This window comes from Spea bombifrons, chromosome 1 (genome assembly GCF_027358695.1).
Source record: "Spea bombifrons isolate aSpeBom1 chromosome 1, aSpeBom1.2.pri, whole genome shotgun sequence".
Classification (NCBI taxonomy): Eukaryota; Metazoa; Chordata; class Amphibia; order Anura; family Pelobatidae; genus Spea; species Spea bombifrons.
In genome coordinates this window covers 38225536-38297624 of record NC_071087.1, presented here as the reverse complement: position 1 = coordinate 38297624, position 72089 = coordinate 38225536, and the positions used below count along the sequence as shown (strand labels likewise).

The 72089-nt window shown below is 40.0% G+C and overlaps 3 protein-coding genes across 7 annotated transcripts in view; 1 reads left to right on the top strand and 2 right to left on the bottom strand.

Annotated features, from left to right (window-relative positions):
* Positions 1-10131, top strand: part of SCOC (short coiled-coil protein) — an 11460-nt gene extending 1329 nt beyond the window's left edge. Inside the window, exons 2-5 of one of the 5 annotated variants that reach the window (XM_053455501.1) lie at positions 4548-4609; positions 7958-8026; positions 8575-8658; positions 9562-10131. In XM_053455501.1, the coding sequence (XP_053311476.1) occupies positions 8005-8026; positions 8575-8658; positions 9562-9704 (249 nt within the window). In that variant the 5' untranslated portion in view covers positions 4548-4609; positions 7958-8004 and the 3' untranslated portion in view covers positions 9705-10131. Of the gene's footprint in view, positions 1-4547; positions 4610-7272; positions 7431-7957; positions 8027-8574; positions 8659-9561 lie in introns of those variants that run through there. The other 4 variants (XM_053455493.1, XM_053455509.1, XM_053455518.1 and 1 more) reach the window with 4 other exon arrangements.
* Positions 10132-12608: 2477 nt separating this feature from the next.
* CLGN (calmegin) lies at positions 12609-30218 on the bottom strand. Its single transcript, XM_053461102.1, has 15 exons — positions 30202-30218; positions 27320-27473; positions 25581-25654; positions 24086-24144; positions 22913-23054; positions 21882-21963; positions 21321-21513; positions 18955-19144; positions 18602-18715; positions 16828-16984; positions 15282-15497; positions 14336-14455; positions 13890-14031; positions 13099-13187; positions 12609-12892 (listed from the first exon to the last, which is right to left on the bottom strand). Exons 2-15 carry the CDS (start codon positions 27470-27472, stop codon positions 12812-12814), a joined length of 1812 nt encoding a protein of 603 aa, XP_053317077.1. The 5' UTR covers position 27473; positions 30202-30218; the 3' UTR covers positions 12609-12811.
* A 3359-nt stretch (positions 30219-33577) lies between these two features.
* Positions 33578-71799, bottom strand: MGAT4D (MGAT4 family member D). The gene is made up of 15 exons (XM_053461089.1): positions 71315-71799; positions 60059-60220; positions 58742-58885; positions 55556-55689; positions 54261-54307; positions 53832-53945; positions 50906-50981; positions 46872-46986; positions 42926-43056; positions 41995-42102; positions 41302-41495; positions 38772-38850; positions 38185-38242; positions 34339-34451; positions 33578-33805 (listed from the first exon to the last, which is right to left on the bottom strand). The coding sequence occupies exons 1-15, from the start codon at positions 71403-71405 to the stop codon at positions 33782-33784; spliced, it is 1590 nt and encodes a 529-aa protein (XP_053317064.1). The 5' UTR covers positions 71406-71799; the 3' UTR covers positions 33578-33781.
* Positions 71800-72089: the final 290 nt, after the last annotated feature.

The window sequence follows — 72089 nt, the reverse complement described above, 5'->3', positions numbered from 1 at the left end:
GCCAAGTGATTACCCATGTCACCACAAGGAGGCTCTGGTCGATAAAATCTCTGCCTCCCTATGTCCATGTTACTTATGCCCTGTTTCCTACACACACGCACCCAAACAAATCAGCAGAGATCTTTTCTATGGGATCTAAGTGGGATTCTGACCACTTTTTGGGACGTAATAATACAATATGTCCATAGGGTTGTAAAGCAGTTAATTGCGCAGTTCTGTAAAAAAGGATTTTTAAAATGTTTTACAAAATTAAACATAAAGAAAAACTATTATGTGGCAGCATGTGGCAGGCGAATGTGTTAATAAGATCCTCTTCCAGATGCCACCTCTGTTTTAGAAATGCTTCCCGCTTTGTTGCTATAGTGATGGCTGGTGTCACACATACAGCCGTCCAAAGTCTCCTGATGTAACTATGGGCAGCTGAAGCCGTCAGCAAATTGAGCTGACAGTTTAGCTGTAAGACGGCGCCTCCTGTTGGCAGGTTTACAAATGCAAATGTCTATGTTCATTCAGATTTTAAGGTTTTTAGGTCTATTTGTTTTAGCAGTTTCTACTTGATCTTCTCTATCCTGAGACTGTTAGCATAACTTGCTTCTCGTCCAGAAGCTGAAGTAATTCAGCTATAGAGATTTACATGTTTAATATCCATACATAATCAGCAGAGTGGTTAACGGGTCCACTATTGATAAATGAATGCTATTCAATTGCTCTAGAAAGGTAAATATCTCTCAATAATATGGACCCTTATTGTGCTGCAAATGGTGCACACTGATTCCATTTCCAGTCTCTTGGAATTGAACCCATGATGTGCCTGATTTCTTTCAGATGTATTTGTGATTATCTCCATTTAAGTGCATTTTGATCCAATTAATATTCTTTGCACAGTACTGTGTAAACATTTTAGGCAGGTGTAAAAAAATGCTATAAAGCAAGAATGCTTTAAAAAATAGACACGTTAATAGTTTATTTTTATCATTTAACAAAATGCAAAGTGTGTAGGAACAGCCTAACTCACTAACAAGGTGAGGTAGCTGAAGACAGTTTAATGTCAAAAGTCTTACACCATTGGCAAGACTGAGCACAGCAACAAGACACAAGGTAGGTCAAAGCAGGTTTCGAGATGTTGTGTCCATGCTCTTTTGAAGAAGCACAAATAAACGGGCAATCTTGAAGACTGTAGATGACTTGGTTGGCCAAAGAGACTTAGTGCAGCAGATGAAAGGCACATCATGCTTACTAACCTTCGCAATCTGAAATGTCCAGCAGTGCCATCTGCTCAGCATTGGCAGAAAACAGCGTGACCCTAGTACAATCATCAACTATCTGGAGAAGCCTGGTCATGGAAGACTTACGACCAAAACTATACCGCCGATGTGGAAACAATGCTAAGCAAGTCAACTATTCACAAAAACACTGAAACTGGGGTGCCGAAAAATGGCATCAAGTGCTCTGGACTGCTGAGTCAACATTTTAAATATTTGGCTGTAGCAGAAGGCAGTTTGTATGCCGAAGGACTAGAGAGCTGTACAAGAATGATTGTTTGCAGGCAACTGTGAAACATGGTGGAGGCTCCTTGCAAGTTTGGGTCGGCATTTCTTCAAATGGAGTTCGGAAATTTGGTCAGAATTAATGGTATCCTCAATGCTGAGGATTGAGCATCATCATGCAATTTCAGCCGGGAGGCATCTGATTGGCCACATATTTATTCTGCAGTATGACAACTACCCCAAACATACAGCCAAAGCCATTAAGAACTATCTTCAGCATAAATACTTGATGGTATGGCCACCACAGAGCTCTGATCTCTACATCACTGAGTCTGGCTGGGATTAGATGAACATAAAAAAGCAACTGAGGCTGCCTAAATCCACAGAACTGTGGTTAAGTCTCCCAGCTATCGGGAACAACCTACCTGCGGAGTTCCTTAGCAAACTGTGAGCAAGTGTACCTAGAAGAAGTAATGCTGTTTTGAAGGCAAATGGTGGTCACATCAAATATTGATTTTATTTAAAAAAATTTTGTTCACACACTTTGCATTTTATTTAGTTGTTTTTGTCTGTTTTTGAAAATATTCTTACTTTACTGCCTAAAGCTTTTGCACAGTACTGTGTATCTATCTATCTATCTATCTATCTATCTATCTATCTATCTATCTATCTATCTAGCTAGCTAGCTAGCTATCTATCGTATATATTATAAGCAAAAACCATAATTGCTATGTATGTGTTTTATGTATAAATGGACATTCTTATGCCAGTACTGAAATTTCTGAATTGCAAATGGGTGAATTTTAGGCTGGATAATTACTTCTTAATTGTGAAACTTGCTGATTCTGTAAGTGGAAGATAATATAAACTGCACTGTCACAGAGGCCTCTTCTGATCTGACAAAGCCCTTAGAGGATACATATGAAAAAAGTCTAACATAAGAGACATGGATTAACACTGGTTCACAGTTAGCAATGGCCACCGGGTCAGTAATGACCTGACTAAAATTATAAGCTTCATCTTCTGTGCAAAGCTCTGGGGAAAATCCATTTAGCATGAATAAATGATCTTCTGTGTAATATAAAGATTGTTCTACTGAGCAAAGAGGTAGAGCTATGCATGGCTATAATAATCACTTTGAGGAATAATTAAAAATGTTCTCTTATATCCCAGTTATACTTGGGAGAACAAATGGGGGTTTGATGACAGTGAATAAGATGGACCGATATGGCTTTAAAATCCTATCGCTCATCACTAACCTCTGGCTCCAGGCTCTGGGGTGGCCTGTATCTCTGGGTGGGTTGGGGAGTGAGCCTCTACCTCTATTTACGCCACACCCTGTTTTGCCCATTGTGTGCACAGTCATGGTTTGGCACGGCTAATCCCAAGTAATCTACTTGAAGTTGAAGTTACTATATGGAACAAGAGTTTAAGGCTTCAGGAAGATTATACCTTGGAAATTTCACAAATACGACAGTTGTGCATGGGACGTGCAGATCAGTCTTGCAAATAGGAGTCTATTTACATTCCAGCACAGTAGCAATAAAACATATGAATTAACTATGCTGTACCCACATTATATGTAGCTGCACCCGCTTTATGTGAGCATCATGGATGGGTGATTACACCTCAGTTCCACCCATATCATGCATACAGACATACTAGAGATCCTGCACAATGGGACAATGGAGGGGGAAATTTTGACATGTCCCACGGTTGGCAACATCCATCCCAAATTTGGGATTTTGCACCAAGAGGGCAAAAGTAATGAATCCTGTATTAATGGAATACATTTATTTTAATCAATAACAGAACTACTTACCAAAGCCCTCAGTATGCTTAATATATTTGTTTTGAAGGTACTGGCCAGTTTCATGTCACAGAACTTGGTCAAAACATCACATACCTCCATTCATACAGAATAGCGTGGACATAGCACCATGCAGTAAGCTGCAAATATTCAGTACCATTGTTTTTATATTTCATTTTTTTCTGTTCAGGGCTCTAGGGAGGCAAAAGTTGACATATAATTTCTATTATTTATTCCCATTAATTATGAAATTCGTACAACACTGGCAAGATTGCTGTCCTGGAGGAGCTTCAGCCTGCTGCTTTGGCTCCACTGTTTTTTACTTTGTTTTCTTAATGATTATCTATTTCTAAAACATACATTAGAAAGTATAGTTAAAATGATACCATTTATTGGCTAACTGAGAATACATTGGCACTCATGGCAATGCTTTATGCTAGTTTAGGAGGCTGTAATTATCACTTCCAAACACAGTCAATGTAACTAGTTGGTGATCTTCTAAACCAGTACATGCATTATTACACACAGAGAAGTCAACTTAAATATACTGTGTTTGCCTTGCCAACCAAACAAATGCCAAAGGAACTGACTGGATTGTCAGAGAAAAGATGACAAATAAAACGGATTTCTGGCAGGTTTGATGTTGTGAGGCTTCATTACTGGGACAATACAGAATCTATTCATTGGTCCATTATGTTGCCCTCCATATGTTACTTAACTCTAATATTCATGAACCACAACCTAATTGGAATCTCAAGGCAGTGATCCACATGACCCGCATGGTCAGTATAGCTGCAGATGAATGCATGTCTGGATGGTGTACTTTCCATGGTCATCTCATCTGAACCACTCCAATTGAACACTCCAATTGCGTTCTTTGCCATCAATGTATTTCCGGCACTGAAGGGATACAAAAATACACACCTTCTGAAACTCGAAATGCAGTTTTTGTTATGAACAGATGGCCAAGGTGTTTATAATGTAGTTAAAGGTGACAGTCAGTGACATGCAAACTCTGCAGAACTAAAAACATCCCCTAAAGCTTCTGCCTCCTCCTTATTACCTAAAACGTTTGCATTGCTGCTGTGTTCAGTGATAATAGACTTCTTTATGTCATGAGAGACAGGGTTTCAGCAGAAAAGCAAAACTGCAAGTTGTTGGAAAGAAATCTCACAGAATATTCTACATAGTGTTGTCTTAAAGCTCATTTACTGTTTTCCCTCCTCTTCTCTTTTTGACATGTGCATCAGCCTGGAACACTTCTCCTTGACTGTATGTGAAGACCCACTGGCAGGATTCCATCCCAAAACATGTAAATAAAGCCTTTGTACAATATCTATTATGTATACATTACAAAAAAACTGAAACAATACCAATGGTGGTGAACGTGAAGTATAATGTATAATATATACCCCTGATATCATATAATAGCAGTGCCACCTAGCGGGCACATTTAAATAGAAGGCCGAGCAATCAGGGTGTTTTCACACCCTAGTGACTGGAGATTTTTGGACATTTTTTTACTATATCTTTGTTTAATCAGACACATTTTTCCTCTTTTCGGTGGAATATATGGCTTCCTTTTTAAAAATATTCCAACATTTATTATAAAAAAATGTATGTGTATACAAACCCAATTGTTTAACCAAATAAACCTATGGATTGGTTTATACTGATTAAGAAAGAAAACATGTTAACCCTCAAGAGTTGTGGCGTAACTGAACCTAGGAGCAGAGGCGTATCTACTGAAAATAGCGCCTATGGCAAGCACTGAAATTGCGCCCCTGTCCAAATATCTAAAACCCATTTATTAGCCCCTGCTGTCCATATATACCGTATTTGCTCGATTATAAGGCGAGTTTTTTTTCAGAGCAAATGCTCTGAAAAATACCTCTCGTCTTATAATCGGGGTCGTCTTATAATCAGACCTCAAATAGGTCTGACCATGAGACGACTAAGATCCAGATCCCCCGCAGCTGCAGGGGACCTGGATCCTCCTGTCTCCCCCGCCCGACTTACCGGTGGGTAGCCGGGGCAGCGTGTAGATGTCAGTTTAATTTACCCCCACAAAACCATATATGATTGAAAAATAGACACCCCAAGGTATTTCGATTCGCGTAGACAACTTACGCTGCAGCCAGAAGGAATCGGTGCAGAGAGTAGACACAAGGCAGAGAGTATCTGCCTTGACAAAGAATAATTTAGGGGACTTTGATATTAATGAAAAGAAAGGTATGACTGCTACCATCACACTACAGCACATGATGGAAATTTGCTACAGTATTACTTATTTTAAAAATCCATAGGAGAAAGATAAGACAGTAAGACTTCCACCAATTTTCCATGTATACGGACCTATGCATTTAGCACGGTGCTATTGTACATTCCTGCCACCTGCTGATTGCACCATAAAATTTCAGCTATCAAGACATTCACTTCAAAGGACTAAATGCTGTTATTATTATTACCTCTTATTTGTTAAGCACCAACTAATTGTGCAGCACTGTGCAACTTAAATGGAGCACTTAACACATACATAACAAATATACATTAATATTAGGAGATGATAAACATTAAATCAGCGTGTAAGGGTTATGAGCCCGGGTTACAAATCACAATGTGATCAGTAATATATATAAAGAAAAAAAAAAGAATAAAAATAAATGTATTTATTTATTAAAATGTGGTAACATGTAAAAATTATTCTCAAGTGATGTCACCATCAGGGGAACCATCCAGTTCCCCAAAAATGTAAAAAAAAAAAAGTTAATTTTTCTAAGCAAGTCCTGAAATGACAGCATCTTCCAAATAATCCTGGCACGGAAAGAGTTAAAATACTTGCATTTGAAATACCCGTGAGCGCAGACTGACCAGATGTCAAAATTTAAGAAGGAAAAAAAAGCACTTTTTGTAGCCTTTTAGCCCCAGAACAACCAAACAAACCTATGCATGGTTGGCATCATTGTGTCACAGGAGATGTTGATGAACACATATTGGGCTGTCGTTTGGAAGTGACCCATAAGAGGAGCTGTAAATTCATGCCTGAAATACAATTTTTGGGATACAAAAAAGATGACTACCACAAATTTTGACAAAGGCTGGTGGTAGAATTATTTTATGGAAATAGTGAAAATGCCAGCGTTTGAAATACCTTGGGGTGTCTATTTTTCAATCATATATGGTTTTGTGGGGGTAAATTGAACTGACAGCTTCAAAGATATTCCAAATAGAACATGGGGACAAGATTACAATGTTTGAAAGAAAATGGTTTTGAAATAGCAAAATGCAGTTTTCATTAGCTTTTGTAGATGAGCAAAATATTTTTTTAAATAAAAGTCAAAAAAGTGCTTTTTTTCAGATGTGCACCATATTTTATTATTTTTTATATAGTAAATTGGTATCTAAATAAAATCATTCTTGTTCTGAAAAAAGCAATATATAACTTTTGTGGGTACAGTAAATGGGACAGATGAAAATTCCAGCTAAACATCGCAGAAAATGTCAAAATAGTCACGAAGGGTGCAATAAGATAAAAACAGCCCTGTCCTTAAGGGGTTAAAGCCTTTGCATTGTTCATTATTGCACGTTAACATTCACCAATTAACGTGTATTTACGCAAAATCTATATTATTACGCTACTAGAACATCCCTTAATAACCACCTAATAACAACCTAAGCTTATACACCACGTAAATCGTTTATCTACACAGAATACGTGTAACGAAGAGTTCAAAACTATCCTATAACCAGATAACACACGACATCTCCCTCAATGGAGAATTACATCGTGTCTCACGTCCATAGAACTCTATGCCACCTCTCGCGTTACACTAAACTCTGCTGACTGTTTCCCTTCGCCCCGCCCCTTGTCTTTTGATTGGCTAAAGCTCTACTGAACACGAAACACTCTTTTTCCTCATTGCCTGGCCCTTTGCCGTGGAGGGTGGTTGTTTTATGTTGTGACGTCAGCTGGCTGAGCCTGGGTACGGCGCATGCGCATGCCATTCTGGTGTCGCAGAGGAGTGTCCGGATAGCAGAGAGCCGTGTATGTGTACATATAACTGCTGTATTTAATTGTATATACGTGGGGACAGGTAGAGCCCGGCGGTATGTTTGGGCGTGTGAGAGGAGAGGTGACATCTTTGTTGTTGTAATACTGTGTTTGCTAATGTTTATGTTTCTTGATTCCTATGGAGCCATTTATTGTGGACTGCTGTTCATGATGATTAATTTCACAAGCGTTTGTGTCGTATGGTTTATTATTATACGGCATTTATTATATGATGCATCCTCTAATAAGTACTTCATAGTGCTGCTTAGTTACTCGTGTTGATTTGCATGCTCAACGTCATTTGTTATGATTGAAGGTTTCTGGTTCTAGGCCCACAATTGACAAATTATATATATAATGTGTGTTCAGCATCTGAATAGTATATATATAATTACACACACACGCTCAGCTATAGGGGAGAAGCAGAGTTTGGGGGCCGGGAGGCTGAAACGGCTGCACCCGTGTTGTATAGATAATATGGGATTGATACGTAAGATATGGTTTATTTAGTGCCTAGTTCTATAACGCTATACAGCTCTTCTTCACTAAAATGATTTCGGTGCTTACAAAGGTGAATAAACCCATTTTCTTTTCTCCGTCCCTCGGCAGATTTTGGTGCATTGCAGTTACGGTTGACTCCGCAAACCCCTTCTGCCATGATGAACACTGACATGGATGGTATGCAGCCTGTTACACGGTTCCTAAGTGCTAATGACATTTTAAAGACACTAGAGTTAAGTTTGAGTTGCGGTTGAGAAAGCAGATTTATCTTTAAGGGCTGTATGTAGGCTGATGTAGTTTGGTGGGATTCACTCGCTGCCCCCGCAGCGGGACTCCTGCACCTATCCAAGATTACTATTCCAGATCAGTAGAGGAGGTCATGTAAGATGTCTTTTCTTACGTGACCTCCTACTGATCAGGAGCGGCTCACTGTAGCTGCCGTCAGATTGGTGATAATTACCGGTAAATCTTTTAGCATGCATGTCGAGCTGGTCATCTGAAACAGCAGGCACAAATAAACGGTACGTTACGAGATACATTGAATTTTGGGATGATTATAGCTGTTTGTAAAAGTAAATGTATCTTCTACACACTCTGGAAACTCAACCTGCCAGAGGGATTTGTAAAGTTTGTCTTCCTGCTATTGTGACATGCCGTATATGCAATATATATAGATATAGACATATCAGTATTTATAGAACAGTAATGTATATTTGTCTTCATAGCTTTGGATGTGGAAAATCAGGTTGAACTAGAAGAAAAAACAAGACTGATTAATCAAGTTCTGGAGTTGCAGCACACGTTAGAAGGTATGAACGGACCTGCCGTGAGGCTTCAGACAGGGATGTTTCCCGCCTTTCGTACAGAAAGACGGGAACTATCTGGCCTTTTTGCTAGATGTCTGTTTCTCATTGAGTTCAAGTGTTGCATGTTTTTGTGTGTAAAACTCATTCAGACGGCTTTATACGTACCGTGCGTGTTGAAAAGTAAACCCAAGAGGACCTATACTTGTATCTCAGTAAATAGCATGAGTGAACCCAAACATCCTTGCAAACAACAAAGGAGGTTCCTTACTAAATCCTAACTTTAAATATTTCAGCTGATAGTTTCAGTAATAAGCCTCTAAGGCATTTGAATGGATTTTCTTTCATAGACACAAACAATTTGTAAAAGGAATGGCATCACAGGTGATGGAACACTTTACCTGCGCCCACCTTAATCATTTTCTTTCCTGTAACTCTCTGCTTTCCACCCACAACACTCTAAAGGGACCGTCCTCTCCTAAATTACTAATTACCTCCTCTATGCTAAACTAAAGATCGCATCTCCCTGCTTATACGCTCTGAAGCCTTTGACATGGTTGACCGTCCTCTCCTTCTTCTTGTGATATAATGAATGTTATGAAATTAAGCATCTCTGATAAAATCGGTTTTCTACAGTTTAGGTTTTTATTAAAGCTAAACAAGATGTTTCCTTTGTGTTCCCCATCATAACATCTGTTTTAACTGTGGAGCGTTTGAGATGTTGCAGTGTTTGTGATGTTAAAAGTTCCCTTTTATTTTTATGATTTCCCCTGTATTGTTGACCAGTTAGTATCACTTTATGCAAATTCAAGGAACGTTTGAGCCAAGCAGAGGGGCAGATGGGGTAAGGATCTATCTTACATGAACAGCCCCGACCTTTTGTTTTTTTCTTTTCTCGTTGACCTGCAGATCTCTCTGCGCGAGTTGATGCCGTTAAAGAGGAAAACCTGAAACTGAAGTCTGAAAATCAAGTCCTTGGACAATATATTGAGAACCTCATGTCGGCCTCCAGCGTTTTCCAGACTACAGACACCAAAAGCAAGCGGAAGTAGTCTCCTTTATGTACACTGTGCTTTGTTCAATTTGGTTTTTATTTGTGGAAGATTAGCATATATAGGCCCAGAAAGCATAGGATGTAGATCCCGTGAGGTACTAATAGTAACGATATTGTGCCAGACAGTACTACTACTACTAAGAAAAGGGCATGTGACGTCCGTAATGTAACAATGCATTGGTTTTAAAAGCTATCGGGACCAGGGAATGTGCATGCACGCCACTTAGGGATGCGTTCAGCCATCACCCAAGACAGATCATGTATTACCCTGGAAATGTTATCACTGGAACCCACAATTCTAATTTCATGAAGTTTGGTCATCATTTCTCACCTGGATTGCTACTTATGTTTTTTTATCTCTTATAGAGAATGGTCATGTTGTTAGCATGACATTTATTTTGTCAAAGATAGGTTTTGCTTGTCCATTGCTATAGAACAGCCGAGCCTGTATGATGCAAAGCACAATGTGATCATATTTAGAGACACGTCGGTTACTAAGCGTGGGGAGGCACTATGAGCTTGACAGTTTGTACTCCATTAAATAGGATCTATAAGTCAGGTTTATACACAACATTGGGTGAGTGGTTGTGTTAATGGGCTTCTATTTTCTTTGAGATTTGTTATTTAGATTTTGCCAACTCTTGTTTTTTTGTTTTTTTTTTGCTGTATTATATATGACAATTATGGAAAGTGTACATTTTTATTGGAGTCAACAAAATGGAAAACTGAAAGTGGGCCGAATTTAACAATTATTCTACACTAAATGTTTAGAAAAAGTTACATATGCACTCCATTGTTACTTTGTAGTGTTCTTACTGTCTGTTGTGCTATTTACTGCTTGTGCTTTTCTTACACTATGATGTAGCTCTGTAGATTTATACATATTGCAACGCACAAAGGTAAAGACAAGCCTAAAGGGTTACTTGTTAACACTATAAATAGCCTCAACATGTTTGCTGGAAGGACTTTATTCATTATCTTATGTTAGCATTGGGTACTGTTGGCATTGAGTAAGGATTAATGTAAGGCACATTCACTAAACCAGGTATGTTGAACTTATGAACTGTTCCACTTCACTTTCCATTGTGGAAGCCCAATACCGTTGAGCTTCTCATGCAAGTGGACATTGATGGGCCCTGTATAATGCATGGTTAAACATAGGAGGAGAGATGTTTTGAGTCATCCTATTGACCTAACTATGCATTGGAAGATTTGACCTCCATACTACCCGGTTTAGTAAATTACAAATTCTGTATGTTCGGGGCTACAAAATGCTTTCACATGTGTTGCTTTTGTTACTTTGGATTGTGGTTTTATGTAGTGCAAAAGTACCAGGGCCTTCCAATGTGAGAAGAGTATTCATCCAAAATAAGGAAGAACAGTTGGTTTAAGATCTGTATCAATGTGTCAAAACTGCGCCTGTGTATATGAGCTTAAGTACGTATTTGTTAAATATCGGGTAGACCAAATCTGTATTCATAACTAGTATAATTTCTAAACAGTTTAAGGACTGTAGCAGGTTGTGTTGTGCGAGCCTGGAACTCTTCGAAAAGCATCACCAAATTACACATAAAATGATGGAACGTGATAGCGGTAATTACTTTCTTTACTGTTCCTATTCCTTACGTATGAACCAAACTTTTATTGCCAACTTAACCAAATATCTCCCTGTTATCTGGAAACGTGGATCATGTGGTGCCAATCTCAGCCAGGCATATTATCACGGAGACTGTAGTATTAATATGTGTAAGAAAACAATATGATATAACACTGTAATAGGTAGTTGTTGACATGTTCACACAATTCTAATATTTATTCTGGAAGCTGCTTATGTGACTGAAATAAAAAGGTTATCTTTATTTTGTGTGCTTGCTTCTGGATTGTTACTTATTCCATACGAAGACCAAAGTTGCACAGTCTTTTAGTCTGCATCTCACAATTGTGTATATAGATTTTAGCGCTGTATAAAATTATTTATATAGCATTGGGCGCTGTCCTCATATAAGTAGTTACAGCACTCAGTCTGTCATGCATAAAAAGTATTCTTCATCCATGGCACGTGGCAATAGATGATAGAGCTAAAACTGTAAAAACCCAAACGGGCATCTATAGAGGAGGCACAAACTGAAAATAATTCCATATTTAGACATAAAACACACTACAAAGCATCACACTTTGTAAAACAAAATATTTTGTATTAAATATTTATTTTCAAGAACAATATACATTTTGTCTTAAATAGTTGCTTCATGTCTAACATTACACTATAAAAAAATTTGCAAAAAAAGTACTTTTTTAATACAGTTAACATATGCTTTAAATATGTAAAACTACATTGTCCGTGGACTCTGTTTCAGATGGAACATAGGACAAGTCACTTAGACGGCCCCAACAAAGGGGTAAGGTCCCCGGAATTGACATACCAACAAACTCTTCATAAGAATGCCCTTAAAAGTTACAAATTTTTACCCAAGCTTGAGTTAAATAAAAATAAATACTGTTAAAAAAAAAAACAAACGGAATATAATAATAAATTGCTGGATAAATCAAATTTGTTATGTGATGTACTACTTGTTTTGTCCCGTGTGCTCATTGTGTAGTGCTGCGGAATATGACGGCGCTTTATATTGAAGTACTAATATGTAAAATAAGTTTCATAATAAAAGTCTGTTTTTCAGAGGAAAGTCTGTGTTAGGCAAAAACCTGCTGATCTTCGGCATCCTGTCCAGCAGTGGAGGGGTGGAATAATTAGGCATTCCTGACCCAGGGATGTAGCTAGAATGGAATCGGGTCCCCTGACTTCGTTAAAATAATTGGGATGTTACTTCGGTCTATTCGAAATAATCAGGACAAAGCACCTGCGATTTCTTATGTGATTGTGTGGATTTTTTATATTCTCGCCTGGGTCTGTAAGTGTACATTTTTAAATATCCATGTTAAGGGATGACGGATTCCGGTTCACATTACAAACCTGTATGGAAGGTACACATAACGCGAGATATATTGAGAGGTAAAAAAACGTGGCATTCATTTTATTAGACCGTCACCAAGCTCCTGCCAGACTCTGCCGGTGACTTTGCTAGCTATAAAAATCCCGGGAACATCCTAATCTTTCCGTACTCGTCTTTTGCGGAGTGATTTCTTCATACCGTCTGCTGAGCTAGCGCCTTCGTCTGCTTCTTTCATCTGAGGGAGAAACCAGAGAGAGAACCCTTTATTTTGTAGCAGAGAGTTACTTCCAACTTACCAGCTCCTCAGTACACAGAAGCCCCGACAATGTAAACGATTTATATTGGCCGGGGTTATGACGTTATGCATCTGGCATTTTTATGAGTTACATAGCAGTATGTCTGATTAATACAAAAATATCACAATCTGCCTGCAAAACATGCCTCATCATCTGAAGACTTGTTGGTCATCGCACTATCCTCATCTTCTTGGCTGCCTTCTTCCTCCTCACTCTTTCCATCCTTCTCAATACCTAAAATAAAAACAAAATACCAAATACACATTAGTTTAACGCATTATTTTTGATCCTTCACATACAGCAGAATACATGTGGCTCTGCCTTCCTATCATGCCCTCAAGATTAATTAAGTACTTTCTTTTCCCTCTCGTTCTGGCTAATTTCTCTTTTTTATCCACTAAGATATAAACTGTCTCGGTGACATGGGGGGCTTTTAATGAGGTAGACCAAGCAGCTATGAACAATATACCAGCACAGTTTCTAATGCTGGATATGTGACCGTCTGAGACTTCATTTATGCATCTGTCTCCTCAGATATATTACATGCCTTTTAGGGAATAAGTTTAATCAGAAGTTATGTTTTGATATAAAATCTCTTGTATACATATATATTTCCTATTTTATTTCAGTTCCTTGTGTTACCCTACAGTTATTTGGCTTGTTTTTGTGCTGTATTTCTTGAAACAACAGAAAATGCTGTTCAACTTTCATTGGTACATACCCATGTTTTTTTTTTTAAATATATTTGTGTATTTACACACACACACACACACACACACACACACACACACACACACACACACACACACACACACACACACACACACACACACACACACACACACACACACACACACACACACACACACACACACACACACACACACACACTCTCTCTCTCTCTCTCTCTTCGGCAACCGGTTGTTAATGCCTCACCGTTTTCAGTAGCTGCATTAGCCAAGTCATCTAGGGCCTCCAAGTCCCCTTTCGTATTCTTCTGTAGCTCAAACTCCTTTTCATCTGGATCCAGTAAATCACTCATTTTGAAATCTATATCTTCCAACTCCTCTTCAATTTTCTGAAAATTCAAATAATATGAAGCAGCTAAAACACTTTTTTTTCAATTTAAATTGTCATGCCAATACACTGTGTTCATTGCTACTCCTATATGCGCGTTGACCATTGTACATCTACAACCCTTCTCTTTGAACCTAGCTGTGCATGTGATCCTCTTGTTGATTCCCAGAGCTATAATATCAGTTGCATGGCTAAGTTTTTAATAATCGGTAGACACAAATGGATACATACATACATACACCCTCATTGAGTAAGCATTATCTGCAGTATGCTTGTCCTTCTAAACTCATTCTTACCGCTCTCACCTTTCTGGGCCAGCAAAATAGGACCAATAGGCCCACAGGCAGAGCAGCTGTCAAGACATAAAGGACCCAGAGCCACGGCCTCTCTTCTGCAGCAGTCAGGAGCTGGTTCAACATGCCTGGCTGATTAGACAGAAAATAAATCACAAGCAATAAGCAATCTGTCTCACAAAGAGCAAATCCTGTATCCTAACAGCTGACCTGGTTTCAGCATGAAAGCCCAGAGGAGAACTGCTGAACTGGTATGACCACCTACGAATTTTCCCCTCTGGTGATGGCATTCTAAACTCACCCCCTTATGTTCCTATGTACCTTGACACTGGATCTACCAGCAGAGACTTGTAGACTAAAGACCATTTCCATTTCACATCCTGACATTTAGAAAAGTTATGACTACGCCTCAGCGAGGGATACTGAATCTACTATATTTTAAACAGGAACTTCTAACGTAGGAATATTCAGAAACAGGATCTGTGTCACCACCGATAAACTGCCAACTACAAGTGATTTTTAACAACATTCCATGATATATAATAATCAATAATAATATGAGGTCCCATAGAATAACACTGCAGGGTTATCTGGAAAGACAGCAGCTGAATAAAGAACAGAAAGCCTATACATTTCTTTTTGCATTATTTATGTTTGCACTACTTTTTAAACTGTGTAATGGTCTGAAAGCCATTATAGTTGTTGGTGGCAACTATGTCTGAGCAGAGATGACCCTGGTGCCTTCTGTGGATTATTCGCTCATCTGTGCTGAACCCACGTCCCTTCTTCTCACTCCTCCACAAGGTTGAATAAGTCATTGGGGAACAATAACCATGCAGCTGTAGCTTGCAGAACCCATTTAATGATTAAGCTTTTCTCCTGAGGATCATCACCGACTGCACGTGTACTGCGCCTGTCTCAAAACATACAGTTAATGTCCCCGATATAACTGCCCTACCTCATTAGCACTTGCTACCAGTTTCTTCAGTCCCCAACTGTCCGAGGCCCAGCGGTCAGCCACCTCCTTGTCAGAACAGATGATGAAGTTGTCAAAGTAGATGTCAGATGTCATTGACCACAGCTCCAAGCCAATGGCACTGAAAGATGTCATTTTAAATGGATTAAGGTCCTCGAAATAGTGTGGATTTGGAATTTTGCGTGGTTTCCATATCCCCTAGACAGCAAAAGAAGTTTGTTACTACTAATTGTAGAAGAAACATCATCATGACTTTTTGTCGTTGACACAAATCAAATGGCTTCCTAGCAAAGAGGTGTGAAAAAAATGAAGGTGACAAAATTATAGTTAAATAAGAATAGTTAAGAGCTGCTTTTGTGTGTGATCTGTGCATCACAATATATAAATGCTATGCGTCCGAGCATATGAATGAAAATGCCCTTAGGTATTTTACTACAAGTGTCAGGCTGCGGAGCTGCATCTCTCTTGTTCCCCCGTCTCGCTAGAGTTCCCCCCTGTCTCGCTAGAGTTCCCCCTTTGCTGTAATCCATTCCTGGATTTCCATATGCTCTGTTCTGTGCTTCTGATTCCTTGAATCCAGTTCTGCTCTTTGCTTCAGCTCTGTTTCCTTTATAAGGTGTGCCCCACCCGTTTGTTATGTTTGTCTCAGTCTGCAGTCTAAAGGTATGTCCTTCTAGGTTCTGTGTTTAGGTTCAATGTTTAGTTTTAGCTTATTCGTAATTCAGTAGGCAAGGTTTAGAGTTAGGACCCACCGTATATAGGAGTACTTTGGCATAGTGGCGGGCTAAGCATACTATGGCAATATGATGTGACGGAATCTCCGATTGGTATCACATAGTCCTAGGCTAGTTCCTGTATTCATGTTTGTTTGTCTCTTATGTGCCTTTGTCCTCTATTCCTTGAATCATCTGAGGATCTCGGTTCCTCTCCCCATGCCCCCGTTAAGATTTCCTATCCTTTCTTAAAGGAGAAGCGTCTGAGGATCTCGGCTCCTTACTGCATCTCCTGTGTTCCTTGCCTTGTTCCCTGTCCTTTGTTGTGTCCTGTACCATGTATGTCTTGTCTCGTTATGTTTCTTGCTTAGTCTCCTGTCCCTTGCTCGCTCTGTTCCCCTTGCTTGCTATGTTTCTCCTGTACTCTGCTTAGCTTCCATACTCCCAGCCTGCAGCATCCTACACATGATTCTAGTGCTATGTCTCATGCCTGCTCCAGAGTCCCTGCAGGATATCACCAAGTTTTGCTTTGTTCTGGACAACATCAGCTGCTATGTCAGGGTGCTGGTATGTGGCCGCACAACCATAGATGCCCACCCGGGAGAGTGCAGTCGCCCTGCACATCTCCCCTGCTGCGCAATAACTCCTGAACACAATCTTTGGGCGGTCTGGGTCATTAGTCATCTGTATGGACCCAGTTCCTGACAACAAGTGAATCCTCATATTACACTGACTAGGTCCTACTTCTTGCTTCTTAGTCACCTATTGTTGTCATACAAAATAAAATGTAATGGCAGAAAAGAGCATAAAAGTACCTGGTAATTGGGATTTTCAATCATTGGTGGCTTCCATTTGCCTTTGTAGTTTGGATTGTCAATCATGGGGAGTTTCCACTCACCACACCCAGGGGCGGAATCGCATTTAGGATTAGGAATCAGGGGGGCCTCCCACTCCCCATCCATTTCATCATTCCTGCCAATGTGAGCAACGGTCATTTATTACCAACAGATAACGGGAAGCAGAGAATTACTGTTGCTGCATGGGGGCTGCTTCACATAACTATATCAGTGCTATACAGAATCATGGTATTATATATATGTATATATATACCGTATTAGCCCGAATATAGGCCGCACTTTTTTCCCCACTTTAAGTCTTTAAAGTCGCGGTGCGGCCTATATTCGGGGTCTAGCGCCCGACGCCCGGGACATGCAGTCCCGGGCGCCGGGCAGGCAGCGGGGTCAGGATACAGATCCCCCGCAGCGGTGCAGGGGACCTGTATCCTACTGTCTGATACGCTCAGACAGCCTCCCCTGCCAGCACTTTCCACGGGGGGAGTACCGGCACGGGAGGTTGTCTAAGCGCATCGCGTGGAACGCATGATGCATTTTACATCCCCCCCCCCCCGACTTACCAGAGCAGACTCCCGGGTGTCTTGCAAGGCCGGCGGAAGACATCTACGCAATACGCGTATACAACTTCCGGTGCCGGCACTTCCGCTGAGTGCTGGCACCGGGAGTTGTATACACAATGTGCATAGATGTCCCCCTCCGGCCCCGCAAGACACCCGGGAGTCTGCTCTGGTAAGTCGGGGGGGGGGGACAGAGTGGCAGCATATCTCCCCCCCCCGACTTACCAGAGCAGACTCCCGGGTGTCTTGCGGGGCCGGAGGGGGACATCTATGCACAGAGTGGCAGCATAGGTTGGGGGGGGACAGAGTGGCAGCATATCTCGGGGGGGACAGAGTGGCAGCATATCTCGGGGGGGCAGAGTGGCAGCATATCTCGGGGGGGGCAGAGTGGCAGCATATCTCGGGGGGGACAGAGTGGCAGCATATCTCGGGGGGGGGACAGAGTGGCAGCATATCTCAGGGGGGGAGGACAGAGTGGCAGGATGTTTTTTTGGTGCTTTTTTAAAGAAAAAAACTTTTTCTTTAAAAAAGCACCAAACTTTTAGGGTGTGGCCTATATACGGGGGCGGCCTATATCCGAGCCAATACGGTATATGTATATATATATATATAGATATATATATATCTATATATATATATACTCTAAATATGTATGTTATAGAAGCCTAGTCGCTATCAAATGTATTGATATACACAAAATCTATGCACAATCGAATATAACGCAGTCATACTCTATTTGGTCAGACAGTTATTATTATCTAGTTATACTTGTTTTTACAGTTCCTATATGAGGAAGGCAATTTGTGGTTGCATTTAAACACCTGCTTCCTAAAGAAACGCTGATCTTGAAGATACATACAGCCATTAGCAAAACACTAAAGGACACTTAACCAATATCCGGTTCTATAGCATGAAATTCTGTTTCGTGTTGTCTAGCAATGTACGATTTTTTTTCTTTACTTTGTGGAAACTCTGCGTTCTCATAAAGTAAATGTCAGTTTACCTCCGTCACAAAAAATGACTACCGTTCTACTATTTGATATAGAGATATGGTATATTATTTTAGACATCTGTAATGTCACTAATAAAAGCGAGTTCTTCACCTGGAAAATTGTTTGATTACCGTACAAATGAATAGCACATTAGACATACTTATCAAATACAAAAGGCTTTCTCACCAGTCACTTGGCCTCTGAACACCTGGATCAGGTATAAAGTGAGGCTCATCATCCAGCCATCCCTCGGGTTTGACAGCATTTACGTCTTCTATCTGAGAAGGTCCACCTTCATCCCTGCAAATTAAATATTTCACTGCTAAACAGTTTTATAATTACTTTGGTTTTACGTTACTAATGCCCCACTAATTATTAGGGGACAGAATAAATGGAGCAGATGGTGTGGATATGAATAAAAACAAAATATCTTAACAACAAAATAAAAATATGCCCAAGATCTTCCCATATCCTTCATACTTCCTTGGACAAGTCTCTCTACTGTGTAGAAAATGCTAATATTTTCTAGTCATTCCTACCAGTCCTCTGGTTCAACTGCATCGGGATCTGGAATTTTGGGCCTTTCATCCCAGTCTTTTGGTTTTTTGTCCTTGAGATCATCAATTTCTTTGGGTGGATTTAGTGGAGGGATCACATCTTCCAACAAGCTTCCTTGGCTAACCACAGTCTGGTCAATAAGCATCTCAAAGGTGTTGTCTGGCTTTAGCACTGATAGAAACATAAGATACATAAGCAGTCATTTAATTAGACATTCCCAACGAGAACACGGATTGACATTTAAACTCATACTACTTAATCTCTCTTTGCTATGGTGACTGATTCACTATCCCCACCTTGTCTCATTATTACCCCTTGTAAGTATAACAGAATATGTTCTGGATATATCTCCAGTATAATGATATTTTCAAACACTTATATTTAAGAGCAATAATACAGCAGCTTTGCTTGGATTGGATGAAGCTAGTCACAAGGGCTGGCCTTTGCCACATGGCAGATGACCAGGTCCGCCAGCTGCTAACTTTACTTTCTGACTACTAGTCAGACACACAGGAAAAAAAGTAGTTAGAGCATAGCTGTTATTCTATTATATCAGGGGAGTCTAGCAGAGATTTACCCCGAGGTTTGAGTATATCAACATCCTTTACAGTTATGATGCAACTCTCTCACTCATGCATGCGATCTCCTGTTAGGTTAATGCTAGATACATTTAATACATTCCGGATACTCAGCCATAAAGCATGTCAGTAGAGTTTTAAAACATACTTTATTCTATCATTCCGGGCATCTGAATTCTGCGCTGTGTATCCGTGTATTGTGTGTATGGATGCAGAATCGCAGCTGAATTAACATTAAAAATATATTTACTGCTCACGCAAAATAAAAATAACCATTGCTGTTTCTTCATAGGGGAAGCCAGACTATAAAATATGTTTCTGTAACCTTCACTGTGTTTAATGTTCTGAATAGATGATCAACATCTGCACATATTTACAGCAAAGCGGAGGTCAAATCTGGACCTCATAATATATGTTGGTCGGCAAATGTTTCCCCAGTTTTTTTGTTGGTGACCATTTCTATAGCCAGTGCCCACCTTCCCACTATAAAATACATTATGTATAATAGCAGCTGGCATTTAATACACACATTACAGATCGAGTTACAATTGTTCCTTACTAATGCCAATTTATACATACATTGAAAAGACATTTTCAGGACACTTAACACTTCTTGCGTCATCCTTCCATCGTCTAAAGCGATGGACCGTAATATATGCATACAGTATACATTAAAAAGAATATAAAATCATTTGGTGAATATGACTCTGTGTTTGTTTTCAAGTGGTGAACAAATTAATGTAAAAGGTTTTATGTTGAACAGCATCCATTTAGAAAACTAAAATTCATTAATAATTTATCCGTTTAGATAACCATGATAGAGAAAGGACTATTTGGCAGAGTTTTCTGTTCTTAGGGGAATTACAAACTTGGATGCAAACCATCAAAAGCATTTATGTAGTGTTGGCACAGACCATTTGTAAGGCTTTAAACACAAATCTAGGTAGTGCATCGTTACATTAGAACTAGTCAGCAAAACACTGCAAATATCAACTAAAATCATAAGAGGCCCCAGAACATGTCTTCTCCATTGGCTATTGAATTGGAAACGTGGCCTTCCCACAGGACAGGGAAAGTATATCGGCCTAGACCCCGACACTTTAAGGCCAGTGGTTCATGAATCACAGATGTGTGGCCACCCGCTGGATACACATGGCGGTACTCATACGTCGGCATGTGGTCGTACACTAAAAAGTTATATGAGCTACCTGTGAGAAATAAATGGTTAATGTGCAGTGTTATTGCGTTTGTCCAGTGTTCCTAATGGAAAGTCTGGGCTTGCTTGACACGGACGGTCTACAGACGCATCAACCTTCCTGCTCTACTGGATCAGGGCTGTGGTGTCACCCATTTTATTGTCAAAGCTAAACTCCTCGCTATTTTTCGAGGCAGCTGTTTGATCAGATGTCAGCTCCATGTGGCACTTGAAACATGTCTCCACTACCACCTGGTCATGCCCTGAGTTTCTTATATCTACCCTTTATAGATTAAGCTTCCCCTGGAGCTAGCAGCTATGACAGTCCAATAGCTCATAACCTCCTTGTGGCACCGCTGCTTCCCCATGGTCAAGGGCTGGCCTACCACTTTTTAGTATTTGCAAACTTCAGTGTTTTAGAACAGTTTCTCTGCGTTACTGCATGTTTGCAGAATCTCCTCAAATAAATTCAGGTTGAGCAGTCTTGTCCACTTCTTAGATCAGAGACTCTTGTACTACCAGCATGTCTGATACTGGAAGACTAACACTAAAAAAAGTTTCATGGGGTGCTTACCTAGTGTGTAAAGATGTGTTTTCTTGTCATTAAAGTATTTCTTCAAATCAACTTCGGGGCGCTTTGCATGCTTTTCATCATAGTCTTCAATTAAAGGGTTTTTATGACGGAAGATAAAATGTAGCTTATAATCTTCTCCGCACTTGTCAGGTCCAAACATAATAGTGTAGGGTGTCCTGTCATGAAATTCCTCCTAAATAGGACATTATACATTTATTTGCGCATGCAATGTTTGTAAATAGGCATACATTTGTTTAAAAAAATCACTTTGGAGGCAGTTATGACATCTGCTGTTTTTTAAAAAAATATTTAGAAATTCCTTATACTTAATATAAAAATACTTGATTAAGTAGAAGTGAAAGATCAAAGGGGAAGGAATTTGGTATAAAAATGTGTATTCACAATTTAGCACCAAAAAGCACTTTTTTTTGCCATATGGATCTGCATGCAGGGCAATGAGGGCTGATCTGATATAGTTCCCCCACACATTATTTGATGCCCCAATCTAGCCGGGTATGAGGATATAACATTGCCAGTAGACACCAAAGTAATAACACACACCAGGTTCATATTCTTTGAGTCAGACAGAAGTTTGATGTATGCGCCACCACAATCTATCCCATCCTGAAAATTCACTTCATACCTAGAACAAGAGCAAATCATGTCATTTCAGGCAACTGAGAAACCAGAATAGCCAACGTTATCATTTTTTATGGCTCAGTTCCATTTTAATTGAACAAATTTTTTTTTAAGATTAAAATAAGATGGACTAAGAAATGAGTAGCCTGGCTCTGGAGGTACACAGCGGTGCCTATCCAGAGAGAGGAGGGAAACGAGAATCGGCCGATTAATTACAATGTAACTGTAGAGTACAAGGCCAGATGAATACGTAGAATCCTTCTTCATGTGCTAACCATACTAAATTGACTATTTGTCACAGGTAGCCCTTCATGCAGCCGTTCCCTGGGGCTTTGCATTGGTGGATTCTGCATCTAAGTATCTGGAAATAAAATAGCATTTAACATGCCGCGGCTTCTTGGATCTTAAATGTATGGCTTGTTTAAATGCGTATGTATTTTTAGTAGTTCGACTAATAATAATATCATGCAGACGTGATACCATGAATTTGAGGAGACACTATAATAAAATAGAAGGCCATCACCGATACTCTAGAACAGATTTTTCTGGGCAAAGTTCTCGATTCATTGTTCAATTCACTCGACAGCAGAACACTTACAGCTTACAGAATTGATGAAAGTGAGATAGATATAATTTTTTATCATGGGAAGTCGAATCAGGGGACAACGGCACCTTTTTGAAGCCATTTTGGATTCCAATTTATACATTGAGACAAATTAAATTACCCCCCAAATCCCTGTTTTTGCATCAATTCCTTGAGAATCAATTTCTGCTTCTGAAAACTGGTCTATCTATCCACCCAGCGGCAGAAGGACTAGTTGTGAGTCCATCTCCAAACGGCTGCAGCCTTGCCTACCATCTTCTTTGTTTGCTATACGTTTGTACACAAAAACCCGAGAAGACTGGATATTTTTAGTAAGCTCACACAGCATGGATGGACAGAGGGAACTTACTGGATAATGAGGGGTTTGCTGTTAAAAATAAAAGGCTTCTCTAGCTTTGCCGATATAGCGTGGTGTCTCGCCACCGACTTCAGAACGAGTCCGAGGTCTCCCGACAGCCTGTTTTCTTTCAGCGCTTCTACTTCCCACTCTCCTGTGGAAATAGCCAGATGTGCAGCGAGTATCAAAATACCACACCAAAACTACTCAAGAGATATTAAAAGCAACAAAAATACTTGTTTAATGCTAGGCCTGCTAGGAATATCCATCACATGACGTGTACTGTATTAGCACTGGATATCATTCAATGAAGTGGGCTATCGGCATGCGCGGTTTACCAAGTTCGAAACAACGTGTGGGAAGTTTGTAGATGCACTGCATATGGCTTTTATAAATCAATGCCTGTCATGTCTGATAAATGGAGGTATGGGAGTATTATGAGACTACAATCCTGTTGCAAGTGAGTGAGAGCTAAAGCAGGATGAAAACACGGTAAGTGGAGTGCACAACATCATCACGCATGCTCCATTGTTAGTATAATGGTGAATCTCCAGCAATAGTTGGTTGCGTGTGTCTGTCCGACAGCGTGTTCCCACGCTGCCCCTAATCTGTCTGCTATAATCCTGCATTCTCAGCCTCCCTGCTCTTGTTTACCAGTCTTTCCACTAAATATATCATTTAAACCTTACTTTAGTTTAGTTATCAGTAAATAAAATGTGACATTTTTGCAATAGTCTAAACAGGAGATCATGCCACTAGAAGTATGATGAAATTATCCATTGACTGCATTCCTCTTTCCGTCTTGATTTTTTAGTAATTTCTGACATTTTTAGTCCATCGGTTAGAACAGGAGGGTTTATACAACACAATGTCTTAAGGATGCTTGAAGTAACTGAATAACGCCAAGTGTGTTATAAAAAAAACAGAATTCTGAAACGCAATATGGAATATGAACAAACAATCCTGCTGTCCGGCACTTTAATGTCTAGATTAGAATTAGATTTTATAAGATGTGGATCTTCTCACACAGTGTCTGATTATTGTGTGTTTATTGTTACTCTCCACTGCTAAGCTGAACACAATAGGATATACAGATATATAGAATGGCAACGGGACACCATTAAATTTGCATCTGACAGAGATACAATTTTTTACTCAAATATATGCAGGGGATCATGACCTTACCATCATATTTAGCAATTTCTTCATCAGCATCTTCTTTCATTGTTTTGGAAAGCACCCACCTGAAATAAAGTTTATACCAACCAAGTCAAACTATATTAAGACATAGGGCAAAAATGGAACGGTTATAGAATGCCATCCGAACGATATTGGGGTCTCAATTTGAGATGAACTCACCAAGGACAGCTCTCTTTTGTCATTACAGAGGAAAAATCTCCATCGAAACATCGGTCACAAGGGACGTCTCAAGCTTGTTTTGTGTGGCTGCATTTCACAATAATGGATCTAACCTTCATATTTTTAAACTTTTCTTTGAATTCATCTAACCATACTTCTCTTTTCAACTACTTCTTCAAGTATTAAGCCAGTATCACGACCTCATGCTGATGTCCCATTAAGGAAACAGCTGTCCATGACTGGTGATCTGGCTATTGCACCTCTTACCCCAGTTTTGTCTAAAGGCTGTCTTGTAAAGCGGGCAATTACTTTCAAGAGTTCCATGTATAAAGTGGATATAGAGGCAAAAGGTGATAATTGTTGACCTTATTTGCATTCGCCTACCCAGAATCCCTTGTGGTTGTGGCAGCACCATGAGATTTCTGGGGGAAAAACAAGCCTTCTGGCTTGTCTGGTGTCTATAGATGAGTGTTTAATAATACTTCTACTACCCCTTAATTTTAAGTGGATTTTTAGTAGATAGTAGTCAAAAGTAGAAAAAAAAGACAAGACAACCCGTTGATATCCTTATTGTTTGTCCATATTATAATTTAAAATATATTACCTTAACTGGAGCTCAATCCCTACTGACCTCAGTGGATTATTACCTGTGAAACACTTCCACAATACCCACTGTTTTAATGATTTAAAGTGAATTTGCATAGTAACTAACTCTGAGTTTCTGCTTGGTCTTTAATTTGTTTTCTTCCAAGCATTCAATGTATGCTGTCAAAATATATGCCTGATGAAAGGTGATGCACCTAGGGACAAAGCTGCTTTAGTTTAAACATCTTTGCGACTGCCCTGAAAACTACCACTTTAGTGAATGAAGCCCTGAGTGTCTCCCAATAACCAAGCGAGGCCAACATGTCACTGCTTAACATTAGCACTGATGGGGTATTCCAATCTGTTTTGGTGCAAATGAAACACAAATTGCAGTTAAATCATCTGAACATTCATCACTAGGCATTATAAAGAGTCAACCTCAGGGACCTCTTTTAAGTGAGCCGACCCTGTATAATGCATAAATCAAATGGAGACTTGATTTCCTACAATTCTCACAGACCTAACTGTGCATAACAGTTTAGTCACTAAGTTCCAAAGCACTTGCCAGCTTCAGCTTTAGTGAGTAAATCCGTTTGACAGTAAGCATGAGTTACTTCTTGAGAGTCATCATGTAACTAATCAATGACCCTTTTGTATAACTGTGATACTTTAGGTATTGTGGGTTCACCGCACTATAGCACAAATGATATGTTTACTGAAAGAGCAACACACTTACCCATCCAGTGTCCCAGAATCAAATGTTTCTGTGAAAAACACCTCTCCGCTAGGAACTGGACTGTGGTATTCAACCTGTATTTTTAAAATATAAACCAAAAATTAGGACAGTGGTAGCCAACCTACAGCTCAGCCATTGTTACTGGACTAAAAATCTCTTGGATGAATAGAGATTTCTATTGCTATGAGATGGTATCTTAACACCGAGGCTGTGCTGTAATCTAATAGTTACATGCTTAAAGAGGACGTTTAAACTGGACTTGTGCATTCGTCTTCGGGCGAACATGAAAACGAACACGAAGAGTGTGTTTTCGTGTTCGTTCCGAAGACAAGCTGAAGAGAAGACAGCAGCGGTAAAACTGCTTCTTCTACCAGTCTCCCCCCTTCTAACTTACCTCGGCATCTCGGCAGTTCACGGAAGCGGAAATCCGCAGGTTCGTCGTCACGGGTTACAGGGCAGTGCGAATAAGCCTATTGGTCGCCTACAGGGACCTCCTCTGGCATCAACCAATTGGTTGATGCCAGAGGAAGACCCTGCAGGTGACCAATAGGCTCACTCGCACGGCCTTTGTAACCCCTGACAGCAAACCTATGGATTTCCGCTCCCGGGAGCGGAAATCCATAGGTTAAAGGCTCACTCGCACGGCCCTTTAACCCCTTAAGGTGCAAAAAGTGCACCAGGAGCCTAAAAGTCTGTACGAGCGACCAACAGAGTCTTTTAAAACCCCAATGCTGCAACCTACCTGGCAGATCCCACTGGTCTCCCTGTTCTATCAGTTAATAAATGATAGAACAGGGAGACCAATGGTATCTCCCGGACAAGTTACGGCACCAGGAGTTTAACAGTCTGTACGAGCAACCCGATTTGTCGCCAGCAGGGGGCTCGTCTGCCATCAACCATTGGCAGACGAGCCCCCTGCTGGCGACCAATAGAGTTGCTCATACGGACATTTAAACTCCTGGCGCCAGAGCTGCTACGGTACGCATTAACCCCGTGTTAACCCCTTAACCGGAAAAAACAAAGAAAAACCGAACACGAAGAATGTCCAAGAATATTCGCCTGAACAGAAGACAGGAACAGGCGAATATTCGCGGAATACGAAGATTTTTTTTTCCGAAGACGAGCACGAAGAGCCCCCTGGTGCCCAAGTCTAGTTTAAACTATATATATTTATAGGCAACATGTGCATGTAATAACACTCATTTCTTTCTGTAGGTCAACTGACAGACAAGATTTATCTGAGAAAAGTTAGAGCATATGAAGGATACTATTGTATGATTTATACAAGGCACATCCAGCATGTGTGAAAGAAAGCCTTGATGAACAGATGGAATGGTACGGTAAAAGCTACATGACCGAAAGTATGTGGACACCTGACCATAACACCTATATGAGCTTGTTGGACATCAAGCCAAAAGAGCATTTGTTAGGGTCAGGCATTGATGTTGGATGAGAACGATTGGTTCGCAGTGTTCCAATCCATTAACATTACCCTTCAATGAGAGGCCTACTCCAAACCCAGAAAAACAGCCCCAGACATTATCCTGCCTCCACCAACCATTACAGTAGGCACTATGCATTCTGGTCGGTAGCGTGAAAAGTATTAACCCGTTTCACGCGTCAGCAGCCTCTGTGAGGGTGTGAGGTCTACATGTTCATGGCTGAGCTGTTTTACGGTGGACCAGTGCAGATCTAGCAGGGCAGACATTTCACAAAACAGATATGGCAGATATGCTCACCTCTAGATAATGTTTCTGCTCTTTACTGAAAGTTTCTTCTGTGTTGTCCAAAAGTTCCTCCTCTTCATCATCATCTAAGTCACCGTGGGCTTCTGCTACTGTTATATCCATGAGCAGAGCAGCCAAACACAACCACCCCCAACGAGGCTTCATTCTGCAAGCAGAAAATACACTCATGGGCATGCACACTGCACAACAACACGAACAGCCTACTCAGGGTAGAAACTTGAAGCCTTAGACTTATGGTGCTAAATTAACAGTAGGTAAGCATGGAGTTGCCAATGAATGGAATTTGGTTGAGATAAATAAGCTCCGAAACAACAGTCACTCAAAAAAAACCATTGAAAATATAAACACACAACCACATCCATTTGACTGAACACATCTCCCGAACAGCAGTGAGTATGAGTGCATACTCACCACCAGCTATCAACACCCCTGAGCGCAGTAAACAACCAAATTATAATTGGCTGCTTCAAGCACAAAAACGTGGAAACCAGAGGGAGTGTCCAGTTTCATCAGGCAGGTGTTTTTCTTACTTTTTGGTAGATAAAGAACGCATAGTAAAATATTTTTATATGCATTCATCTTTGGTGGGGCTACATGAGACATTAATCATGCTTCTACCACTTAATATGAATAAGAATGTGAATGAATAAATGAATGAATGAATGAATGAATTAAAATGGAAACGTGCTTTCAGGTGTCCTTCAGTAAAAGTAAATAAAAAATAAATAGTTGATAAATTGGCTAATCCCATAAGACACTTTAGAAACCTGCAGCCTGTGCCTCTGCTTATTAATGTTGCTATAATTATCAACATAGTAAGGCTGCCATAAGAAGTCACTGTGTATACATGGCTAATTGGTGTTGATCTCAAATGATCCTTCTATTCAAATGGCTCATGGGAACACCAGAGAATATGTCATGGCTGGTGCGAACAGTGCGGAAACATGACTTTTGTCAGTGTAGATATTGTTTTATTATATTTACATTACATATTATTTATAGAGAACCAACAGATTCCATAGCGCTGTTACAAAAGGGAAGAACACAAAATTATAAATAATATTAAAACCAGAATAGAGCATAATGCCAATCCTTAGGGGGCAAAATGTGTGGGTATGGTCAGTGACGTATCCTGGCCTTGGGCGGCAGGTCCAAGTGGGTGGCAGTCATCAAGCCCCTAGATGTCCCGCCGCACAATGGGTCGGTTACAAGGTTGGGCCTATGGTGCCCCATAAGGTAAATACGCCACGGTATGGATGGTTTAGCCTTTTAGAAGGAAATGGTCAACAATTAAAAACAGTAGAAATACGTGATTGAAAATGCCGGTGGTACACACAATAAGAGCAGGCTTTCTATATCTCCTGTAAGGTGGATGTTGTTTAATCCTTTAAACTACTGTGATTGATCTCCGCCATGTATGCTAAGCAGCCTTGGTAACACGAGTCCCAGAAGACTTACCGGGAAGTATCTCCATCCAGAAGAGGAACACAACAGCCCAGACACACACATTTATATCTATACATATAGCGGTATATATGTAATGTAACATCACCTGGAGTATTAGTCTCATCGGACTCAAGGAAAGCATGCTGACCCAAATTAATTATACAAGAACATATAACGTGAAAGCGCTTGTAATTTGAGTTTTACATGAACACAATTTCATAGGTTCTAAGAACCAATACATCGAAGAATTTCTGCACTAATGCTCGGTAAACGTAAAGTGACAACACAATTCTGATTCTATAGCAGCGGAAACGTTAACGGAACATAGAATTTGATGGCAGATAAAGACCATTCGGCCCATCGAGTCTGCTGTAAGGTTCAAACATCAGTCGGCCCTTGGCCCTGTATTCAGAATAGCCATATACCCGCCACTCTTTGTTATTAAAATGTATTTACATATTTCTATCAGATCTCCCCTCGCTCCTCCAAGCTGCTCGTATTGAGATGTTTTAGTCTTTCCTGATATGTTGACACACGACATAAATGTAAGGTTCCTTTGCTGTCCTATTTAACGCTTTTAATTACTGTTTGCTACTTGAGAAAATTGATAAATAAACCAAACAGCTGGAGAAAGCAATATACCTGGCTTCGGATGGTTGCCCAGCAGCAGTATCCTGCCTTGGGATTTTGGTACAAGATGAAGAAGAGTATTAACGCCATGAACTAAACAGGGGTTAAATGCGACACCCTTTATATAGATAACATTACATTTATTTATATATAGCGCCAGCAGATTCCAAACCACTGCTTATTTTTAAATATTTTTGGTGGCAATTAGTGGCAATGGGTAAAAGTCACACACACACACACACACACACTGAGAGAAGTGATTAGCCAGCTATGATCCCCCATGATGCTCAGCTTGCATTCTGGCTAGCTAAGCATCATGGGAGTTGCATTGAAGCCTGCTGGCTAATGTATATATGTTTGCACATAGACAGAAATTGGTAAGTAATAGGAAACCAATGCTAGGCATCCTCTGACCCCAACCAGCAATGCAACTCACAGTATGCTCAGCAGGTCGGGGGTTAGCTGAGAATTATGGGGGGGCAGTTAGAGTAGAATAAGAGGCTGATCCCATACACAGCTGAGAATTATAGTATATGTTATATATGAGATGTTTAAAGCAATGGAAGTATATATACTCTTATGACGTATTGAGCAGAAAGATAGTCAGCTCCTGAGTCCCAGTAAGCAGGATAATAGACACACCCGCCTGTGTTAAAGATATAACGAATGGGGGATTCTTGTATAAATGTATATAGATATAAAGGGATTGAGAGGGATCATCCGCACTGAAGGGGAGGCAGAAGAGGATACAGGGCTGGGAGATGGAGGCTCGGGACAGGTGCCGGTTATATACTCACTGCGTACAGACAGCAGGCGGCTGCTATAGATCCTGGGCCGATGAGGAGATCCAGCTTGTTCCTGTGCCCGGGCACTGATGGCAGATCTCCTACCTTCTCTAATCCTCCTCCTGATCACTGGGATACTGGGCGGGGGAGGGGCGGGGGAGGAGCCACTCCATCCATATCCCTACCGAAGGATACGGGTGCGATCTTATCACACTCACAGCCGGCATGCCCGGAATGTGTAGGGTTAATGCTGAAAATAGCGCTGCGGGGTTCGATATAGCCCAGATTACACTGATGCAAGTAAAGCAAGGAGCACAGAAATCGGGGTCACCCCACCGGCTGTCTCATTACACCGCACTCTTGTGTATCATTCATAATACTGCATGGAGACATCCATCCTTATCACGGATCTGCTGTCTGGGATAGAAGTTAAAAGTGTTGTGATTGATCGTGGCTAATAAACATAATTAAAATTAAATCGGGCCACCTGTCAAAACAAGACTTCTTGTATACTCTCCATCACTGGGGTCTATTCACTAAGAGAGTTGCAGTCTCCACTCCTTCACTTCACTATAAACCCTGAAGGCCCAGACTCATCGGATACACAGCGTGTGATAACTATGCATCAATGTTAATATTACACATATCGCCCCAATCGAGCTCCATGTTATCGTAACACAAAATTATTTGGCGCGCAGGATGTTTTTGTGTATTGCTGACATGGAGGGGCTATGTGTCTGGTAGGTGACATGGCCTCATCTTCTGCTGGGCCAGTGAAGTCACGGGTTGGCTAATGCTGCACCACAGAGGACTCCCCAGCATATGCCAGATCATTGAGTAATATAGATAATGGATTAGTCACACCAAACATTTAAGGCGCACCTGTGTCATGAGGATTTACTTTGTATTTACGTCAAAACATGCACACTTTTCAATGATATGTTTACTCACTCACATACGCACTGGCACACGTTTGACAAACCCACGCCTATACACACACACACACACGACCCTGCTGTGTTCCTGCCTCCCCAGGCCAGTCCTAAATGGTTCATGAAAGGCTGTCTGACCTGGACCAGCCTGCTCCTCACCCGCTGAATTATGCCTTATAAAGCACCACCACACACCTTCATAATAAATAGGAGATAAATACCACAGAAATAGAAGTTTAACCTTCCAAGTATTCATATGTGTTGTTAATCCAAAAGGCAGTGAAAACAAATCACACTTTTTTCCAATGTTGTCCCAAAAGGTAAAATAATAAAAAAAATCTCTGCCTAGGTCAACATTAATGAAAACACAGAACGAGTAAGATATGACATAAGAACGACCAGTTAACAAAACTGTATAAAGTGCAAAACGTAAGTTTATTTAAATATCAAACATATTTTAAAAGAACAGTTGGTAACAATTAGAAGATACCGCATTTGGGCACAGGTAATAAACATACATAATGACAGTGTGTCTATAAACATGGAAGCTTTGCAGTTGTTCAATCGTACTTTCGTTTGTATTGCACCTGAACACATTTTAGACATGTCAATATTTATTAATGTCAATGTAGGACTTCTAACATAGAATGGAAACTATTTGGGTAGCCATATGACTAGCAGAAGCAAGTGAGGGATTTTACCACCTAAGATCTAGGTTTGGGCAGCAAGTACTTTGCTTCAAGATAGAGGAGTGATAAGGTGTATCCAATAAATGTAAACTATGCATTGTGCAGGGCCGGCTCAGGTCTTTTCAACAGGAAAACAGCCACAAATGGCCCTTCATAATGCATATAGATTCAGTGAGCTGAAACCGTAACTCTCCAGCATGTATAAATAAGCCTTTTTCTGGCTTCTACAGATACACACACATTTATTCTGGCGTTACATGATCTAGATCCTGTAATAGTGTACATTTTCACACCTCACTAGTGTGTTGTGCTGTGTATATGGCCTGTCTTTTACGGACACGTGACTATAGTGCCAACACATGCTCTTCTGCATCCATACACCACGCTTATCTTCCCGACATTTTGGTAGGTTGTGGTTTCCACGCCCTGAATTGACCCTACGTTATAAACAGTCACCCCCAGCTCACGAAGGTCTGAGCTGGCCCTGAGTACTGCACAGTTTAATCGGAGAGATGACGACTCACAAGAAACCTCCGATTCAGCGGGCAGCGCCTTCGATAATTTAAAACGCAGTCCGTGACAAACAAAAAACTGCAGCTCTGATGCAAACTCCCTCCTTAGTGAATAAACACCTTTGTGTTGCTAATATTTTGTGAAGGACCTTGGTTAGTGACACATGAGACAAGCATACTTAGGCTTGTTTGGCTTCATATCCCAATTTGTTTGGGGAGGGGAGGGGGGTCAAGTATTAACAAGTTTGGCGTGTTCTTCTGGACGGTATTAGAGGCAATATCATTAATCTGGCATTAGGCAACATACATCAGCAAGATCCAGTAATGGAGCTGCCAAGGCCTCATATTCCTGTAAACATTCACATACGAAACCAGCGTTATAAAAAGTAGCTTGTGATAAACCTACAAAAGCGATACAGAAGATTTATGTAAACTTTTCTCTTTTTGGAATGGTTTGAAATCCTTTAGATACGCAAGGCACAGGTTAAAAGTGTACCGACGCTGGCACACAAATAGTTTCAAATCACGACTGCTGCATTTCTAGCTCGTCTTAGCATCACGCAAACAGATTAAAGCGAGTTTATGCAGCAGCTACAGTCTATCAAAGGCCAGACATGTTTATAATTTACACCATGCAACAGCTATCGGCCTCCAAATAAGACATTGTACCATAAACATTCACTGCCACGTACAAGTATAAAACAACCTGTACACTGAACAGTTCATCAACAGACAACGGCAAATAAAGTCTTTCAGTTAGACCTCGCTTTCAGTTCCAGTGTGCGCTACATGCTGATAATTTGGAATAAAAAGACTATTTTTGGAAGTCTGCATTTAAAAAAGTATAACTCAACCACAGTACCGATGTTTCCCCATAAATATTTTCTAGCATAGTAGGAGTACATGTAATCTTTCAAAAAAAGCAAATGGAACACATCCAAATACCAAGAGGCAGGAGCTACCAGATAAGCCAACCAACCTCAGCAGTGGGGGGTCTGCGGCAATCTGTACTCTCATGATGGTGGCTGCGCCAGAGGCTGCAGAATGAATGGTAATATGCATTTACACTTGTGTGCCCCATGCCTTAATTTTGCGTTATATTATGGACTGTGTATTGCTATATATTATATATATATATATATATATATATATATATATATATATATATATATATATATATATATATATATATATATATACATACATACATACACATATATATACATACACATATATATATACTCCTATCTATCCACTGTCCATCTCCTAAATCAAAACGAAACTGAAAAAATAAAACCTTTTCACATAAATACATTTCCAGAGTAAAAGAGGGTCATCTGTTTCCTTCATTATTTTGCTTTTGTGAGCTGCAGGAGAAGATGCTGTTCCCGTAAAGCACCAGTAGATGGCGAGCTCTCCAAAAGAGTCGTGCCGGAGTCTTGAAAAACCGCTCCTACCTTCACTTGCCCACCTTGATAAATATCTACAAAATAAAGAAAAAAAAAACTGTGAGCTTACAAGTGAACAGACATGTGCAATAAACAAACAATATTGATATTGTTTGGAGCTTTAAGGTGGTGAAATTCAGCACTAGATTAAAATTGCATCTCTTATTAATACCTTGGGAATGGAATGGGCATTACAGGTATGCAAGGAGTATGGCATAAAGGCAATCCGTATAATATTGGCAGGTTATATAATGCTAGGCATTTATGCATTTAAAAGTTATTACATAAGTACCGTAGTACATAAAAAAACAAAATCTACAAAGTATGTACTTGTCCCTGCTGTATTTGCATTAATACTTTTTCTGCTCCAGATCCGAAACGTAAAAGCTTTTTATGTCAAAAAAGCGATTCTGCCAAAAAAGGAACTGCATGCACAGATTTATAAAAAAAAAATCTAAATTTGCTGAATTTTCCATTCTAGCTATTATTGATACTCATTTTAGAATGTTCACTAGAACGCCAATGAGCAGCATGAAGACCATTTTATGAGAAGTACAAGTCAGCTTACCTCACTTAGCAAAGCCCAGACCGGGGACTCCGAGAGAACCTTTAAGCGGATTGCTTTGATTTTCCCTAGAGAACGATTGATTTCTCCTTCAGCGATACCATTCAGAAACTTGCCTGAAAAGAACACAAACACGGGATGATTAACATGGGAATCTCCCATCACTTTACTTTTATGCTGAAGCAGTGCTGTGAGAACCACGTTCATGCCTTTATTCCTAGGTGCTGTCATTTAAAGGCCTGCAGGGCCATTTAAATCAGTTTATGGCAGCTGTTCCAACACTAGTGTAAATGGCTAGTTGAGAAGACCTGAGATTTCCTTTGTAACCGGCCCATTGAGCAGCGACACACCAGGTGACCTAATCTGAGCAGGAGGATCACGGAAGATGAACATCGATGTTCTACAAGAAAGACCTGCAGTTACAAATAGGTACATGGGATCTCTTTGTAGGTAATATTTATGAATAAGTACCAAGTGATATCTACAATACACCACTTTATTAACCCTCAGCTGTTCTTTTATTAAAACTAGTAGCTTTGGGTGTAGGTACCATTGAGTATAGTGGTATGACTCTACTTCTAGCACTTATTGACCACCCTCTCAGAACAAAGTCCTAATCTATAAGGATTTACTTTACTAACATGTCTCCTCTTTTGAAATAAATGTCCCTCCTATACCTAGGTATTAGGTACTGTATATTACATCTCCTCTTTTCTCTCCAAGTTATAACATTCCTTAATCTTTCCAGAATTTTTACCCGGCAAACCATTCACCATTTTAGTATGAGTCCCAGTACCGATACCCAAAGTCTCCCAATCACAAGAGATGCCTTTAAATGTACACAAAATAACTACAACCTTCTGCTCCCGTCACTCAACCATTGCCTTATCTAAGTATTTTAATATTCAAACCCGAACGCCATTAATATCCGCTCAAATGTGCATATGCTCACATCAACATGAACAAGAAGAAGCCAACGTTTCACAAAATCATACTGGCATTTATTTACCTCCATGAGGGGCCTTTCTAGAGTGGCCGCAAAGGCAATAAACATGATATTTTTTTCCAATTTTGTTAAGGGTTTGTTGGATCAGTATTGTTGAGTGATTACAGAATAATACATTGTACAGCAGCTCCATGCTGACAATATAAATCCAATTCTACAAGTACAGACTTCATCAATACCCTACATTTATACATTTTTACATAATTGAATCCGCTATGTGTGTAAGAAATGACCTGCGTGACCTCTTTTGTTCTTTAAATTCCCCGCAGGAGGTATGTGCGCGTGAACGATGACTGTAACCAGCCCTTTGGCTTTGCCCTGTAACACGTTACGTATTGATAATGGATCACATTCAGAGAATCTTTGCTCTATGTGTGCTCTGGATGTCTATGCTGTATATGGAGCCGTAATGCACATAAACACTGTAAAGATAAGGTTTACTACCTTATAAATACTGAAACAGCCGAGTTAAATTATGACAAATTTACAGCCCAATAAAGATGCACACTAGCTTCGAAAAAGGTATATAATCTACAGACGATGTTAGAGGTGCAAACAGATAAAAGAATAAATGTAAATATGCGGGGTTGACAGAGTATATTCTGCAGCCCTTCTTCTCCCTGTCCATAACTTTATCTGCTAGAGCCTGTGTGTGAATTCTGAGTAGACATACAGTGAAGATCCAATAACTGTGAATAATTGTCACAGCGACATACAAGCCAGCCCATGATATAACGCAGGATGAGCGGCCATGCCCTCGCTGGAAACCCTGGCTTTTGTAATAAATGGACATTTAGTTTGTTGTATAACTCAGGGCTTTGATTTAAAGGACAAACGTATAAATGTCAAGGTATGTATTGTCTTTGCTGCTACTGCCTAATACGCAACGGTGGCTTTACTTAACTTGTGCCTCTGAATATTAAACAGCCATTAACCAGATCTGGATGTTTACTTGCGGTTATCATTTTTGCTGGATGAAAATCCCCAGATCATAACATTACTGCCAGCATCAGGCTTAAGTTAACATACAAGACACACAAATATTACTGCCCCATGACAGTGTCATTCAGTTCAACTATCGACTGACCATATCTAAGCCATCTGTAGCAATAAAAACCGGAGATTATGGGCGTTATGAGACCCGAGAAAAATGAGGTCATTGATTTTTGTTTAAAGAAGCTTATAAAGAATTTAGGACTAGTTATTTATTATTAATACTGCATGTGTGTGGACACAAGGCTCCACAGAAATAATATTCAAAACTGCCTTCTCTCAAGCCCTTTAAATGAGAGAAAAAAAGGAATAAATAGCTATTTTTGTTCCTTTCAATCTTACAAAATGTTGCCGTTATAGAAACATCCTGTAAGATAATTTAGAATGCCATTTCTAAAGAAAAAAATAGGGAGAAGTTAAAATGAACACGTTGCAGTTTTCTATGGCGGATCTATCACCTACCAAGCTTTCAGCGCCATTAAAGTAATTAGGACTATAAAATATTTAGACGGTAAAGGAGTAGAGCTTGTGATTAGTTTCATCAGCGTGTTATAAAGGCTTACATCCACAGCATTTCAAAAGGATGTATGGCTGGCAGGGCAAAAATATAATATGTCATTAATGGAAAAATGCAAACATTATATAAAGTTCCCAAGTGGGACTGAAACAAACAGTGGGCAATAACGGGGTTTGAAGAAGAAAATTTAGCATGGTTTATTTAAAAGTTTTCATGATAAAGGTCTCCTGTGAGAGACTGAAACGTTGATTTTTTTGAATAATCCACGCTGAATTTTCTTCATCAAACACAGTCAGTGTTGTGGAGTCTGTGGAGTGCAGAGGACAATGTATAATTTCCATTACATATATATTATATCCATTTGCAACACACCCTTGCATACCCACCACAGCCTACATGGGCTCTGATGAAGCAGAGTGTGGAGTTTTGATTTCATCATTAGGTCACAAGGTGGTCATCTGAGAGCTGTGATGTGAGGCAGCCTCAGATCATAATCACAGGGAAATCTCATTGGATACAAGATGCAGGAAATCCAACAGATCGGGAAATAGCGAAATAATATTGAAGAAAATACATCCTACCAGACTGTAAGGTCTAGTCGGCAGAGCCGTCCATACTTTCCTCATACAGTGCTGCAGAATCCGTGACAGTAAATGAATGGCAAATCCGCTACATTGTAAGCTCACCCCTTGTTTATATCAAATTGTTATGTTATATACTACTTATTATGTCCCGTTTACCCATTGATGGATATGATGGCGCTATACAACACAAAAATAACCCCTGTAAGTCACTCAGTAGTTATGAGGCAAATGTGGCTTATCATAATGCATACTTCACATAGTGCCAACTGTATAATTTACATAAATATTGATGCCAGTATATATCCAGTTGGCCTACCTAGTCTGCCCTTTGTAATAACTTTACACTTTAACTGTAAAATCAGTGTATTTCTCTCCAGGACATACTTAAGAAAATTGGCAGTGTATTTGCCCTTTGTAAATTGTTTTTTTTTTTTTTTTTTTTTTTTTAATTCATTCTTAAGGACATTCTTATGCACAGCCCAAGTATTCTGTAAGTCTATTACAGGTATCTACTACTACTACTAGAAAAAAGGAAACACCTTAATTCAAGAGAATAAAAATCTAATAGTGTACCCATTATTCAAATAGTTAAAAATAAATATTATGAAAGGGATGTGATTTTTTCAGTTCTGAGAGCTATATGAACCCGATATGTTATTTGTGGTTTTAATATTTCCATATTGAAAACACGCCGGACTATACAAACATCTAATGTTAACACAATGGTATATTCAAGGGAAACAAAATACCGATTTGTACGAAGCCATCTTCATCTTTTTGTAGTCCGCCAGGAAGGTTCTCAATGTTCTATGAAGAAATACAAAACAGAAAACTGCTTTTAGAAATCAGAAATGAAAGTGAATATAAAAGTGTTTTATTTGATATTAAATATTGCGCTGTTTTCAACTGCATTTCTCTGCTCACGCGCAGACTGCGAGAGTTTGGGGGGGAAAACGCAGCTCGTGGCAGAAGTTTTATGCATATCTTACGCTACCCGGTACGAAATAATGTCACCATACCCCTCTTTTCGTACAGACACCGTAGAGTACAGGGATATGAGATCTCTACATATTCTGCGCCCTAAGGGCGAGCAGCACCTTGCAGTGCACTCTACAGGGGCTGCGCGTCCCAGAGGCGATCTGCTCCCCGGCTTTACGGCAGGAGGACTGCTAACTCACTGAACCGGATGATCTAGGTAAAAATACAATGCTTTTCTAGGTGAACCCTGTGGAATGTTTGCACATTTGAATTCCCTAGATTTGATCAAGGTGATTTGCGAGGTTGTCTGACAAGGGTTTGTTGTCAGTGGTCTGTTTGTTATTTCTAGATCACCAACCTGTACAGGTAAAACTGCAACTGTTGTGTTAAACAACTTGTCTCCTGGATGCTCAATATTTCCACTTTTGAAAAAGTACCTGTTAAAAAAAACAGTTTTTAAAAGACTATCATATACAGGCATCTCATCGAGCAGTTTACAATTTACTATAAACAAATTAAAATATGCACTCCAGTCCCATTTTCATGTTAAATGCGTATTTAAGTGTTTTTTTTGCATTGATTCCAGTGCATTTCACTGCCTTCAATTCATTTTACTCCTCCCCCAGCCGTCTCTACCGAAAACAGGAAGCATTCGTTAGTACGTTTTGCTAGCATAAGTGTGATTGGCTGCTGCTTCAGTGTCTAACTAGAAGGGTACATACTGAATGGTGCTTGATTTCAGTAGGAAAACAGGAAATAACAAAAAGCAAGACAACTATCTCATTTCCTAACTCCAATAACAAAAAATACATGTTCCAATTTGCATCCAAGAAAAGACACTGGACACCAACATGCATTCAAAAAATATATCATTTTAGGGCAAATCACATTTAACACCTCCACCTCCTTCTCAAACAAAAGATTTACTTTTGATTAGCAGTGATGTTTTAATTTGAGGTATATGTAGATATATCTATATATAATATTGTCAGCTGCAAACAAAAGGTATTTCCCATATAGAGTTTGCAGGCTAGTTGAATATTTCAGCTCACCGATTTCACATTGAATTATGAATGGCCATCACTAGTGAGCTTCTCTTAAAAGAAGGGTCAAATGAGACAAAGTGAAAAGGAATTCAGCAGTTTCATTCACAGGCATAATAAAAGGAATGAATGATGGTAATGGAAGTGGCGATACACAGAAATGGTAACGAAACTACAAAATGTAACACCACAACATATAAACACTATGAAACATAAGATGACACGTAATACCCAATAGATATAGGGTGTTGACATTTCTTCATATCTCTGCCATAACGTGTACGCTTCTCATTGCCAGCTATTCATATAGCACGTGAAGTAGCTTGGACCTGGGGAAGAAGCCAGGCGTTAAATGTGGGAACCTGGATACTTCACATATCTATTCTCACTGCAGGTCCTGACCATAAAAGCTTTTAACATATGTAGTGGTTTTATCTGTGTCATCAGCCAACATCTTCGTTACCATCATTCATTTTCCATCTGAGAATGTATGTCCATCTATGGACTACATGGAGCACTTTGGGTGATTCTTAGCTAATGGTATACAATGTATCAATGTATATGCAAAAGCTGGATCTACCACATTTCTTCTCCTGTTTAAAAAGCTGGATCTACCACATTTCTTCTCCTTATGTTTAAAAAGTAATAGCCTGCTGTCCATCATAGATGATGCATTGCAATCTTGACCGCTGGATTGTGTTTCTTCTTGCCAGAAAGAACTACATGCATGTATAGGTGTTGGAGATGTGCCAACTACAGGGCTCAGGATTAAGCCCTGCAAGCAGCCATTTATGCCAAACATGCTCGGTAGGGACAGAACCAGGAAAAATGTACTCATTCATTTAGGGGCCTTGTAATACATAGTTTAATATGTTTACTAAAATATTATTTTGTACATATGAATGTGTATCAAACAAAGACTTCGTTAGCATTGCCAGAGAGAATCAGCCTGGTGTGGTGGTGGTTTGAACAGGTGAAGTCATCCAAAATATTACATGGCTGGCACCACGGCACCCTCCAGTTGCATTTTTGTCCACACTAACCTACATTACTGTATATAGCAGTATATTTTGTGCTTATAGAGAAAGAATATTTTTTTCCATGGGACTTTCCTTTTAAAAAGGCAAAAATGAATCATCATGGATTAGTGAGAATCCTAACCACAACCTTGCTTTTTCACCTATGCCAGAGACGTTTATAATAACTTTATACTTTAACTGTAAAATCAGTGTATTTCTCTCCAGGACATACTTAAGAAAATTGGCAGTGTATTTTCCCTGGTAAAATAATTTCATAAGGATATATATGCATATACGATATTGCTGGAAGTAAGCCTTTAAAATTATTAATAGAAGGAGAGCACCAACTGAAACAGAACTAATATATATAATTTTCTGGCAGTGCTTTCCTATTTAGAAGTTTAAAATTATGGACATTTCACTATACAGCAACAATTAATGTGAGAATAGATTGAGAAATGGCACAAGACAAGGCAAATACGGGTTGAGCTGACCCTTTATAACAATTAGTTCTATCTGCGAAATCTCACCGATTTGACTATGCATTATAAATGGCCAAATAAGATCATCTTGCAGCAGAAGCTTGCTAGGGGTCGGACCTTCCAACGAGCAGTGATACCACTGAGTGGAAACTCCAGCTCTCCGGTTAAATCCCACTTTAGAGAATAAACCCATAGGACTTATGTGGTGTTCTAAGATCTCGCCAGGGATAAATGATGCAACCACCAGGCAGCTGCACATAATAACGGGAACTGCTGAACAAGAATTTGTCCAGTCCGGAGGAGACACAGTACAAAAGCTGGAAAAAACAAGCCACAAAACCTACCCAACTAGCACTAATGGTTCCTCAAATTCAAAGAGGATGTAATCTCCTGCCACAGGTGAGAATGACCAAAAGCATTCCTGGCCCGTGTAAGCCTTCTCTAGGGTGTAGTGCTGGTAGACCTTTAAACTGGTGCTCAGTTTTGCTGGAGGGTTCGGATGAGGCTTGTATAGAACTTTCTTGTCAAAATCTTTATCCTGTGAGGCAAGACATATTCATTACATAAATAAATGAAAATACAATAAGATCAAGGATACAGTTACTTGCTATATTTAGGATAATTACAATTTGTTTTGGTGTTATACATTACAGATGGGTTATAGCATGCTTCAAAATGCAATATACTGTGTGATTTGAGTTCTGGATGGCAATGTGGTTCGTTGGTAAAGCATTTGTCAGTGAGAATAAAAGTGGTCAATCAGTGGGAGAAAAGCGCTCTCAATTAAATCAGTGAAGTGCATTCTGCGTATGTGTGTGTTGAAAATCTATTGAAGTTGCGCTATTACTAAAACTGATGTAGGTAACTACCAACGATAGTATGCATGCTAGCTGAAATAGAGTTTAAAGGCTCTTTTAAGAGTTACAGTTTGATCCAGATGATTCATCCCAAAACAGCCCATTTAAATCCAAACATTGCATTATCTGCAGGGGAAAATCCAAGGGAACCTAAGATCTTGACCCACAAGACCTTCTTACCTTTAGGTTCTGTATTTTTCCAATCAATGACGAATGTGTCCCAATATGCTGAAACAAAGATGGCCGATATCTAATGCGGAGACTGGACTTTTGACGGTCACAGTGTTTCTGACAAAAGAATAATGGACACAATTTATAACATAGAAGACTGGTCAACTGTTATAGGAAATAGACCCACGAGTTAAGACCCAAGGAAAAAAAATAAATCTTATTCCAAAAGCTTATTTGAAAAATTAAAACATGCAGTTATGACATCATTTACATATAAAACTAACTTAAAGACAAATATGCCTGAAATTATTAATATGGCTCAAAAAGAAAACAAACACAACAAAATAATATTGATCAAACATTAAAATGTATACGACTCCTAACGTACAACAAAATTTGCCAGTTATATTAATTCATATGAATGCCTAAAAACGATGAGGGGACCCCAACCACACAAGCCTGAAAGCTCAGAATTTTCATTTGAATTTTGTTTTCAGCACTCACTATCTCAATCTTCTTCACAATCTCTCAATGCCTCCCTACCTTCACAGCGTCTCCACTTAATCATTCTTTCTTCGCCAGGGACGTGATGAGTTACCCAGGCCGCTAGGAGCACTTCCACATCAGGGCAGAGTCTCCGTGCGCACCACGAGGAGACCCTCTCCCCGAACGGCAGAGAGGTTGTGATGGTGGTACACCCCGAGGCTTTGCTCTGATGTGGAAGTGCTCCAGGAGGCCAGCGTAACACAGCGGAAAAGAAAGAAGAAGCGGAGATCAAGAAGTGGAGCTGTGTAGACAGGGAGAATCTAGGGAGACACAGAGAGTGAGATTTGTGACAGAGTGAGTGAGGGTGGAAAAAAAATAACCCAAACTGACAGAGCATTAAACTACATTAGTTGCAGAGTTGGTTCACGTAGTTACATCATGAAGATTCACTTACGGCATCTTTTTCAGGATTGCACACTTTAACCCAAAGAAAATGATCAAGGAGCCAATCTATGGGCTTATCTCTGTAAAACATCAAGAAAAATTCTGCAACAAGGGGCAGGTCCTTAGATTTGAACAACTTTCCTAAAAGAAAAAGAAATGTGAACGTTACAACATGCACGTATATATATAAGCACTCAGAGTTTCTTTGTGTAGATAATATATGGAAGATTAAAATACTGAAAAGCTGGCATGGGACCAGGCTTTACATTTTAAGATTTATTGAGATGCTGATATGAGATTGATGTAGACCAATAACCTGACAGGTTTACAAACATCACTCATGTTTCTTGCTCAATTAGCGAGCCGGCAAAGAATGTATAACATGTACGACTGCAATGTACATATCCAGGTCTTGGTTACTTTATTCTGCAGCTTTGAGTTATTGGTCATGCACGAAGCAGATTATATTCACACAATGCTATAAACAGATCTTCCATGTAAAAGCACTGCACCAAACACTCTGATGGTGTATGGGCTATTTGATTTATTTTATAAGGTGTGCGTTTGCACTGGTGTGTTTAAATGTTTGCACGGGGGGGGTAGGGTAGGCTAACATGGAGGTTTGATGGAGACTTTGATGTGGGGTGGGAGTGTTTGGATGGGTCTTATGCCAAACCTTCGTATTTTTTTTTCTAGTTTACATGTGAAACGCACTCTGTGAACTGGTGTTTCTTCAGTCCACCACAGATTTTCCAGCTGAGACTGTTAATTAAAATCATATCATTATATGATATAAACTGTATCCGTATGCATACCAAGCAACCGAGGGGGTATTCTGAATAAGCAGGCACCAGGGTCTCCCCAGTCCGGCCCTCAGAGACTCAGTGGTCCCCCTGTTTTTCAATACCATACAACGTGAGTGACAACACAGATGATCCCTGTATTAGAGGTCCATGAAGATGATGCAAGTCCAGGCAGAAGGCCCAGTAATAAAGTAGCCCTACAAAGGGTCAGTGCCAGTATAGTACATTCATCCCAAGACTCAACATTCTATCATGCATAGCTGGAAAAGGTTGCTTGGAAAGTCCCAACAATCTAGCTTATTTTCTTGGCTGCCCGACATGACACGAAGCCACCCATGTTGTGTTGGCGAACCTTAACATGAGAGCACGGCAATGTCTGCATCATTTGTCAGCTTATACCTAGAAGCCACTTCATTTGAGGCAAGGTTAACAAGTATACACAATGGGAAGAAATGGCTTTTTCAATACCGATTACTGTGGAATTTAGTATAACTCATGAGTATCATTTGTATCAATTACACAGAAATTAAGATAGGCTTTGACACCTTGACAGTGTTGAAATTCAAAGGTTTCTTTAAATCAAAAGATTTTGAAAAGGCCTACAATCTGTTGCAATTGCTATTTTCCATAGCAGGAATAAATGGCTTTAAATAATGTCACAAGTAGTACTACAACATTTTGTGCCAAGAGTCGGTCAACACAAGTTTGATATGAAGACAAATATATTTTATGTTTTTATCCTTTAATGAAAAAACACAATATTGACTTTCAGTAAAATCACTTGACAGAGATAAAGAATGGATAAACTCACTGGCAATATTCCACTTTGTTGTGAAATACTCTTATGGTGGGGCACCTGAATACCAGCCTGACTCTTCACAATGGACTGTTACCACATAGCCCGGCTCTGCTGCAAATTCTATAAATGTGGTCAATCCTGGTCATCTATATTACATTTCTTTAGAACTTACACAACATTCATAAGGTGTTCTTTAGAAGAAGGAAGTGTCCTGTCCTTACTTCTTAAACCATTATGCAAATGACTTTAACAGGAGTTCCCACCGTGTTTTGAGAACACTCCAAAAATCCAAATAGATCTGTTGAAATTTGTAACCCTTTAAAACCAAACAAGACCTTGCTTTACTGCAGCACACAAGGTACATTAGAGAACTCCTGGGTATTAAATTCAACAGTAAGTTAAAGCAGATCAACTCCCAGCTCTTGTATTTTATCCTTCTATGCACTAAATAAGCCTAGGAAATTGTGTTTACTGACTAAAATAAGCAGTATATACATATTAAAAAAGAGTGCATCTTGACTTTCTTTCCTTAGGGTCTGCATCTCACCCATCACTGAGTTGCTGGTTATTCAGACAGCCTTTGGAATGGAGAGGAAAGAGAAGGAAGAGAACATCAGGACAGGACATTTAGATAATGCTGGCCCTGCCACAGGCTGCTGCCAATCTCAGCTCGCACAAGGGTGCAAATTAAAGCTCAAATCTTAAAAATAATTGATTGACAAACAAATAGCTGAAGGCATGGGCCATTTTGTTTGCTGAAATCAGTGACCAAAAGTGATCACATCCCAAGATTTCAGGGAAAAGACACCTTTGAGAGTAGAGGGGATATCAAGGGTGTGTTTAGAAACAGGGCCATCATCAATGTGTCACAAGGTTGCCACATAGGAGCGGTAGCAGCACAGACCTCTATCTTATTGCCTCAATTGCAATGAACCCATAGAACAGCCATGTGGGGGGAAAACCAGATGGTTGGGAAGTATGAATTTGTGTGGCAAAGATCAAGCCTGAAAGCAGAAACATTTTACATGTAAAATGTGAGCTCTGGGCCTGCATTTATCATACCACCCAAGATTTCATGTGTCCAAACTGGGAAACCTTTGTTTGGGGAGGTCGGCGTTAGGGAGGATTGTGACACAGGTGGGCGATACGGGGTCAGGACAGCAGCGCACAGCTTCAGCACTTCATGAGTTGGCCATGTGGGAGTTGTGATGGAAGTATGTGCTGCTTCCCCACTGCCTGTAAATGTGGGGATCACAGCCAAATATTTGGACTGTTCACAAAGACACCATCAAAAATACACACTTTCAGTACAATTTAACATTAACAAAAAAAAAAAAAAGTAACCCTTTGTTTTTAGGGAATCCTTTTAAACTGTGAAAGTGTAATGTAGTGCAACATCTTTCTCATGCTTTTGTGTTTTAACGCGTTATTCTTTCTGCAGTAAGAAAATTGTTAAAAAGAAAGCAGTACACAACGCAGTTAGTGAGCAGAGCAGAGGGTAGGGCTTAATATTTTATACAAGCTAGTGGGTTATATGTACAGAGAGCACTTGGTATGTTACACTAGATAGTATTTAAAAGATGCTGTTCTATGTAACCTACTGGATTTTATTATTTGCTTATTAATTGAAACCCTTTCCAGAAATAAAATTAACAACGTAATTATTTGCCTCATTTTTAAATCCTTAATTGTCATGACTAAAAAGTAAACACACAAAGTAAACACTCACAACCATAAACCAACGTTCCATTACAGCTAACCTCGCAGCAACTCAGAGACCTGTTTTTCTGGAAAGTCAACATGAAACCTCGATTTGCAGACACTCAGGTGCACATCCCCAGCGTCCCCAAACCAGAGGTGACTTGAGGAGAGCATATCATGTGCATGGTAATGCGTTTGACTGAACACGGGTCCTGCAGGGCATTTATCTGGGGAAGGGCAAATGTATTGGGGGGGTGGATTCTGCAAAATGGACCACAAAGCTATCGCATTCATTAAAATGCATGTGGTGGCTGGAGTGTCCTTTGCAACCAAGTGTAAAACACGTAGCGTGTTTGTTAAAGCAATTAGACCTAGGTTACCCGGCAGCACTGACCTTACACAAGCCACTTATGCCATTAAGTATAGCAACTTTCCATTTAGGATTCCTTTCAACGTGTTGCATATTTTAATTGCACTTTGTATTTATACACCACAGCAATAAATGCAGAATCCTCAACACAGGCATACTTGTAACAAAAGTGAAGCAAGCTTTATCCTCACACGTTTAGGACTGTTAATCTATTAATGCTCCTTTAAGTTGCTGTCATCAGCACATATGAAGAGATTTAATACGCGGGGTCCTCAAAACCTACCAATAAACCCAAGCTGAGAAAATTCAAGGATCATCCAGTCATCAGAAGGTTGTTGGTCTGCAAAATTCTTCAAGTACTGGAAAAACTGGGGTTTGGCAACGATGTCATCTTCTAACTGAAGGGAAACCCAAAACAAAACATGGTTTAGTAAATATACAGAATTTCCTGTAGATACTAATGACAGGCGTTCCTGGAGAAGACAGGCAAGCCCAACTCTATATGCAAAATGACAAATATTTTTACATTAAATGGAAACTAGCGCTCATGCAAAACTTTGAAGCCACTTCCCCACTGCTGCTTCTCTATCCCTTTGTTCTTATTGCTTTCTTTGTTTTGATCATAGATGACTTAATGAGACTAAATTATATCTTACTTTCAGTTATGAGAGCCACTTATCTCTTATATAGGGCTGCAAGTAACGATTAATTTCAGAATCAATTAGTTAGCTGATTATCATTTCAATTAATTGGATAAAAAACAATATGCAATTGTTTGGTATATTTAAAAGAATTTAATGAACAGGTTGTTAAAAACAGTAGAATAAAGAACTTAAAAATTTACATTAACATGTTGTACTCTGCACACACACGCCACTTTTATCTCTTTACCACAATGGCATTTCTCTAATCGCCTTCTTATTTTACTGACATAATAAATGCTATACTTTAAAAAAAGAACCCAAACACAATATTTCTTAAACTAGGGTTTAATACCTTAAAGAGTTTTAACTAGTAAATATTATTCACTTGTAAACATGTTTTCATATCTAATAAAAATAGGATTGAGAAAAATGCATTTTTGCCAAACCACCCCCCCCCCCCCGTTATACACATCTGACCCCAGACTTGCCACTCTGCCCCCTAGATTTGCCCCTCGTGCTCCAGACTCTCTGGTGTCTAGTGGAGACATCTGGTGGACATCACATTGCACAGACGTCCACCGGCAGACAGAGAGGAGGATTCAGGTCGGCTGCGGGGGAACTATTTGAGGTCGGATTTTAAAACGAGGGGCATTTTCATTATCGATTAGATCAATTAGTTGTTGCAGCCCTAGTCTTATACATGCACCATCCTGTAAAGATGGAGATGCTGCCCCTGAGCATTAACTTGAGAGCCCCCATGTGTGTAATTATATATATATATATCTCCGAGATCAACCGGGTCTGAACGTGTAGCAGCTTATTCTTTATAGGGACAATTTAAAAATTGCAAGAGAGAAACACAGTTTTACCATACTGTTATCTACACAAAAACATGTTAAAAGTTCTTTATGCGGATGTTTGGGGTATAAGAAGATGCACATCCTACTGCTCCTTCAACGGCCTGGCTTCACTTATGTTCAAGAAACATTACACCTAAATGTGTATCTCAGTTTTGCTAGAGGTGGATTTTCTTCCAACCTAGGAATTATCTGACAGAGAGACGCTCGGGATCTCCTGGGAACCTTGTATGCTGTGCAAGCTTGGAGCAGTAAAACTGACTCCGCCACCTCTTTCCCTTCCAAATCCTGTCTAGCTAAAGCATAACGCAGAATATTAGCAAATACAATAGTATGCGGTATTAAAAAGAACTTTAGAGGCTGGTAGGACTAAAACTTGAATATAGTCTTCTTAATAAAGAACACACCGTACATCAGTATTGTAAGAATAAGTGATTCTAGCTGTATTCTTTCATTTTGGACTTAGGAACACCTGAGAACATTGAAACAATGGATGCCCTATAAAATCAACATGTTTAACAAAAAAACAAAAATAAAGTAATATAATAATGCAGCTTCTGGGAGTCCCAAATAAAGAGTTATTAAATACCTAAAAGTTAGGAAAAAATGCAACATAAAAAAAGACTCCTGATCATCTTTGTCTATTTTCTATTACAAACTATTTTGTTTTTGCTCAAGAATACAAAAAAAACACAACAGTAAACCTTTTCAGATCCTACCTGATTGTTCCCAGCATTTGTCTTTTGAAATTACGTCTTAAGTAAGCCATACGAACTATATATTTGAGCAGGGCCAGCCCTACCATGGAGCAGAGTGGGGCAATTGCCCCAGGCGGCACTTTTGAAGAGGCGGCACTTTGCTGCCCCCAGCGCTTTTTTTTTTAATTTTTTTTTAGCAGAGGAGAGAGAGTGGTTTTCACTTATCAAGTGGTCAGTACCCGCTCGGCGCCCCCCTCTCTCCTCTGAGAGCCCTCTAGCTTGGTCTCGGTGCCAGAATATGACGTCATTTCCGGCACTCAGCAGTAAAGCAGCGTGCACCGTGGCAGAGCAGGGAGACTCGCCGCAGGACTGCTGAAAGGCAAGTACAAAGGGGGGGGGTAGGGTAGATAATAGGGAGGGAGAGGAAGTGTAGATAATAGGGAGGGAGGGGAAGTGTAGATAATAGGGAGGGAGAGGAAGGGTAGATAATGACCCCTGGCGTGGGCTGCGGCATTTTAAACTTCGCCCCAGGCGGCATTATGTCTTGGGCCGGCCCTGTATTTGAGTATACATACGGTAATAAGCAAGTAATGTCTTCACTGTTTCATCTAGTATTGCTATTTAGATGAAAGCAGGAAACGAGGGTGGCTGAGACACACACACTAATAACCCCAAACGTTATTATATAAGGAAATTGTTTCAAAAAGTGAAACTTATGGTACACACAGCATGATTACATGGCCCAAGTCAGGTCTTGCTAAATTCAATGGACTTCCTCCCTTTTTTGCACAGTAAACCACAGCTACAGTCACTGTGGAGCGGATCACTTTCAAAGAAACTCAACATGACTCAAAAAGTGTAGGTCAGTCTCCTACCCTCTGGACGTACATTTGAGGATCCAAAAATATCCCAGCAGATTTTTTTTTGTTAGTTACTACCTTAGAGAACAGTGCATACCTGTCACTTTAATGGGCTGCACTTGGGAATGAAATGATTACAGCGAGGAACGACCCATGGTCCTCGTTGTAATGAAAACTGTACAAACACGGCGCAATAAAGAGCACGGGTTTAGTCCCTTTATGTAAACATTTCATAAATGCACATCAGATAAGGACTGTGTACACAGGTTGACTACGTTAAACAATCACACCTAGGCGTATTAAATCTGTATAAAAAAAGATTTATGCAGGGTCAAATAACTATAAATAAAAACAACTAAAACCAAATGGGCCAGTAATATTTATCTCTAGCAGACACAATGAGGAATATCCACTCCTCAACACACATTTATCTAAAGGTCTGCCATAGGAAGAACAGTGAGTAGAGAATAGGTAGCAGGCCGCTATATGTGGAAATCACAGAAAAGGGAATAAAGTTCTGGCAGAGTTAGTTTCACAGGGTATTTGCACACCTCACCTTTTCTGCTAACACAATACAACGATCAGAAGCTGCTGCTGCTGCCCATGCTCTGTGGTCCAACGGCTCTTCCCACTAACTGGCTGCTTAAAGTAGCCAACCATTGGCAGGACTGCACTCACATTGAAATCAATTGGAGCGATTTCCACTCATACTCATGAAGTTCTGAGCAGGCACGTGCCTGCAGCGTTACCTCCAGTCAGCCCTGCCGCTGGCTCAGCTATCACGCTGATAAAGATGCGTTTGGCCGAACGCATCGCCGGCCCGCAAAACAGCAAAGGCATGTGGAGGGATTCTGCAGAAGAACTCATGCGTTTGCAAAATTAACACCATGAAAATGTAAATAGACCTCTCTATTATATACACATGACACTGCATATGATGGCTGGAGTATTTTAGTTGTCAACATAGTCTGTGGGCTACTCCTGCTTTTACTTCATGATATATTGGGCCTGGGCACATGTATTGGCTTCTACTGGCGAAGCCCTATGAGTAGAAGAGGGGAATTTTCTGATCAGTGAACATCAGATCCAGTAATGCCAACCTATCCAAAAATCACACAGATTTACTAAGAGGCAAAAGGTTAGCTGCAATCACCAGCTTGATAAACCATAGAACACAGAAGAGGCTTACATGCTGACGTTTCACATTTAACTACACATATAAAAATAAAGCAGACGCAACACACTTATTTAAAACTACCTGTAAGTAATAGACACCCTTTGGTTGAGCGTACAACATCAGGAAGCTGTAGTCTAAATTTTGCTTTGTCCTCCACCTGCAAAAGATAAAAGCAACATGTATCAGTGATTTGTATACCATGCTCAACAAAACAGGATACAACATTCAAATACAAAACTTACTTGCAATTACATTTTAGTGTTTTTTGTTTTTTTAGGATAGTCAAGAGAAGTATTTATGTGAGCGGACACCACCAAACTATAGATTCACAATTCTTCTAAAGGTATGGTATACTCAAGTATTGCAATACAGTTCACATTGGATTTGTTTTTCTCTTTTTAAGATACTTTATCCCAATATTGGTCGATTTGGATGTTCCATATGTATCAGGTTCTGTTTGAATCTTATTAGATTTGCATTGAGTGCACTTTATTATTTTTTATTTTTCACTATTTATTTTTTACACTATTAGTTATACTCCAGTATGTTAACAAGATAGGTGGCTTTTTCCACCCAACGTATCAAGTACCTTAATATGCACTCATTGTTTGTGTGGCTTTTTTGGGATGGGTGTGGCGGTCGTACCCAAGGGTATGATGGCTGTAAGAGTCTTCCAATATAACCAGGGGATGGCGATATGTAAAATGAAATACACTGGGTCTTGTATCATTTATGTCTCTACATATCCACTCTGAAAAGCGGTGACCTAAATATAAATCAGAAGAATCCACACTCACAAGAACATCCACAGGCGGGGATTATACTGCCAATGCTGTTACAATAGAGCTATTTTAAGCTCTATTTAGTGTGTTTCCTGTTATTATTCACCTTGGCTCCATAAGACATACTGCACTATTTTTTGTTTTTTTCTTCATTTTACATATCTATATCCCCTGGTTATATCAGTAGACCCTTAGAGCCATCACACCCTTACAGCCATCACACCCTTAGGCGCGACCGCCACACCCTTCCCAAAGATTCTACCTTCAAGCCAGATAGGAGAGATTCCCGGCATGGTTTGTGTTACTGCCTACACCTCCGGGCAAAGACTACTCCCAGTGCTGAGCCATTTTTTTTGTAATTGTTTGTGTGGTTGTTTGGTGAAGTAGATTGTCGCTTTAGTACTTGAAGAATTCCAATGAGAAAATGTAGGATTTGTAGTAACCTTGTTCGATACATGCTTGTGCATTGAGCACCTTGTGTCTATCTTTTCTAAACATTACATTTCTAAACCTACACATTACTTTTTTCTCTTTTAGCTATAATTGCCATCGCATATTAAACACTTTCATAATAGTGGACAAAAATAAATGTAAAAAATCATTTGGATCTATCAGAGTCAGAGTCTTCTTTTGATATCAGAACAGAACACATACCAGTAAGAGACACGTTGGTAAAGATGGTTGACTACAGATAAACAGGCTTATGAAGAGACATATCTGGGAGGAGTATGTGTTGAAACAGTGTGGACAGACCGTTTTTTTTCTGGAGAAATAACAGTGACCAGTGGGGTGAAAACAAGAGTTTATCCCTGGTTTCAGGGATAGCTGATAAATTACTTACTGAGCAAAAGTGCTGAAAATGCATTTTTACCTACAAGTCTTTTCTTCTGTGCAAAGTATTGATTTTTTTGTGAATGATAGATGTTAACGTATATTATCTTGTCTAGGCTTATGTCCAATTATGTTTAGTTCTGACAATTAGCACAGAACTGTGTAAGATTTATTTTTAATAAGATTAAGTAGGCTCTTTCTGCAGATATCATTTGTAGATCAGCCCTGGTCGAGTAAAAACAATAGAAGAACAAGACAGGAAATATTTTCAGTCTACAGGTTGTAGTGATCCGTTAAGTACAGGTCACATGGATACGACGGCAATAAAGAAAAGGTACTAGAACCACATACAAAAAAAATCCACGACAGATGATCCTTAACTACAGATGAGAACTCACGGCAACATGTCAATTTTTAGTGCTCCTAACATGCTCCCAGCATTCCCCTAGCCCCAGCGCAGGATATGATGTTATGCCCAGCGCAGGATATGATGTTATGCCCCAGCGCAGGATATGATGTTATGCCCCAGCGCAGGATATGATGTTATGCCCCAGCGCAGGATATGATGTTACGTTCCGACGCAGGCAGCACGTGAGGAGCGAGACATGGCAGTATCGCAACCATGGTTTAGAAGCCGCCATCCCCAATGAATAACACTTTTATAGATGGCGTTCTGATTAATACCACTCTGCATTTTAACGCAAAGAAAAACAAAAAAAAATGATAACTGTGAAAAAAAGCCATCATAAGCATTAAAAACACACCTCCAGTACAATGCATATTAAAAGTCACGAAAAACCAAAAAATATGTATAAAAAAAGGACTTACCCAGGGTGGAAGCTACCCTCATCCATCTGCCAGCTACCCTCATCCTATGCGGTCCAATGATTCTTGCCACTGATTAGCTGCTTGAAGGGTGCGCAGAAGGGTCTGAACAGACCCCAGCAGCAGTCCCTGAGCCAGAACTGGGGCTGACTGGGCGCAAGTAACATGCACAGAGATAGCTGGGGGTGTATTGACCAGGATTCCCTATGCATTTTCAAGGGGGGATATCACTATTAAAGTGCATATGATGGCTGGAGTAACCCTTTAAAGCGTCCCTTTGAAAAACTACAAATATGTTTTATAGATTTTTTACAGAGTCGGGTAGAGGCATATTTACATATTGAACAGTTATCACTACACTCAGTATGTGCTTTAAAAATGCCATACTCCAAAATATCCAATACACATGTAAATCATAGGGGAAAAACAAATACAGTCAGCATATTTTCAAGATACTCAATATAAATTTGGATCTTTTAAACAGAGGAAACTGGTCTGGCTTTTTGCGGCATCTTTCTGCCTCTCTAGTACACTCTTTAATGCACAGTTACTGCCGTCTGCTACAGTACCTCACTCGCTCCTTGGAGTCCCCAAAGGTTTCCTTAACATTGTTTAGATCTGGGTAGTAAGACGCTGGGGGAGAGATGATCTCAAGGACACCAGACTGTATTTCACGAGGAAAACTGCAAGTAGAACATTAAATATTTATGTTTTCAGGATGAATAGATGTGCTGAAAAAAGTCTTAGATTGAATGTATATACATTTATTCAGTAGGTTATATTAAAAACAAGCTTCTCGTACTGGTCTACGTCATCTCATCAATGACTCAAGTGACTCCACGACCCCAATGGGAAGTACTATTTAAAAAAAAATATATATATATACCATGCTGTTAATCCTGGGGCCTGTAAACAATTGTCATTCAAAAATAAGTTTTTATATTTTATCCAAGACATCTAGAAAAAAAATAAAAAAAAAAAAAGTCACCGGCACATACCTCTCTTTTATTCCGTTAGCAAGATCATCAACATATTGTAAATTGACCTGAAACAAACAGTTTTATTTAGGAATTGTTTTACGTGCAGACTTTCAAAATATACAAGAACAAAATCTATAAAAAAACAAAACAAAATGATATATCAGAGTAATGATCATATAGTTGGTAACCATCAATGTCTCAACAGCTGCTGGCGGGAAACACTGGAGGATTGTTGGCGTGCAGCCTATTGAAGGATTATTGCCTCAAAACAGACAGATTTTTTTTTATTTTTAACAGACACAACTGATGATTATTAAACCTCCAAGCCCTTACTTGCTCATGTAGAAACACTCTGCAGAGCGGCTTTATTCCACCCTGTAATAAATCCATGTTCCCCATACATATAGTCTGGAGTGAAACAGAAGCGCTAGGAACATGTGTTTCTGATCAGGAACTGTTAGTGGGTCTTTTTGAGAATGCTAGTATGTTCCGAATATTTACGGTGAAAGCTATACCCCAACTGATATCCACACCTGGGAACTCTCCACATTTAGCCCGCAGGTATGCCGATATCGTAAAAGATGAAAAAACAAATTCATGTTTAGAAAAGAGGTCTTTCTCTTCCATCTGTTCAAGAACACGGAGCCCACAGCACCCAGGCTCCAGTGTCCTGTTACTAGCATCAATTAGTGGGACACGGACACTATTTTGCTCTAAGAAATACATCTAAAATACAGACACTTATTTCAGCTTTGGTCATTTGGGGGACATCACTGGGGTACTGTGTCATTTTGCAATGCAACTTGTTTTTTTATTATGTTCTACCCTACTTTCCTTGTTTTTATCTGGCAAAACTCAATAAAAAAGTTCAAACGTAGATATCCAGTTAAAACACCGGTTGCATGAGAATGCACAGGGATGGATGTCGGAACGGATAAATTCCTAAACTCTCCCACAAGGATAGGAAGCATGGGGAGGGAGCAAATGCACGCAAACACCTGTGCGCATGCATGCATGCATCCCGATGGTGCAGCCTGAAAGCAAGCAAGGGAAAGGAAGCAAACACGGTGCTTAGAGGGGGCATGTTTACAGCCAGCCAGTGAAGTCACATAACTACATGTTTAGTATCTCGGCATACTGTACAGTCAGCATGGAACACAGATAATAAACACGCAGGCATTGGACGCATCCCCACACATTAAAGTAGCTATTAACGTTGGAGGTTTCATGTTGCCACAAAGCTTGGCATGTAATATTTAGTTTTCTCCCAGCAGAGGTTTTTTTCCCCCACGGGTGATTTAATACTGCCTTACCTCTGCTATGAAAACAATTACCACACAGTCTTGTTTTTCTTCTGTGGACATTTCTGAGAAAAGGGAACTTAAAGTATCCAACAAGTAGCTCTGTTTGTCTCTCTTTACTGTCGGGATACCAATGACAATTGACACTGTTGATACAAAAGAAAAAAGGAAAAGTATTTAAAAAGATAGTTGCACTTTTCATATAAACTTTATTAACATAAAAAATACCGTATTTGCTCGATTATAAGACAAGGTGTTTTTTCAGAGCAAATGCTCTGAAAAATACCCCTTGTCTTATAATCGAGGTTGTCTTCTAATCAGACCTCAAATGAGGTCCAACTATGAGACTAAAGATCCAGATCCCCCGCAGCGCTGCAGGGGACCTGGATCCTCCTGTCTGGTAACCTCACCTGCTGCCGGCACTTCCACTGGGGCTTCTATCACCGAGCACCGGCGAAAGTGCCAGCAGCAGCGAAGGTTGTCTATGCGTATACCTTCCCCGACTGCCAGAACTCTCTTCTCTGCCAGCCGGCCAACGTCCGCTCGATGAACACATACAACCCCCGCTACTGCTTGTACTTCCACCATAGCTTCTATGACACAGCACCGGCATCACATGACCTTCCGGTGCTCATAGAAGTTCCGGCGGAACACCCGCTGCCCCCAGACACCAAGGAGTCAAAAGCACTGGTAAGTCGGGGGGTGCTCTGCCTCCAGAAATGCCTTATACCCCCCTATATGCCACTCTATCCAATGATAAGCCTTTTAACCCCCTATATGGCATATAGGTGGGTATAAGGCATTTCTGGAGGCAGAGTGGCATATAGGGGGTATAAGGCATATCAGGGAGGCAGAGTGGCAAGCCTGGCGCATATGTGCATAACTGGGGGGCAAGTTGGCAAATAAAAGGAAATAAAAAAATATATTTTTCTCAATCATAGCTTTTATTAAATATGAAAAGAAAAAAAGTTTACATGAATTAATATTTACTAGTAAAACTTTTTTCCTATAGGGTCATCTTATATTTGGGCTTTTGTTCCTTAATTCATATTCAGATTTTGGGGGGTTGTCTTATAATCAAGCAAATACGGTATTAAACAAGTGGTGCTTCTAAGCAAGGGTAAAGGGCATCAGGGAAGCCAGCGTTGGTCATAGATTTGTGTGTTGTCTGGGCAGGAAAGTCACCCAAAATATTAAGCAACTTCCTACAATGGCGCCATAAGAATAAAACCCATTTTGTTAAGTGCTATACTGCATCACTGTATACAATAATGCATCCATGCTCAAGGGAAATATGTTTTTCCCCTCTTTTAAAAAAGTAGTAGGGAGAGAAGAAATTTCTGCCCCTAGTGAAAGTCTTGCATGTTTAAATATTTACATAAAATTTAATTTAATTAAGGGCTACCGGCAAATACAGCGTTCCAGTTACAAAAATGATTTCCGCTGTGAGAACCCTCGCTCTGAGAGCCCCTTGTGATTCACGTGGAAATCAATGGACAAGTGAAATCCATAACAACTGCACTTAAGAATATAGGGGTGCTCTAACCCCTCTAATCTCATCCACAGCCTCCTTCTACTGGCCTTCCCTTTCTAATGAAGTCTACTTAATGCATGCCCCACTATAACAAATCTACTAATGGTGGTGTAAGTATGAGCCTTCCTCCAGGTGGATTCAGAACATACCTCCTTCCCTTGAAGTCTGAGTCACTACCACTATTTAACAAACATATTACAAAAAAGGGAAGGTTATCACAATTCCCTTAAACTATTACTCTTACGTTTATGATAAATCAATGTATTATACAACATAAGTGCAGCTGTTCCATATGTAAAAAGCACAAATTAATTAAGTGTAAACAACAAAAGAAAGAAAGAATATTTCCATCCATTATTGCCTATATAAGGGTGACCTTCCCTATATCTATCTATAGGTACAAACTCTGAAGTAAAATGCACATGACATGTTATCTCAATCTTGTTTGTGCAGTTTGAGATTAACATTTTACAACACACTCAACACTCAAGGTTGTGATTAAACTTGACATGTAGCTGAGCTTATATTTTAACACAAACGACTCCCTAAAAAGGATCCAGAGTAGAAACAGTGGGGTATTAATAAAACATATTGTCATGTGTTGAGATATTTATTGTTGGTCCCTAGTAAAATAATACTCATGTGCAACCAAAATACTATCAATAAAGAATGAAAATCAATAAAGTATCTTAAATACTGAAAGTCCCATGATGCTACTATCCAAGACACCTGGAGAGATGGAGAATAAATAAATAGTCTTTTGCAAAAATATTCAGACCCCTTTACTAATTTGTTCATATTACTGAATTACAAATGGTACACACAAATGCAAAAATCTGTTATTGCAAGCCAATATTGATTTTATTGGGTAAATATTAAGGAAGAAATACTACAAGCTCCAAATTTACAGAGATTAGCCCTAAAGTCACCATAATCTTATCATTGGCGTCCAAGTTGCTGTCAGATTTCAGCATTAAATCCATCGCCCCAAAGCACGTCCAACAAACTTGGACCAAATCTGACAAGAATGGGGCAGTATCACTACAACACTGTGTGCAAAGGGTACACAGCCCAAAAGCAGTAGCTATACATAGGAACATCACAATTAATCATCAAGTTAAACCAAATGAGTAGTAGTTGATGTGTATGCGAGGATCACGTTTTACATTACTTTTTTTTTTTTTAATAAAATGTTACCAAAATGAAACCAGTCACCTTACAACAAGTTTATTGATTTAAAATAAAATCTTACTGTACCTTTTCTAATTCAGTAAAATGAGCGCATCGGGATCTAAATACTTTAAGCAAGGCACTACATATGTCTATTTCAGGAATCGTTTATATGCCATGTACATAGCATTAAACCAGATAAGGACTATTATATCATTCCATGCTCTGGACGGTCAGAGCTGGCTGACTATTTGGAAGAGATATTAGCACAGCTGCAAACTACATTATTGGATTCAAGTAATGAAAAATCTAGCAAGATGGTAAACTGATTTCAATAACAACTAATAATTACCTGCTGTCTCTGTAGGTCAATTTATGTTACATACCACTTGTTTTGTCCTGTCCACCCATTGTACAGCTCTATGGAATTTGATGGCGCTATATATATTAATACTAAATAATAATAATAATAATAATAATAATAATAATCTCACCCCCTGTTCTCCCGTGTCCGTAGAGCACGTTGGGCTGAAGACTGTCATCATGACCCAGCAGATGAGGCAGGAACATGTAAATGTTTGAGAACTGCATGGGGAGCTTGCTGGTCAGATTCATAACTTTCCATTTTATCTCCTCAACTGCAAGACCAAAAAGAAGATTGGTGAGGGTGGTAAAGGGAGAAACCAGTAGGAAGACAGCTGGGATGGGAGCAAACTAAAAGGTGGATCATAGGAGAAAATTCTTGTAGAAACACCATCAAAACAGAACAGAAGATAGAAAATCACTACATGTTAGGTAGAAGAGCACAAACTAATTAGCACTGAATACAAAAGGGAACACAACTGGAAATGTGTTAGATTTATTGTTGTATAGCTAATCAGTGAGCAGTTAAATTACCAAAATTTGGGTAATGCGTGCCAGGATAACCAATTCATCAAAGCTTGATATATTTACCAGAGCAGAGAAATAAAAGATAAAGAACTTATCACAGGTGCAATTAAGTCTCAAGTTAATTAGTGATCCAGCAGTAACCAATTGACCTTTGAATGCAAGCAGGTGACTTGTAGGGTAGTCTGTCCTGAACACAGGCACATTTACGGGTGTGTGGCTTCAAAGAGAGGATTATTTAGCCAGCGGTGCAGTATAGCCTCCTAATTGCTAGGTGTACTGAGCAACAACAGAGGTTGGTTACAGGTGGCATGACAAAGGGCGTCGCACTCAATAACTGTTTCAAAAAAGGGAGAATATCGGTGCCTCCTTGTGTGGTGATTTACCTTCTATTTTGCGCTGTGTGTTTTCCCCCAGGGAGATATGGAAGCCTGTGATATTATCTTACCTAAACATACGTAATGTCCCATGCTACTTGCTGCTAAATAGCAGAGGCTATTATGAGCTCATTCTTATTAAGGTGGCAGTGGACGTTACTTGTGCCTGGGAACACTTTCATAGATACCAGAGACCAATGAGTTATCACAAACAGAGGGTTTAAATAGGTTTCCTATAACTATTTTGAGGATGGCCGATTGGGTCACATAGCTGGCAAAGGTCCTGAATTTGTTAGGATACTCCCAACAACAGGACTTACATCCCAGCCTGCCAAACGTCAAGTCGAATGGGCGTTCCAGCAGGTCTATAGAAAAGGGGAGGGGGAGGGGGAGGGGGATGGGCTGGCGTGTAGGTCCATGCATTACATTGCACACAATGACGTTCCACTATGGGATAAACACATTGAGGCTGGGAAAAGGACACAATCAGATGGAAAAATGAGTTTCAATAAAGATTAAATCAGCAATATATAGACCAATCATTACCTGTGTGATTCTCAAAAGCATTTCTTTTCTCTGCTACGGCTCGCTTTATTTCATCAAGCACATTGCTCAGATCTTGAGACCTCTTTCGATTCTCTTGTTCGGCGTGAAACAACCTTTGCTGGAGTTCTGTAAACTGTTTTTCGTACGAGTCTATTCCATACCCTACAAAAAAAAAAAAAAAAAAAAAAAAAAGGATGTTAATTGTATATACACCGTCACCAACAATAAATGCATACTAAAGTATTTTGTAAGTACTGTACTTCCATATGCAGAGATAGAGAGAAAGGAAAAAAAGCGTTAGTTAGCTTTAGGCCGCTTTGAGCATCCTTATGAGTGGCAGGAAAGAGGTTACATTCAAAACAATGGGAGCACATTTGGCCCAGAGGGAGGGATGGAGTACAAGGACAGCAAAACAGTAACTTAAAGAGGAACGCTCAGCTATTATACGCATTAAAGTGCCCTTCAACTTCACTTGTGCTTTTTCTCATGCAATATTTACTTTTTTATTTTTATTATTTCTTACATGCATCTCATAGTTTTGCTTTCAGTACATTAAACAGAAACAAAAACTCTGTATACTCCTTTACACATGCTGCTTGTTTTTGTTCTGGTGGAACAAAGAATTATCCAATAAAACAAATACATATATGCATTTGTTTAACCCCTTAAGGACAATGGGCAGTCCCTAAACCAATTGAAAAACGATGCATTTTGAGCCCGTACATGTACGGACTTTGTCATTAAGGGGTTAAATAACCCTACTCTGAATCTAATACGTACACAAACACACTCCTAGATATATTACTCTGCTGCCATTGGTCAGACTGGATCCCTACTGCACTTCTGCCCCAATTCATTAGGGGGGAATTAAACACGACGAAATTTCCCCCATGCATTACCAATATGTAATAATGAATATAAAATGTAACTGGGCGTGGTATTGATCAGGGAAGACATCTTTAATGGCATTTCTGTCTACTGTAGAAATAAGGTAAGGACAAAACACATGCAAAAATCCCCAGTTAAAAACCACAACAACTGCTTGTTACGGTGTAAAAGACACTCAAAAGCGATCTCTACTGCATGTCAATAGATCAAACGCATATTAGAATGCATGATCAATATAAAACAGCGGCATAGAAAAAAAGTCGAAAGAGATAGGTTTTGTTTTCTTTCTAGAATCGTCATGTCCTGTGGTAGTAACAAATAAGTGTACTTTCGAGGTACTGCCTTCACATCCATCAGGTCAGTTTTATTAACATTTGAGTATCCATCTAAATATTGTATATCTGAGTACGTCCACATAAGCACCGAGCTATGTATTTCTAAGATGTTTTTAGACAATATAAAACAAAACTGAAATGCATTTCACTGAGAAAATAACAACATAAGTGATCCTAATGTACCATCATTCTAGTACATGAAAATATGCTATACGTTGCACAACCAAGGGGGTCCGCAGAAGGAGTGTCCCCCCTCCACCAATCCCCTGACACGAATTTAGGAAGTCGCCATTAGACCTGCTGGGTCCTCAGAGCGGTATGCAAGCATTACCACATAGATTTTTCTCACGTGTTAGTTTTGGTTTTTTTGTGGTCAATGCTAGACTTGACCATAGGTTTCATCACATCTGCTCCGAGCACAGCAGTAGTGAACCCACAATCTTCCAGTTCATACTCAGCAGCAGAAACACTGCAGAGAAAAGTAATCCTGTGAATTGCTGGCTTTTTATGAAGACTGATTGGAGAATTTAATGCTATTGACTTGCTAAAGTTAAAAAGTACACAACTCCACTTTGCAAGAAAACTGGAAATAATTCCCAATGGCCAACGTATTTATAAAATAAATGCCATCAATGCAATGTCTAATGGCTTCTTCCTGTAAATGCACACAGTCTGTTCTAGCAATTGTCTTTTATCATGGTTCCCTTGAAGACCGCAGTTTTATTTAAATATTTTAATTGAGGGGGAGTAGCTGCTATGGTCAGTAGCAGCCGCCCCTTGCAATCCCAGCGTCCATAGCGACGCTGGATCGCGCATCATCAATGACGTACCTGGTACGTCCCGGTCTGGCGGTGATGTATGACCAGGAAGTACCAGGTACGTCCCGGTCCTGAAGGGGTTAATAAGAACCAGAATAAACACAAAATGCAGCTTTTAAATGAGGATTTCATATATAGGTGGAAAACCTTAACTGGCCCTATGTGAAAAACTAATTACGCCCCTTAGTTACAAAATCAACCAACTCATAAAATTTAATTGGCGATTATGTTTAATTTCACAAGACGCACCCAAGCATGGTTACTACCAGCCCTGTTAAATATAAACATCAATTAAATAGAACATGTTATCAATTAAAATAGAACAAAGCGAGGTAGCCTAAAAGGTCTCAAAAAGCAGCACACAATCTAAAGGAACAGATGAGAAAGTCATCTATCATCCTGGAAAGAGTTACAAAGCCATTTCTATAGCTCTGGGTCTCCAGTGAACCACAATGAGAACCATTATATTCAAATGGACAAAAACTTGGTGAACCTGGAGAGCTTTGGGGGAACAAATGATTTCAAACTGCAGTTGGGACACAAGAGAGGATACTAAACTAGGTTAGAGCATCAAATAAGAATGTTTTAGAAGTGGAACAGGAGTTGCAATGACGGAGCACCAAATATTAAATACACAAGTAAAGAAACAGCCAATTAACAGTTAACTGTGTAAATAAAACACATTTCTTCTAAAATGCATGCATTCAAAAATTAACCACTCCTTGGCCATAATGGTCTTGATGGTAACCTGCCTCATCTACAACCACGTAGACATAAGATGCCTTTTAAGCCATTTGGAATGATGGGAAGATTAGTGGGGCCCTGCATTATCTATGCTTCATTTCATGCCCACTTTTACCATTTATCACGCATCCAGGTGTGTTCAGTATATACAGGTTCAGATACATAAAAGATCTATTTTATGAGCAGGACAAAATATTAGCCCCATCTGTCTGCAATTGCCAATCTCTATACGTATGAGAGAGCATGTCCGCTCATGCCCCAGCCCTTACACCCTGAAGCGTTTTATAAATTTTACAAGTAAAAGCTGATAATTTTCCGACTATCCAGCTAGCGACCAGGCTTCTCCGCAATGCCCAGTCTTTGATCCCTGATGGGTATACTTTCATCATTAACATCACATTATTACTTATTGTTATGATTTATGAAGCAACATCATACTCCGCAGCATGTAGAACGTGAACTTTTAATAGTTTAACAGTTTAATATGATTAACAAGCAGTTGGTGAATATTCTTGCAAATAACGAAACACAAATGGTCCGTGAACCAGAGCGAGACATTGTTCAGCAAACAGCTGGTCTACGTTGTTTGCATAGTTCTAAAAAAAGACTTGTGTTTTAAGTGTGAAAACGGTTCAGGTCTGAATCCCGCTACAGGTTTCGCAACATTTCTGTGGCTAGATTAAAAAACTTACAGGCAAACAAGCCAGTACCCGCCAGGTGCATTCACGTACGGCGAGCCATCCTAAAAAGGGTGTACACTCATGGGCGGATTAGCAAACTTTGGCACAAAGACTGTTACTGAATGCCAAAGACTACCTAGACTAACAAGCTGATCAATATATATATATATATACAGTGAGGATGTAAACAGAAGTCAACATTACTTTTAAAGATCATCAAGCTTTATAATCCAATGTTTATTAAAGTCAGTTTTTAAGTAAAGTTGATTAAAAAAAGGTGGAGCACCAGTAGACTCTTTATGAGCTCCCGATAAACATAAAATCTGTACCATACACCCAGCTGTGACGACATCAGTCTCTGGTGCAGTATTAGTAGGTACATAATGGGATCTTGGGGAGCCCCAAAAGCTCTATTGCATTAATGGTCATAAAATAAGATTTATAAATCAAAGTGCTACTACTCATTAACATGTCAACATGCTGCCATTATCACGCCTACATTATTGTGCTCAAGACCCCTAAAAAATAAAAAACACATATAGCCAAGCACTGACTCCCAAATGTAAAGAGAAAGACTCCAAAAGGGCCTCACCTACATTTTTTACATTACACATAAATGAATATGACTGGCAATTAGATACAAACATAATCGTTAGCGGCTGCCTTTAGGGACTGGCAGATTTATTTGGACAAATAAGTCCCTTGTCTCCTCATTTCCCTTTTATCTCTTCAGCATGGAGTAGATTGCAGTAAGAGATAGGGATTTGTCACAGGAAGGTTCAGACAGAGGATCCTATCTGGAGAAGGCCGTCTTTATTTGGCATGGAGGCTCATGTAACCAAAGGTAACACTTTAGAATGGAGGTTCTCTTTTTCTGTTACTATATATCCACTGGAACCTTTTCAGTCACATAATGTTCTATAGAGATAAATTATTCAAGAGTTGCAAATGTAGTTAAGGGTGATGCCTGGCTGTACACTATTGCCAATTTGAAGCCAGAGACTGAGGAATGATAATGCTTTCAACTTCCATAGCTGCCCCCCCCCTCCCTAAATGCTCACTCTGTTTCAGGGAGAACTGACAAATGTATAAAAGCCATTAAAACATATTCTAGCTAGATGTGCAATTATATATCACATGCCTAGATTAAATATACATACACTGATCAGCCATAATATTATGACCGCCTGCCAAATATTGTGCAGGTCTACCTTTTGCCGCCAAAACAGACCCCTCAAGGCATGGACTCCACTATTCCTCTGAAGGTGTGCTTTTGTATCTGGCACCAAGATGTTAGCAGCAGATCATTTCAGTCATATAAGTTGCAAGGTGGGGCCTCACATATCTCACACATATACTATTATATATTCATTATTAAGAAGCCTTGGTTTCAGATTTAATAATATACATACACTCATTACAGACATGAGTAGATATAGAATGTTAACCCCTCTAATACCAGGCAGTAGATTCAGAGAATTCCTTTATTACCAGACATTACACACACAGTCACGCAAACAAACACAGTGACAAACACTGTGACAAACTGACACACAGAGTCAAACATACCTGGCACTGGCTGCAGCTTACTCTGAGTTGGTGTGAAGGAGGAACGCAGCCTATCAGGAGAGGCTTCTGAACGCTCAGGCAATCAGGAGAGTTGAGAAGTCTCATGATTGGCTGAGACCTCCTTCACTCAGACTCCTCATTCTGGGACATGGCATTGTCCCGGACTGAGGCTGCCCAGGACCCAGGACTTAAAGTACCATTGCAGGACTGTCCCAGGCAATCCAGGACATGTGGTCACCCTAGCCCCAAACTGGCAGTATGACTGCCAGTAGGCCCTCGGAGGTTAGTGGGCCCTGGGCTAATGCCCACTTTGCCCGCTGATTAAAGCGGCCTTGGGTACATGTCAAAGTAACATCCACAAGAATGGCAGGACCCAAGGTTTCCAAACAGAATATTGCTGAAGGCATAACACTGCCTCCACTGGCTTGCTTTCTTCCCATAGTGCCTCCTGGTGCCGTGTGTTCTCCAGGTAAGTGACGCACACAGCCATCCAGGTGATGTAAAAAAAAGTGATTCATCAGGCCAGGCCACCTTCTTCCATTGCTCTGTCTGTCATGGAAGCCTCCAAGCCCTGGGCTCCTGGAGGCGAGGGCCAGCCTCCTCCCTATTGACCAGGTTTCCCCAATTACTAGAGACTCTCAAGACTGTGGAGCTCGGACACAGTTTGGGTAACTCGTCTGTTGGATTTGAACACACGGGCTGCTTTGACCACCAATGACCCTGCTGCTGGTTCACCTCTTCCTCGAGACACTTGATAGGTACTGTAGACCGGGGCTCCCCACAAGAGCTGCCGTTTTGGAGATTCTCTTATCCAATCATCTAGCCATCACAATTTGGCTCTTAAAGTCGCTCAGATCCTTACACTTTTTCCTGCTTCTAACGCATCAACTTTTAGGACGAAATGTTCACTTGCTGCCTAAGGTATCCCACCTACTGACAGGTACCACGATAAGATTATCAACGTTGTTCACTTCACCTGTCAGTGGTCAATGTTATGGCTGATCGGTGTATATAAGCTACTGAACTGTAAGTGAACAAAAGGTCTTAATGACATACTTAATCTAAAAGCAGAGACAACTGATCAGCCAGCCATAAACTGGAACAGTCACGGGATTCATACTACACTTTCTTAACTCTTATTGTTTTGGAAGTAAGTTCCATCAACGTAAGGGACTATTCTACTTCAAAAAAAATGTTTACTCCCATCTGGTACAAAAAAATATTCAATCCCAGGAAGAGATCAAGCAATCTTTTATTCACTTGCAAACCATGCAGTAACATTTTGCCATTAGGTTTAGTGAAATTACAGAAACTAAGCTGAACATTTTTTTTTTTTTAGCAACAGTAAAACGCTGTCTTTAATATATTCTCATTAGATCATTGTTACATCTTACAATCTTACAAAAGGATTACCTTTCGGGCATAACAAATGCAGTTTCCATGGCTGCGTTATAAACTTTTCTAACATGTTACATCATTCCTTTCTTCTAACAAAGTCATGCCCCAAGCCAAGTAGCATCTGCCCATATAACACAATGTCATATGTGCATACTTTGTTGTACATTTTATGAACAATGTCATGAGATCCTCTAAACCTTGTATTTTTTTCTAGAGACGTTCTAGCTCTGTTAACGTGACCTATTCTCTTAGACAGACACCCTGACTGCTTTTCATGCTACATTGGTAAACAACAGAATGGCTCAGTCTTGCTCATTAGAGTCCCAGCTACATTCTATGTACGTAGCAGCACTCCTCCCTGCTAAAGACTCAATCCTCACACAGTAACAATCGATACAGAAAAAAAAAAAAATACAGGAAAGCTCTATAAATAGTAATCAACCCAAAAAAAGTATTTCTGGCAAGCCAGTAACCCAGGGAATTTTGCTTGGGGTATTTGGACACTTGCCACCATATCTGGGGTAATGATAGCTCTGGCTACACGGAGCCCTCCCTTGCGGGATGCAGTCAGGAAGTCTTATTGATGTCAGTGGGTGGTCCTCCTGACATCATTGGGGCACACAGCTGCGTAACTGAGAAATGGGGGCCCGCAACCCAGATTTTTCCAGTGAAACCTGGAGAGTTCCCAGGCATGTTGACCACCAAGATAATTTTTACCTGCACTTTACATCTCTAGATTATGTCAATAGCCCAGATGAAACTTTCAGAGATTATATTTTGCTGGTTTTGTGTCTCATTTAGGAATGTTCAGCAGCCATTTTGTCACCAATCTCTGCCAAACGTAGCCGTAATTTTCAGTTCTTCCAAAGTGGCCATCTCCGAAATACAGTTTTTAGTTAGTTACAGGGCAAGATGCTCTTGCACATTACAGTAGGTTTACCTCACAGTAACAGTATATAGTTTTAGAAAAAAATTAAACCCGCAATGCCATTACAGAACTACATCTCAACTTGGTCTGCACCAGCTGATGAAGGAAACATGGTTTTTCCTTAGGGTCTTACAGGCCAAGATTTCCAATAGAAAAAAGGCTTTGAATTGAAGTGACACGAATATTAGTTGTCCATGTACACGATAATTGTTAAAAAGGGGTAGGATGGGGGTCCCAAATTATGGTCCCCTTGTCCCTACAGAGCTAAAACAGCCTGGTAAGCTCAAGTGCGTGTCCTTTCACTTATAAACGTGAAAGGACAAGAAGATGTACCCGTCTGACATTCTTAAAAGCTCATACAGCTTCACAGTATACCTTAGCCTCTCGCAAATTATATAATGCCTTCCTATAAACCTCCTTTTCTACCGCATCATCTGCTTACTGATACAAATATTCTGCTGTAGGGTATATCTGTCTGAAGATGGATTATGTAGTTTACTAGCAACCTTATTTTGTAAAGCCCGTCATAGAACAGGGCACCAGCTGGAATTATATATATTTATATATTTAAGAAAAAACATAGGGTTAATCCCATCCCATGAGCAAAAGCTAAAAGCATTTGGATCTCCAGAGCACTAGTGGGTTGCCAGGACCAGTGCTTTTCATAGAATGGGCCTGGGTGCGCTGCCAGATATTGATTAGCTTACAAATGAGCAAACAGCACACAACAAGCATGAACATCTTTAAGTAATTTTAAGTAACTTTCTGGCTCACAAACAAGATATGTGGTAATGTGGCTATTGGTGCCAGAAGTTGCCATAAACAAGAACCCGAGGCTACTAGGTTTGCAGGCAAAGTGTCAACCTGCTGGTACGGCCTGGTGTCTTTCTTAAGCGTCAACCACGTGTTATACATCCAAGACTGTCTGGGTGTCATCATGAGGCACAGAAAAAAGTTCAAAGTATGACTTGGCCTATTTAACGACTCATCAGGCTGTCAAAAAGTTACATTTGGGGCTTAATTAAAAGTGTCAAAGTCAGCGTGAAACACTATCACTTTTAACATGTTATCGAATCCTACGTGTTACTGCTTTGTTCACAATAGAACGTTAGCCAATCCAGTGATTGCAAGATGTAAGAAAGTGTTCCTCTGGGCTACCCCAGTTGCAAGGCAATCCCCTACACCATGAACCCATGTGCACGCTGCAGCGATTAGCGTTTGCCAAAACGTTTTCCATTTCCCATGAGATTACCGAATGATATTTAGGGTAGGCATTCTTTAGGTTATTGAAGTTACAAAATTTGATTTCCATTTCATTCTCCTTCTCCTCTATATGTGCACTTCCTACACACAGTAGTGCTTCAAATGGGGAGCGCTACTGAAGATGTGCGAGAAGTATATAGACAAATGCATCCTGCTTTCAGTAGAGGGAGGCATTAAACTAGCCAGGAGAACGTCTGGAGCTGTCTAATATTAATGTATTTTTAGGTTTCCCTATAGTCTGTACATTATTGTAGTGATTGCACTTTATTACTTGAACTCAGTTTATCTGTACTGTTTATATTATACACTACATAATTTTAATACATCATTTATTATTTTTTAGTGTGAATTAGTATTTCTTATTGCTCTTTTTTACACACTCAGCAGATTTTTAGAAAGCGTTTTCTTCATTTTGTTATTTTTGCGACAATTTAGAATTTTCTATCCTACTATTGTATGATTTCATACTTACTTACTTTGCAGAAGAATGTCTGCACAGATTCTGTGCCGTTAAACGCATTGGATTAACAGAAATACATGTTAAGGGACCAGACTTTGACTTTAACCATCTCCAACAAACAAAATTATATATTGTATCTCTGTGTATAAACCTATACTAGTTATATAAACAAATGCGTGTATGTAGCGCTAAAAGATTTTCCAAATGTGTACAATGCAATTTTGTGGACAGTTGCCATTAACTCTACCACTGGGAAATAACGTAGCAACAGGTTATTGTAGCCCGCTCCTGGGGACCTTCCCGAAGACCCTGCTGTACTTGTTTCACAGGCTTCACTAGCTGACTACCACAGCCTCTGGGTTGGTGTCACGTCTACCTATCATCTACAAAGAATTAATAGAACAAGCTTCCTGGCAGTAGCCACAAAAAACAGCTCTGAGGCACACGGTTGATACCCAGGTTATAGAACAAACACTTATTAAAAAGGTAAGAGAAACATAACACCAGTGACGTCAAACAAACTGCTTCTTCTTCTGATTAAGTCTTCACTACGTATTAATATATGATCATAGGCACACCTAAAACATGCTACAACACTCATAGTGCCTGGGTGAGTTGGCCATAAAGGGCTTTTATTTATTTATTTTTTTAACAGAAAACTTTTTGGGAATTGGCACGAGAGCTGAAAATTTGAACTCTTTGAAAATTTTGAACCTTCCTGACCCCAGAGAGCTTCTCACGCAGGAAGAGCCCAAACTGGTCCTCCACAATGAAAAGTGAGGTCAGGCAGGTTAAACCGTGAACTCTTCTGCACTTTTGATAATACAAGGGCAGTCAACTTAAACACTTTAAGACATTTGCATTAAAAAATCTAATTTGGAGTACACAACTCTCGTCAACATGCTCCTCTACCGTGATCATTCTTTCACCTCAAGAAGCGCTAGTAGTCTCTGGCTTGGGCGAACGTACCCATATAGCTATTCCATTGCGTACCTGGTCACGCGTAAAGGCTGAATTATACGTTGTTTTTGCAATACAGTACTCATAACCATTGAACTAAATGCGGACATTTACGGGAGCACTTTTTGTACACGTGTCACAACGAGATGAGCAGAAGTTGGCGGACAGCAAGTGTCCTGCGGTTTGTCCTTTCCTGAACGAGCCAACAAACCGAGAGAGCTCTTTTCTTAAAGATGATCTATCAAACCATAGACATCTATAAAAATTATAAAATCTAGCTCCGGTTCCATAAAAAAAGCACAGACCATCAGATCCTCCTGTATAATAAATATCCCGTCATTCCAAACGGCCAAGGTGGACTCTTGTTCAGGGTTAACAGCTAGGAATACGGCTTTACGGAAGCTTTTCACATGATAACGTTTTATACGAGCATTTAGAGTAGCAATCATTCTCTGCTGTTTAAACACATTATGATGTTTATGGCTGTTTTATAGGTACATTTTTTAGAACATACTTATAACAACCTTATATTATAGTGTCCCAGGCTAAGTCCCTACTGCGTTACAGGTTGGGATATTTAGGGTAACGTAACCGTAAGCCGGCCACGTGTTTTGTACACGATCTGACCTTTACACCGGGTCCCCACAAAACCAGGGTAAATATTACAAGTTTTCTATACACGGCGACTCGACAGACAAATAAAAAACAGAAACTAGGAAGTCCAGATAAAAGCCACATTTACTGCATATATTAAAGAGACGAATGTATTTGCAGTATAACATCATCAAGGGAAATAGGAAGCAGGTGCAGCTTAATATTGTGGCATGTTTTGTGGCAGATTGCTCTAAAAGGGTAAAGTTTGCCATCAACGCATTAAAAATACTTGGGGGGGGGGGATTCTGCAGGATTACCCCAAGATGCATTTGTCACCCACCATGGATTTGTAAGGGAGGCACCACCACCACTAAAATTTAAAGCAGCCGCACAGCTATCATATGCATTAAGGTGCCTATGATGGCTGGAGTGTCCCTTTTAAGGGTAGCCGTCTCATGAGACCACGAGAAATGGACCCTGCACTCTAGAGTAAGCCATGCATTCTTAAAGCCAGTATAGAACCATCTTCCGGATGCTCCCCGAGGATATTTAACGGTCTGTATCCAGACTGCCCACCGCCGTCTAGCCCCACACACCGTGCTGCCGCGGGTAGCCTTACCTCTGTCTCTATGCCATGCTGTGTACAGCGACAGGGAGACGAGAGCCGCCAGACCGAAGACTGTCACCACACTGCCATTCCTGCACCTCATCTCACATAGCCCGGCCGCCTCTGCCCCGCACACACCGGCTCAGGACCCTCTCGCAGATTCGGGGCAATACCAACCGCGCAGGGGTGCCTCGTCCTCTGCCTTCCTCCCTGCAAGCAGCTGGAGTTTAAGATAAGTAGCCGAGTGTGTATTTCCCTATTTTCTGTTTCGGGTCCAGTAACCACCTGCGGGGCGTGTATGACGGTCTTATAGGCTACATCAGCCTAACCTGGTTATTTCTCGGTCTCTTATTCCCTCCCACCTGGCTTTTGTTACGCTCGCCTTTGCTTCAGGTGGGTTATGATGATCTTTGTAACGCGCCGCGTGTTCTGCGGACTTAGCGCTCCCTCTTCTGCTTCTTGTCGGCTGACGGTAACTGGCCGGCGGCCCCTCCCTGGTCTCCGCGTTCCTTTCCTATCGCACAGTCGGCGCCCCCCCCTTCAAGTGGAAGCAGGTAAGACGTGGGTATAAAGAGCACAGCCGAGGAAGCATGGTAACACAACACACATTTTGGTGATAACACGCAAGCTTTGACAATAACTAAAATAATTAAAAAAAAACGTAAAAAAAAATAAGTATTGTTCAAAACACAAAAAAGTTTGCTACATTCATCAAGTGTAAATGAAACCTACCAAGGGGCGCAGAACTGAATGCTTATTGATATTTAAAGTCACGGTGTATGCAACG

Coding starts and splice junctions, on each gene's coding strand:
- CLGN (XM_053461102.1), bottom strand. CDS start 27,472: ATGAAGCCTCGTTGGGGGTGGTTGTGTTTGGCTGCTCTGCTCATGGAT. Junction 21,964..22,912: donor AGCAAACCCCTCATTATCCA/GTAAGTTCCCTC, acceptor CTCTTGTTCTAG/GTATGAAGTGAATTTTCAGG. Junction 13,188..13,889: donor TAATGCAGCTACTGAAAACG/GTGAGGCATTAA, acceptor TTTTTATTTTAG/GTATTGAGAAGGATGGAAAG.
- MGAT4D (XM_053461089.1), bottom strand. CDS start 71,405: ATGAGGTGCAGGAATGGCAGTGTGGTGACAGTCTTCGGTCTGGCGGCT. Junction 46,987..50,905: donor AGGGTGTCTATTACTTACAG/GTAGTTTTAAAT, acceptor GTTTCCCTTCAG/TTAGAAGATGACATCGTTGC. Junction 41,496..41,994: donor GAAAAATACAGAACCTAAAG/GTAAGAAGGTCT, acceptor CTTGCCTCACAG/GATAAAGATTTTGACAAGAA.